General features: G+C 33.1%; 5 protein-coding genes across 5 annotated transcripts; 4 read left to right on the top strand and 1 right to left on the bottom strand.

The window, feature by feature from the left end:
* Window positions 1-3258: 3258 nt before the first annotated feature.
* Window positions 3259-4203, bottom strand: LOC127557982 (olfactory receptor 10G6). Its single transcript, XM_051991232.1, has one exon. The coding sequence runs from the start codon at window positions 4192-4194 to the stop codon at window positions 3259-3261; it is 936 nt and encodes a 311-aa protein (XP_051847192.1). The 5' UTR covers window positions 4195-4203.
* A 16094-nt stretch (window positions 4204-20297) lies between these two features.
* On the top strand, window positions 20298-21230 carry LOC127557258 (olfactory receptor 10G4-like). The gene has a single exon (XM_051990640.1). The coding sequence runs from the start codon at window positions 20298-20300 to the stop codon at window positions 21228-21230; it is 933 nt and encodes a 310-aa protein (XP_051846600.1).
* Window positions 21231-34289: 13059 nt separating this feature from the next.
* Window positions 34290-35222, top strand: LOC127557259 (olfactory receptor 10G9-like). The gene has a single exon (XM_051990641.1). It carries the CDS (start codon window positions 34290-34292, stop codon window positions 35220-35222), a length of 933 nt encoding a protein of 310 aa, XP_051846601.1.
* Window positions 35223-53824: 18602 nt separating this feature from the next.
* On the top strand, window positions 53825-54769 carry LOC127557260 (olfactory receptor 10G4-like). The gene has a single exon (XM_051990643.1). It carries the CDS (start codon window positions 53825-53827, stop codon window positions 54767-54769), a length of 945 nt encoding a protein of 314 aa, XP_051846603.1.
* A 5336-nt stretch (window positions 54770-60105) lies between these two features.
* Window positions 60106-61220, top strand: LOC127557983 (olfactory receptor 10G7-like). Its single transcript, XM_051991233.1, has one exon. It carries the CDS (start codon window positions 60279-60281, stop codon window positions 61218-61220), a length of 942 nt encoding a protein of 313 aa, XP_051847193.1. The 5' UTR covers window positions 60106-60278.
* The last annotated feature ends 10197 nt before the right edge of the window (window positions 61221-71417 follow it).

The following is a 71417-nucleotide window of genomic DNA, read 5'->3' on the forward strand; positions in this document are numbered from 1 at the left end:
TCCTTAATCTTTCCATAACAAAAAGCAATAATAACTTCTTGGGCTTTTGGCATCTCATTACAATATCTACCATCTGGGAATGACATGTTTATATAGCACTGAATATTCATTTGAGACCTGCTATAGAAACAGAAAAGAACATATCTGTCAAATGAAAACCTCTAAGATAAACTTAGCAGTTATGACCTTAGTTTTCTAGGACCTGAGAGCCTTTTGGCCACATATATATCCTGCAATACATTTTGTTAGGATATGTACATTTAGACATGGGTTGTATTTTCACTGTTCTGGTGGGTTGGCAGATTTACTTCACAACTAACACTACTAAGCCAATATGTACATGTGGCAGATCTAAAAAAAATAGTTTAAACCATCACTTGATGAATGTTATTCTTTTAGCTAACTCCTAGTTATAGTTCTACATAGATGACTGCATGTATGAATTAATATTTCTGGTAAATTCCATACCACAAGTTTTATGTACTGGGCAAGAAAGTTAATGTGATATTGGTTTTACCTATGGTTGAAAAATGGCACAATGAATTAAGAAGAAATTTGTATATGAAAGTAATAATCAGGGGTAGTACTGCAAAAGGCTTCAACAAATAGGAAATACGACTTTGTGAAAGGCTCTGTGTGTATGTATTTTTTCCTCATTTTTGCTATGAAGTAAGTTTGAGTACACAGGAGGAATGTGTTAGGGCTGTTCTTGTGCTACTCTAGATGAGCTACTTTCCTCATGAGTTCAAATCTGGCCTCAGATATTTAATAATTGCGATCCTAGGTAAGTCATTTAACTCTGTTTATCTCAGTTTCCTCATCTATAACATGAGCTGGAGAATGAAATGGCAAACCACTTCAGTATCTTTGGCAAGAAAACTTCATATGGAATCACAAAAAGTTGTATACAGGTGAGATGACTGAACAGCAACAAAATAATCTCACTTTAACCTCTTCCCCACATGTGATAGGAATAATTGTAGAAACTAACATTTATGTTTCAAAAACCAATTTCCCAAATACAGGATGGGGAAGCTAGATAGCAGTAGATATGAAAACAATCTTTGGGTTTTAGTGGACTTGCAGATCAATGTAGACCAACAGTGTAATGTGACAGACAAAAAGTACTAATTTAATCTTGGATTAATAGAAGAATCATACCTGGAATAAGAGAGATAGCTCTGGTCCTGTATTAAACTTTCATAAAAGTGCCTGGTGAAAAGGATAAGAATAATAAAGGGGCTCAAATTATGTCACAGGAATATCACTTGAAGAAATTGAGGATTATTCATGTCAAGAAAAGAAGACTTGAGAGTTTACATAATAATTATATTCAGTTACTAATTCTTATTTTAATCATCCAAATTCAGGCTAGATAATAAAATATAACATAATTGTACAAATTATGTATGTACATTTAAAATTCTGGGCTTGATTCTTCTGGCTGATTGCTTATAACTATTATTCCTATAAGTATATTCCTTGAGAATTACAAAGGGATCGACCAAATTGTCTTAATTCCTCATATTGTATGATTATATTAGGAAATATTGAGTGTTGAAAAAAAGTGCCTGTCATTTCTCTAAATAACCAATAGACTTGTTCATCTTTTTTCTTTTTTTTTTCTATGCTTCTATCAATTTTCCTTAGGCCAGACTTAAATAGTCCCTAAAAACTTTTTTCTTTTTTAATATTTATTTATTTAAAACTAAATACAAAATGAGAAAAAAAAAGATTGAAAAAGGAAGATGAAAAACAAACAAACAAGCAAAAAACAGTGTCATGTGCCCAGCAGAACATTAGGGAGAATTCAAAATATGTAACAATAAATTTCCATTCCAAGAAAGCATATATAATAATAGAAGACATTATATTCAGGACTGTCCATCTTTTCTTTGCTTCATTGAAAATTATTCTTTTGTTCGCTGCTATGTACTTTTTATTCTTTTCCCCCTTTTCATTCTCCCCCCGCTCCCCGCCTCTACCGAGGATTCGAAGACTTATTTAAATGCAATTCCCATCTCTTCTGTGAAAGTTTTATATATACATATATATTTAATGAACTGCTCTGATATTTACTGTATATTGGCACTTAAATATTTTTTGCTTTATAAACCTATTTGTTTTTCATATCTATAATTTGTCTCTTTCAAAAGACTATAAGTTCATTGAAGACAAGTGCTGTGACATCTTTGTGTGTTTGCACCATTCTGGACACATCTGAAGTACTTGGTAAATCATCCTAGACATTAACTGAATGTTCTTTCATCTTTTCCATTTTATTTCCCTTTATTCTTCCATCTCTGCTGTACTTTGCACAGAAAATGCATGCAGGCACCATACATTAATTCTCAGAAACATTCTATCCTGTTGTGAACAATGTCTCCCCACCTCCACCAAATTCTTGACATTTGGAACCTATAAAAGATTAGGAAATTAAGTTTGGAGATAGAACAACTTTAAAGAGGCCTGTGCTACTAAGTTTGTATGTGAAGCCTTCTGCAAGCGCCTCTTTCTTTTCCTGTCTCCTATGGTCTGGGAGTAGGCGTACTGAAATTAGTTAATAGGGGTTTCTTGTATGTAATGTGTGCCTCTTTCATACCTCCAGTATCTCCACATCAGGTTTCTTCATAGATTACTGAGCACTTGCCTGTTTTCATGTCCTTTAGAAGTGATTTTCCTTGTTCGCTCACTATAAATAACTATCCTAAGAAGTAGAAGGCAAACCTAATGACTCCTAGGAAAGAATGGAGTTGGTGCCTTTGGTTTATTTACCCATGACTTGATAGAATATAGCAGTTACTACTCTTCCAGTATTTATAAGTCTCATTCTTATTAGAAGTCTTAGCCCTTAGCTGGAGTTTACTTTTAATGGATCTGACACTTTGGGAGTCCTAGAGATCCTTGAGTTCTCCTAGTTAAGTGCAAAACTCCAAAAATCTCTGTTCTCTTCAAACTAAGATGGAATTTCAAGATAAAAAGGCTCTTTTAGAGAAGAAACTCTAATTAGATTAATTTTTACTCATCTCTAATTATTACCTTAGCAACCTGCCCTGCTTAGTTATCTGTTGTGTTTTCAGTGGAACTATAATAAAAATGAGAGATGGTATCTGTTTCTTCAGAGATCCCTCTCAAGACTTCCATATTTTTCTCTTTATATAACTCTCTTTCCTGCCTCTAGAAAATCCAGCTCATACTGGTGTTCTGCCTTTCTTAGTTCAAAGTTTTGCTTCAATCTGCCTTGATGGGGGGTGGGGATTAATGGGGCTGTACTTCCCTGTGCCCCCCCAGCCTCCACAATGCTGATTTCATCTCCTTGTTACGAAGTGTGTAGATGATGGGATTGAGCAGAGGTGTAATGACTGTGTAGAAAACAGCCACCACCCCATCCACTGGCTCTTGGGAGCCTGGCCGCAGGTAGATGAAGGTACAGGGCACATAGTAGACAACTACCACAGTGAGATGGGCAGCACAGGTTGAGAAAGCGTTGCGCCGTCCATCAGCAGAGCGGATGCGAAGGATGGCGGCTACGATGTAGCCATAGGAAGTAAGGATGAGCACAAAGCAGGTGAGGGCCAAGAAACCAATGTCCACAAAGGTGACCAGTTCATTGATGACAGTGTCAGCGCAGGCTAGCCGCAGCATGGCGGGAATGTCGCAGAAGAAGTAGTCGACCTGGTTGGGGCCACAGAAGGGGAGACGGAACATGAAGCAAGTCTGGAAGATTGAATGGAGAGAGCCACCCAGCCAAGTGCCCAAGGCGAGGCAATTACAGACATTTCGGGTCATGATGGTAGCATAATGCAGGGGCTTACAGATGGCAAGGAAGCGGTCATAAGCCATTAGAGTGTAGAGGAAGCATTCAGTGCACCCCAAGAAGTGGAAGGAGAAGAGCTGAATCACACAGCCTCCAAAGGAGATAACCTTGCTGTCCAACAGAAAGCCAGCCAGCATCTTGGGGACAATGGCGCAAGAGATGGTCATGTCCAGAAAAGAGAGGTGGCAGAGAAACCAGTACATGGGGCGATGGAGTCGGACATCCACTAGTATGGTGAGTATGATCAGCCCATTGCCAGAGATGGTGAGGAGGTAGATGGCAAGGAAGACCAGGAAGAGTGGGACCCCAAGCTTGGGGTGATGATGAAGGCCGACCAGGATGAAATGGGTCACAAAAGTTTGATTGCCACTTTGCATTGCCTTGATGTTAACTCCTGCTGCTAAAGAGACTGCAAGAAGGAGAATTCAGGACCTCTCCTATGGCATCAAGCCTTGCACATTAGAGTTTATATATTTAGCAAGAATGAAGAGAGGAGTACTGGAGTTGGAATAAGGAAGATCTGCATTCAAATCTTGCCTTATTTATTTACTAGCTATGTGATCTCAGGCAAGTCCTTCTCTTGGGTCTCAGTTTCCTTAAGTCTAAGATGAGGAGGCTGAATTCAAGAATCTCTAAATTCTCTTCCAGATTAATTAATTATATGATTCTACAATAATTCAGTGTTCTCTCACTTTCCTCCCTCACACACACTTCTCAGATCTATTAGCACCTTTTTCAGCCTAGTTTCACAACTCCAACTCTCTGTTGGACACCTCAAATTGGCTATCTTAAATTCAACAACCCCCAAAGTGAGCTCATAACCTTCCTCCCCTAACCCTTCTGCCAAATCCCTCCTCTTTAACTTTCCTATTATTATTGAAGACATCATCACTCTCCCAGTAACCCAGGTTAGCAAAGGGCCATCTTTGACTAATATTCTCCCACTCTCTCCATACGTAATCATTGCCAAGTCCTATTGGTACAATAAACCACATGTCTCATATACACTACTTTCTCTCCTCTGACACTGACACCACCCTGATGCAGGCCCTTATTAATTAATGCCCAGACTATTATAATAACCTTATGGCTTGTCTTACTGTCTCAAATGTCTCCCCACTCCAGTTTGTCCAACACTCAGTGATCAAACAGATCTTAAAGAAGAGCTCTTTTTCATCCCCCTCACATTCAATAAACTTCAGTGACTCCATATTACCTCCAGAATCAAATATAAAATCCTTTGTTTGGTTTTTTAAACTTTTCATAACCTTCCTTTCCCTCTCCCTTGCCCTCAATATTGACAACTTTTCAGTTTTGTTACTCCTTATACATATATAGAGATTTGGCAATACAGTGATACTGGCCTCTTTGCTGTTCCTCACACAAAATACTCCATCTCCTGATTCTATGCATTTTTGTTGACTGACCTCCCATGCCGTAATTTTCTCCCTCCTTATCTTTCTGTCCAATGTTTTAGCTCAAGTTTCACCTTCTGTAAAAAGTCTTTCCTAGTCCTCTTTGACAGTGTCTTCCCTTTGAAATTACTCATTCCACATACATGTTTTTTGCATGTGATTGTTCATTTTGTCTCCCCATTAGATTATGACCCCCTTGAGGGGAGGGATTATATTTGCCTTTCTTTATCTCCCTAATTCTAGCACAGTACCTGACACATAGTAGGTACTAATTTAAATTCTTGTTGATTAGATTAAAATTGACATTGTTTTCTGGATCTGAGGTTAATCTCAATCCCAGAGTCAAGTTGCTTCCTGTCAGTAACATGCACAGATAGTCCCAACACAGAGCCATATCCCTGTAGGATTAGTGACTATTCTGTTTGCATGAAAGGGAAAGTGTTTCATATGTCTTAACTTTCTAGAAACCTCTGAAAAGAAGGCATTATATAAGTTTCCTTCACCTTGATTTCTAAACTTAGTTCTAAAGAGTCTAAGTCATTATTATATTTATTTTTCAGAAATCTAAGGGTTGGTGGGATTACCAGAAGACATCGCCTTTTCTTGGTTCTAAGCATATCTATGCTGATTCTAGGTGGAAAGATCCAGGTACTGGGCAGGAGGCAGGGAATAAGACCATTAGTTTTTGTGAACATTTGGACTAAATTCATGATGAAATTAAGGTTTCCTGATCTCCATTCCTTACCAATTCTTCTGCATATTAACTCACTAAGCAAAAAAAGCCCAAGCTTCCTCTCCCCATGGGGAGATAAAAGAGACAATCTATCATCACCCTTTCTACAATGCTTCTTGTCCTCTCTTTGCAGGGATACTGCAGCATTAGTGGTACTTCTCTTTCCCCATGATACTAGAATATTCTCCTGAGTAGAGCCCCAAATCTGAAAAGTTAAAATAAAGAGGGGCAGAGGAAGGAGATAAGCCAGAAGCTGCTGACAAATCTGTTAGAGATTTTGTAGACACTATTCAGCTCTCAATGAGAGTTTTCAAATACTATCTTTGTTGTAGCAGGTTTAAAATTTCTCTGAGGGTAGCCTCAAAGTTGATTATTTATTAGTGGTTTCTAAGGGGGAGATTATAGAAAAGAAGCAGAGAGGCTAAGTCTTTCCTCTGAGTCTTATAAGAGTGAAAGTTATTGTTAATCATATTTATCCTAATACCTTTATCACATTAAGCTACAAAAAAGAAATGATTTAATAGATATTTTACTCTTTTGAGTGCACAAGCACTGCCCCCAAATAAAATTCATGGTTACTATCCTTTTTGGCTGCTTTCCTTTCTGTTTCCCATTTACTCTTTCCCCAGCAAGAGTTCGGGGCAATGCTTTTATTCACAATTCTAATTATAAGACTGTTATTATGTTACAAAGTCTGTGCTCTGAGTTACAAAGGAAAACATTAGACATATCTGCACTTTCATTCTAGTAGGGCAGAAGTTCTTTTTGTGCCTTGAATCATTTTGCCAATGGGATGAAGCTGATGGACCCCTTCTCAGAATAAAGTTTTTACATAGGATTGTAAAGGAATTCAATTATGTTGAAATAAACTGCAGTTTGAGCTATAAAAAATCAAACTCTCCCTTAAATATATCATAAACCCCAAGTCAAGAATCTGTACTGATTGTAAATAATTATAGCTAAATCTGGGATATTTTCTCTCTCTCTCTCTCTCTCTCTCTCTCTCTCTCTCTCTCTCTCTCTCTCTCTCTCTCTCCTTTTCTCTCTCTCTCTCCTCTCTGTTTTTTTCTGTCCTTGTCTTTTTTTCTCAAAAGATAGGTTTATTTAGGGAAGAGGTTATAGACAAAAAAAAAAAAGGGATATAATAGACTCCAGGAATGGTTAAGTATGAAACAGAATGGAAGAGCATGTGAAGGCATGTTCCTTAGTGGAACACAATTACCCAATAAAAAGGATTGGCATTTGGACATATTCTTAGCTGGCAGGCTGAATCCTGAAAAGAACTTAGAACCCTAGGAGGAGAAATAGGTTTGAGAAGCATAGTGGAATTAGGAGAGATGTCATGTAGCATGGGGAGAGTAAGGAAAAAGAGAAGGGCAGTAGAGAAGTCACAAGCTATCAATTGTTTTAAGGGAAAATTTAGCCTCAGGGACTTGACATAACTTGACATAATGATTTCTGACTGGATTATCTCCTCAAAGTGTGGAACCATGGCACTAAATTTATCTCTATCAGAGCTTTTTCCCCCTGCAGCCTCAGGGAACAATTTAATTTTTATCAGTACTTCAGTTTCTGGACCCATCACACCTATCATTTAGGACCTCATCAATTCTACACTTGTTGGAATCTTTACAAACTGCTAACTCATTAGAGTTGATAGATTATTGATCTGATCTTACAAGAAGATGTTTTGGGACAGAACCTGAAACAAGGTACTAAGTAGAACTAATTGTTGATACAACATAATTGGATTAGTGAATTATTAATCAGTAAATCAATAAATCAACAAGCATTTATTAAGTAGCTACTAAGTACGAAACAGTCTGATAGGTACTTGCTATGCAAAAGCAAAAACAAATCAGCTCCTGCCATGGATTTACAAGAAATCTGAAAGGCACAATGCACAATAATTTCAGTTATCGTTCAGTCAATTTTCAGTTGTGTCTGACTCTTTATGATTTCCTTTGGAGTTTTCTTGGCAAAAGTCCTAGAATGGTTTGCCATTTCCTTCTCTCCCTTATTTTACAGATGAGGAAACTGAGATCAACAGAGGTAAGTGCCTTGCCCAGGGTCACACAACTAGTAAAAATCTGAGGTCAGATTGGAACTCAAGAAGATGAGTCTTCTGATCCCAGGTCCAGCATTCTATATACTGTGTCAAATAAATAGGCATATAAAAAGTAGATATTAAATGATTTGGGCACAAATTTGCTAGCAGCTAAAGGATCATGAAAAACTTCATGTAAAAGGTAACAACTCATCCGAATCTTGTAGGAAACTAGGGATTCTACGAAGTCCATATGAAGATGGAATTCATTGCAGGTATGGGAAATAGACAATGCAAAAGCATGGAGACAGAAGCAATGTCATTTAAGAAGAACAGTTTAACCAGACAGTTTGGAGCAAGGCTACAGATACCTTTAAATCCCAAATGGAGAAAATTATACTTGATCCTAGAGTTAAAAAGCTACTACTATAATTTATTGAGTAGAAGAATAATATAGTCACATCTTTAGGAAATCCCTTTGGCAAATGTATGGAATATGGATTTGAAATAGGGATACCAATTAAAGTAGTGACGGCCTAAGAAGAAGAGAAAAAGATAAAATTGGATGGAATATGTGATATTTTAAAATACTTAAATTTTTGCCTTCAATACTTGATGATGTGAAAAAAAAACTGGAGCTATTAACTCTTAATCAATAAATGAAGAATACTTCCATCAATAAAAAATACTTCCCTGTCTGCCTCAGAAGATAATCAGTAGATGTGGGTAGAAATTGAAAAGAATCCAATGAAACAGTGACATATTGACATATCCTCTTTTAGAGTAGTTGTTGAAAAATGTAATGATTTATGTGACTCAAATGTCAGTAGAGTCTAGCTAAACTATTTCTTTCATCCCTACAGTTTCCAATATTCAGGACCTAAAGTAGGCCTACTTATTTTTAGATAGACAATAGTATACCTGACACTTTTGAGTAAGAAATTTGTCAAGACATTAACAAATGTTCGTGGATAGCTAAAGAAAGGCAAAAGAAACACAAGGAAATTTGTTTTAGAAGAAATAAGACTGGAATCCCAGAATGGGTGAATTTAGCTCAAAGTGAAAAGAAAAAATGATAAGGGTTCTTAAAATAGTAAGGATTCTTCATTTTCTAATGATAGTAAAATGCTTTCAAACAGGGAGATAATCAGCACAGATAATTTAGGGAGCTGGGCAGCAGAATCCTGAGGTTCAGTCAGGAATAGCTATAACCAGGCTATGGGAAATCAATAAGATATTTCCCCAGTTAGTCAGAGCTGGACTTTTATTTCTATGTTCTTCATAATTGTAAAACTGGACTGTGAAATACTAATGGCAACAACAACTAAACAATGTATAGAGATACAGGAAACTGGTAGGAAGAGAGCAGCAGAAGGAGCTAGGAATGTGAGACTAAAAGTCCAGGTTTTTCCCCCTAGAAATTATCCTGTATTGTTTTAACTAATTTTAAACTTTAAGAAGGATCTCAAGGTAATTATTGTCTACATTAATGTGATTCACCTATTTCCTTTTAATAAAAAAATATCCCATTAGGATTTCTTTCCCACACTTGAATATTATCCCTTTGTATAATCTATTCTCAGGTCATTCCCTGTGAATGTGTACAATGAGAAGTTACCACCTTTGCAAGCTGGAGCAGTTATCTTCAGTTTCCTTTTGCCCTTTTTTCTTCCCTTTGAGCCTCCTTTTCTGACCTTGGTAGATTGGCTGCCTCTTTTCAGGCTTCTACCCTTAATCTGTCACAAGTCTCTTTCAGCATAGTCAAGCCTAGACTCATTTGGCTTTTCCACTTTCCTGAACATTTTATCTAAGAGGTTTAATTCCCTGGAATCTCCTACTTATGGGACTTCCCCCTGGGGGCACAAGGTTAATGACATCTCACTAACATCACTATTAGCAATTATGTTCCTCTGAAATAAATTGTCAAGAGCTTTATTAACAAGAAAATAAAGGTTTTGGTTACATCAGATACAAAGAAGAGAAAATGCAAAAATTCTGTCACCTTTGACTTCTCTAAATATCGTCTTTTTTTTTTTTTTTTTTTGGTCTTTTTTTGGTCTCTGTCATATGCCTTCTCACTTCTCTTGTGACCACCACTCTAGTTCACATCCTCATCCCTTCCTACCTGGACTATTGCAATAATCTGATATTCCTTCTACTTTCCTTAATCCTTTCTTTGTTCCACTCTACCTTTTCCATAGCTGCCAAAGTGTGCTAGAAGAGAAAATACAAACATGGAAAAGTGGACAAAGAGGAGGCAACTCAAAAATCTTTTTTATTTTAATTGAGCAAAGGAATTTTAAATATACACACAAAAAAGTAGTTTTATATAGAAATACAATAAAGTTAACCTAGAAATAAGTGGCAACAGGAAAAAAAGGAGATAGAAGTTTGAAGAATGAGGAAAGAATCACTGGTAAAACAAATTTTAATTTTTGAAAGCAGATCATAAAGTCAGGATTAAAACGTGAGGAAAAAAAGTATAAAAATCAGTGATTAGGGAAGGTGCTAGGTAAAGAGAAGAGAGGCAGAGAAATCAGCTCAGATCACGTCATTCTTTTTCATTTCTGATTTATTTCTCTTTGTAAAGAGAGGTGAAGGAGTAAAAGGAAAAATTGCAGGAAGATAGAATAGAGGGGAAAACACAATTAACAATCATAATAGTGAAAGAACTTGGTTTTGCCAAAATATGTGCAGCAGCTCTTTTTGTAATGGCAAAGAATTGGAACTTGAAGGGATGCTCATCAATTGTGGTATAGAGTTGTAATGAAAGACTATTGTGATGTAAAAAATAACAAACAGGATAGTTTCAGAAAAAAACCTGGGAAGATTTAAATGAACTGATGTAAAGTGAGCAGAATCAGAAGAACATTTTATAGAGTAATAGCAATATCATAAGGATGATTAACTGTGAAAGCCTCAGCTATTCTGATCAAGACAGTGACTTAAGAAAATTTTAAAGAATCCACGTTAAAAAATGCTATCCATTTCCAGAGAGAAAACTGATAAAGTGTGAATGCAGATCAAAGCATACTTTTAAAATGTATTTTTTATTGCTGTATTTTATTTGCATTTTCTTTTGCAATGTGGCTTATATGGAAATATGTTTTTACACGAGTTCGCATGCAAAATCAAGATCAAATTTCTTGCCTTCTCAAGGGGGTAGGAAGGACTAAAGTAAAGGAGAGAATTTGGATTCAAAATTATAGAACTGATTATCAGAATTTTTTTGTATGTCATTGAGAAATATTTAATGAAATAAAAGAATTTTTAAAATCATCACAGTGAATATGCACGGGATGATGTCACTCATCGCTTTAATAATACAAAAATAATTGTATATAAAATTAGAGAAATAAAATACCCTATTGAATTCCTTCTCTGAGACAAATGCAAACTTGATACCTAAACTAGGAAGAGATAAATCAAAGAAAAAACCCTATAGACAGATAACTTTTCTTTTGAATTAAAAAAAAGTTACAAAGAAATTTTTTTTTGCATATTTCTATATGAATCATGTTGGGAGAGAAAAATCAAAACAAAAGGGGAAAAAAAAACACAAGAAAGAAAAAAAAACCAACCAAAAAAAGATGAAAATAGTATTTGCTTTGATCTGCATATAGGTTTTAAAGTTTTTATGCATTTGGATACATTTTCCATCCAAAGTTTATTGTAATTTCCTTGGATGAGTGAATTGCTGATAAAAGCTAAGTATCGTAGTGGATCAATACACACTCTTGCTGTTGCTGTGTACAATTTTTCCCCATTCTGCTCACTTCACTTAGCATCATGTAAGTCTTCCCAGGCTTTTCTGAAATGAGCCTGTTCTTCATTTCTTCTAAGTATTTCATTACTTACAAATGCCATAAATCATTCAGCTATTCCCCAATTGAAGGGCATTCCACTCATTTTCCATTTCTTTGCCACCATAAAAAACACTGCTACAAACATTTCTGCACATTTATGTGCATCTTTTATGATCTCTTGGGATATAGACTCAGTAAAGGCACTTTTGGATGAAAGGGTCTGATCAATTGTATAGCCTTTTAGGCATAGTTCCAAATAGTTCTCCAGAATGGTTGGATCAGTTCACAACTCTACCAGGAATGCATTAGTTAGATAATTTCTAATGAATGTTAATGCAAAAATATTGGGAAAACTATAACCAGAAGCTACAGCAGCATATTTTTAAAAATTTTATCCACTGTGAGTGGTTTTAATTAATTAATATTTGGGTAAATATTGATATAAATGGCCATTCTATAACCATACATTGGATAATTATGTAGACAGAGAAAGAATTGCTGTAAAATATATTTATTCCATTAATTTCAAATTAATTAATTCATATTTATTCATATTAATAACTTTGAAGACATCAGAACAAATGGATTTTCCACTAATTTTGTAATTAGTATCTATCTATAAAGAAATAACAAGATTTGTAATGAAAAAATTATAAGAGGGCTTTCTAATAAGAACAGATAAAGCAAGGATGTCCACTATTACCAGTATTATTTGATAAAGTTCTTGAAATACTATTATTTAATATTGTATAATAAATGTGAATTTTTTTGAAATAATTAGAATAAGAATTGAAGGAAAACAAAAGTCTACCATTCTTTGGAGATGATATGATACCTGTAGAATTCAAAAGTATCAATGTAAAAAGTACTTGAAAGCCAAATATCAAGAAATAAAAAAGAAAAATTCCATTTAAATAACCGTAGATAATATAAAATGTTTGGGAGTCTACCTGCCAAGACAAACACAGGAACTATAGGAACATAATTATAAAACATTTTTTTACACAAATAAAGAGAGATCTAAATGCCTGGAAAAATATCAATTGTCAGTGTAATTCAAATGACTTACCTAAATCAATATTCTTATTCAATGCCATATCAATCAAACTAGTGAAAAACCCCTACATATTAGAGACAGAAAAAAGCAACAAAATTTTTCTGGAAGAACTAAAGAGACCTTAAAAATATTAGGGTAATTTATAAAAAAGAAAATGCAAAGGAAGGTGGTCTAACTTTACCAGGTATAAAGCTATATTATAAAGTGGCAACTATCAAAGCTATTTGGTACTGGTTAAGAAATCAAGTGGTAAATCATTGGAATAAGTTACGTACAAGACATAGCAGTCCATGACTCTAGTAATCTACTATTTGATAAACCAAAGGAGTCTAGCTTTTAGAATAAGAACTTACTATTTGACAAAAACTGCTCAGAAACCTGGAAAAGAGTATGGCAGAAACTAGGCATCAAACAACATTTCACAATGTATACCAAGATAAGGTCAAAATAAGTACATGATTTAGACATGAAGGATGATACCATTAAAAAAAAAAAAAAATCAGGAGAGCAAGGAGTAGTTTCTCTCAGATCTCTGGAGAAAGGAATAATTTATGACCAAACAAGAGATTTTATTAAATGCAAAATGGATAATTTTGATTACAATAAACTGAAAAGTTTTCATACAGAAAAAATAATTGCAACCAAGATTAGAAGGAAAGCAGAAATCTGGGAAATAATCTTTACAACCAGTGTTTCTAATAAAGATTAATTTCTCAAATATGTAAAAAAATGGAATCAAATTTATAAGAAAACAAGTCATTTCCCAATGATTTATTTATGCCCATTATGAATAGGTAGTTGTCAGATGAAGAACTTAAATTTACCTATGCTCCAAAGAAAAAGTTCTCTAAGACACTATTAATTAGAGAGACAAAATTAAACCAACTTCATACCTATCAGAAGGAGTAATATGACAGAAAAGGAAAATAATAAATGTTAGAGAAGATGTGGAAAATTGAGACACTAATGCATTATTGGTGTAGTTATTACTTAATCTGACTATTCTTGAAAGCAATTTGCCCAAAGGGCAAATTCTTTTTTCACAACATGACTAACATGCAAAAATATTTTTAACATGATTGCACATGTATAACTTGTGCTGAATTGTTTACTTTCTTAGGGAGTGGTAAGGAAAAAGGAGAGAAATAAAATTTTGGAATTCAGAATTTTATAAAAATGAATGTTGAAAACAATCTTTGCATGCAATTGGAAAAAATACAAATTATTTTATCCCCCCCCCCAAAAAAAACCTCAACAACTTCTAGATAGTATAAAATACTCAGGAATACAACTGCCAAAATAAAACCAGGACCTATATAAACAAAATGATAAAAAAATTTATACAAATTAAACCAGACAAATAATTAGAGAAAATTAATTGTTCATGAGCTCACTGGGCTAATATAATAAAAATGACAATTTTACCTAAACTAATTTACATGTTTAATGCCATCCCAATTAAATCATCACCAAAATATTATTTTACTGAATTTGAAATAATAATGACAGAATTTATATTGAAAAACAAAAAAGTCAAGGATATCAAAGGTAGTAATGAAAAAGATGTAAAGGAAGGAGGCTTAGCAATATCAGATCTTAAATTATATAATAAAACAGTAATTGTCAAATGGTCAAAGGTTACAAACAGACAATTTTCCAATAAAGAAATCAAAACAATTTATAATTATATAAAATGCTCTAAATCATTCTTGAGTAGAGAAATACAAATTAAAAGAACCTTGAGATATTAATTTACACCTACCAGATTGACTAAAATGATTTAGGCAAAAGAAATCACATGGTGAAGGGGATGTGGAAAAATTGGGATATTAATTCATTGTTGGTGGAATTTTTGCCTAATCCAACCATTTTGCAGAACAATATATAATTATCCAGGGTAATAATATCCATAATCCATAATATGTAATTATCGAGGGTAATAATATCTATAATCCAGGGTAGATCAGATGTGTAAACACTTGAATGTAATTTGTTTTGCCTCTTGTTTTCTTGAGCACCAAGGGAGTTCAGGGCTATCCTCTCCCTCGTGAGATACTGTCAATATAAGCTCATACTCTTTTGGAGTGCAGATACTGCTTTCTTTATCATTTTTTTTTTTTTTTGGCATTTGTTCTTAGAAAGACTCTTCATTAGGAAAGTATCTCTTGATACAGAGTTTGCATTTGGCAGGTCAGTAGTAAAGGACTGGGAAAACTCAACTTTTCTTTATTAGAAAAAGATGTAGATATGATGATTACTTTCCTGCTTTTCCCTCTTATTCTTCAACAATTTCTGGGAAATGCATTGCATTATGTGCTCTGGAGAATGCAAAATGAATAAAACATGGTTCCTGACCTCAAAAAGTTTAAAATCATATTTATTTATTATTTATAATTTATAAGGAAATTAATAATATAATATAATTTATAAGGAAATTTAAAATTTATGAACCACTTTCTGGATAGTCAATCACTCTATGAAATAGACATTAAAAGTATTATTCCAGTTTTTACAAATGGAAAAAAAATCAGGTGCAATTTGGTGAAATGATTTGCCTAGGATAATGTGTTAGAGATAGGACTTGAAGACTGTTGCTTTTCCCACATTATCAAAAAAGTAAAGGAGATGAAAAACTTATGAACAAGATATTTAGCTGGGTAATTCTTTCTAAGGCTCTTCCTTCTTTGTGACCTTTAAATTCTTGGTTACAAATATGGGCTTTAGGCTATACATGGAATGTGAGCACTTGAGCAGTGAATGACATACATAATTAAAGATATGCATTAATACTTTTCAATCAACAATATGTAGAGTTTGGGCTACACAGTGATAGGTAAGTAAGAGGAGATGAAGGCAGCAAAACTAGTCATATAGGTTTGTTACTAAAAATGTAGAAGAGGAATAATGAATGAGGACCTGAACTAGGATGATTATATGAATTAAGAAAAATTGTGGAAGCAGAATTCATTAGCCTTACTTACTAATCTGAGGGAGTTGGATAAGAGACAGAAATTTAAAAGGATGCCAGACCGACTAAGAAATTGGTGGTGTCAATAATAGAGATGGAAATTTGGGAGAAGGTCAAATTGAGGGGAATTAAGTTTGACTTTGGACACAAATTTGTGGTTGTGAGATACTCAGAACTTCCCAATAAGGAGGTTGAAATGAAGGAAAGAGGCATTAGATGATGATACAGATTTGGAGTTCATACACATTGAATTGATGTCATATTAAGGCATGAGACTGTGAAAGAATAGAACACAAAGAAAAGACAGAACACAGTTTATTGAGGACACTAGAAAAAGGAAAAGAATGCAAAAGTAAAACTCTAGTTGTTGCCTATGTATAGTAAAGAAGAAAAACCAGTGAACAAAACAGAAACAAAATCAGAGAACTGGGAGAGAACCACTTAATTTGGAGAAAATTTATATACAATTAGGATTCCTTTTGTACTAAGCTTTTCATAACTACATTGGATGTATTATGTTTTAATTTAATATGATTTTAAAAATCTTTTTTATTTGTTTTCTGCTAAATCTTAAGGAACCAGCACTTAATTTAGAACATAAAACTGAGTACTGTAATTTCATTGAGGGTTGAAACTGATACTTCTTAGACTTTTGTTTTCATTCAGATTTCTTAAATCTTTCTTTTTGACTCACAGCTGCCTTCTTATCTTCTCATCTGTCAAATTCTTTATTCTAGACTTCTAGATTTATGTATTGGCATAATTCTCATTACTTTATGATACTTAAATATGTGGAATGGCATTTTAGACCCAAAAAATTCTGAATCTTTTATCTTCAACATGTTTTGGGGTTTGTTAGAAATTTAATTCATCATGGGATGTGGCTCTTGGCATTATTACAATATTGGCAGCATATATCTTGTTCTATTATTCTGGTCTGTCCTTATTTGCTATGCTCAGTTGAATTCTTGCAGACTGTAAGTACCTACTTTTCTTGAAAGATTTTCTCACAATGTTCTTATAATATTCAGCTTAAGGAAGACAGAGAATCTCAGGAGAGGGCAAAGAATGTTTTTTTCTGACATAGGAATATGAAAGATATTATTAAGAAATTAAAGTAAGAGAATTGTTATATAGATCTATGATCCTTTCCACTTAGGATTCTGTCCCTTTCAATGACATGCAAAAATGTGCTAAGGTATCCTCTCTGATATCAAATTAAAGTATTTAATTTCCTGCTGTATAGAGAAGGAGTCATGGTGTCATGGTAAGACCTTTACTTGGTCAAAATATCTGGATTCTCTAGTCCTCTGGATGTGGTATAGTCAAAAGAACAAAGAACTTGGAGTCACAATTCTCAGATTTGGTTTCAAGACTTGATTCTATTCCTTCTTCTTGTATAATCTTGGGTAAGTGATATTAACTTTCTGATTTAAAGTTTCTTCAACTGAAAAGTAAAGGCTTGAATAGGAATTTAGATGTATTGCAGAGAATTATGATTACAATGTTTTTTTATTTAGCACACACATTTATCAATTTGTTCTATTCTTTAATTTGGATAAACCATTTTCCTCACATCAATAGTTTATGTGATAAAAATTATCTTCATTTTTCATATGAGATACCAGAGGTTCAGAGAGGTGAAATATGAAGTCTCAAGGACATGATTAAACATTTTCTAGATCCTTTTATTAGGTCATAACTGACATCTCATAGACCTTTGTCCTAATCGAAGAGTTTGGATAATTTCCCCCTTAGTATTTTATTAATATTTGCAAACATTTAACTGCTCTCCTGAAATTTTAGCATTTTATCTCTTTGTTCTTAGGATTTTTGTAACCTAAATACTTCAGAGTTGTGTACCCAATTGATTATTTTACTCTGGATTTTGCAATTTTCAATTTTTATTAAAAAATGACACATGTAATTTCATTTCCAAATCTCCATGGTACAGGAAAACATAGCAGGAAGTTACAATTATTAATTGTGAAATGAATGGATGATTTTTTAAAAAAAGAATAAGGAAAGTAAAACAGATATTGGATTATAATTCAGTCAATTCAATTTATGTGAAATGCAAATTCCTATCAATTTACAATTCTCAATCTGAAATCTCTTCTGGGAAAGAAGTCCTCTATTCATACAGAGAGGTGACAGTAATGCTCAATCTCTGTCTGTTTGTCTGTCTGTCTCTGTCTCTCCTTTCCCTTATCTTCTTTTCTTCTCTCTTAATCCATCATTTTTATTCCTCCTGTCTCCTTTTTCTATTTCTCTGATGACACTATGTCTTTCTATCTGTATATTTTTCTTCTGCTTCTAAATCTACTCCTTCCAATGCTTTCTCAGATCTTCAGTAATACCACACATCTTAAGAATCTCTCCATGCAATGTCTCAAAAAAACTTACAGAAGTCTCTTTGTGTGCAATCTCTTCCATCCTAGATGAGGAGTAAACCTTCCAGAGCATTTCTTTGGCTTAAAATGCCACTGTTGGCTCTTCTATGGATCTTTTCTCACTATTGATTTCCACTATTTCTCAAACTCAGCCATAACTAACACTGTCTTTTTCATATTCCTCCTACATATGTTCACACAGAGCCATAGAAATCATCAGTTAATTGGGATCAGAAAAAGGAGAGCAGAAAAGTTCAAACATTGATTTTAAGTAATCCTAATGCTGCTTTCAATTTCCATTTGGAGACGTTTCTATTTATCATAACCTTTTCTATCCTATCTTTAAGGCAGTGCTTCTTTCCCAAGAGAATATTTTAACTTCTCCTTTGATAAAACATGAAAAGAATTATTGAAAATAAATTTTAAGTGATATTCTGAGAGAATAAAATCATGATCTTGTGTTTCTAGAATTGATGAAAAAGAAATGTCAGAGATGGTTAGAAATGACTATAACCAAGATCTTTTCTCAGAGCTCACATGTTACAAATAATTATGTATGTGTTTAATTATTTGTTGCATTGTTTTTTTTTTTGAATTTGAATACTTTATAGATTTGTTAGCAAAATGAATCTCTTGAAGCCTTAGTTTTTCTAATCTATAAAAATGAACATAATAGTAACATTTACCACATGGGATTGCTGTAATCATATGAAACAATATATATAAAGTGATTTGCAAACCTTAAAGTGATATTTAAGTGTCAATAATAATAAATAATTAGATAATAAGTAGATATAGCTAAATCATAAATAGATAATAATAGATATTATTTTTAAATTACCATTATCAACCAGCTCCAGAATTGGTCTTCAGTAAAACTGTGGAGCAAATAAAATTTTTTTCCCAGAAGTCATTCATCCCTCTACACCCATCTCCTTTTCTATACCTAGGGTCTTCATGTACTCTTCAAGCTACCCAGCTTCCATCCCAAACTACTCCCCACATTCTGCTGCATTTCTTACTACTTTTTGGTAGGGCTAAAACCAAACCAAAACAAAAAAAATTAATTTTATAAAAGTTATAATGACTAATAATGGGAAACTACTGTCTGAATGACATTTTAATTTTACTGTGCTGTCTCTACCACAAACCACACTAACCTGAAAGGCAGGATGATATAATGGTAAGAGTTCTAGCTTTAGGTAATTCAATAGGTGGAACAATGGGCCTGAAATCAGGAAGGCCTGAATTCAAATCAAGCCTCTAATACTTACTAAGGGGTAGCTTACTAAGATGACTTCCTAGGTATGTGAATCTGTGCAAATCACTTAGCCTCTGTTTATCTCAGTTTCCACAGCTGTAAAAAAATCAATAATAACAACCCACTTCTCAGGATTGTCTTATTGTAAGGATCGAATAAGATAATATTTTTGAAGAACTTAAAACAATGCTGGATGCATAACAGGCATTTAATAAATGCTTATTTTCTTCCTTCAAAGACAAGTTTTTATGATTAAAGAGCTATTAATATGTATATATCCTTTGGTCTATTTGTTGCATTGTTAATAAATTGTCCACAATAAAATGATGTGTATTTAAGACTAAAAGATATGGGAGGTTGGTAGTGAAATAAGCAAAAAATAATGGGAAAAGATTTCCCTAGTGTATTTAATAAATATTAATAAACAGGGTTGATGCCTTGGAACTTATCAATTAATAAGAGAGATGTTTCAATTTGAGAGAAAATATCAAAATTCTTATCTTTATTGCCTTAGAACATTTCAAGAAAATGAATGACTAGAAGGTAAAAGGAAACACAATTATATAGGTTACATATAGAGAACATTAGCTGTCATCCCCTGCTGCAACTTTAGATATGTATGTTATTTCCTGAAAAAATAGTATAAAATTTTTGAGTCCAGGAACTATTTTGTTTTTCTGTTAGTATTTCCAAATACCTAGTAAAATGGTCAGCACATAGCAAGTATTTTAAAAATGTTTGTCAATTAATGCAATGATTTTCCTTTTTTTTTTTTTTTAGGAAAAGAGTAGATTATATAAATGGAGAGACAGAATGAGAGTTTTGTGGCAACATTCATCCTCACAGGGATTCCCCATGCACCTGAACTGGGGACAACCCTATTTGGGATCTTCCTAGTGATTTATGCACTCACTTTGATGGGAAATCTTCTCATTTTGCTAGTGATCAAGGTGGACTCTCATCTCTGCACTCCCATGTACCATTTCCTAGCCAATCTCTCCTTCATTGACATGTGGTTCTCCACTACCACTGTGCCCAAGACACTCATGGGTCTCCTCTCTCCAGAAGGTGGGGCCATTTCTTTTTATGGCTGTGTAGCCCAGCTCTATTTCTTTTATGGCCTGGCAAGCACTGAGTGTTTTCTTTACACAGTCATGTCCTATGATCGTTACCTGGCTATCACTTATCCCCTACGCTATGCTACCATGATGAGTAAAAAAACATGCGCCCTTCTAACTGGAGGCACATGGCTCAGTGGTGCTATCCATTCAGCGGCTCAGACTACTCTGACTTTCCGCCTGCCCTACTGTGGCCTTAACCAGATTGAACATTACCTTTGTGATGCACCCCCCATTCTCAAATTAGCCTGTGCAGATACTTCAATCAATGAGATGGTGATCTTTGTTAACATTGGAGTGGTGGCCTCTGGATGTTGCTTCCTGATTTTCCTTTCCTATGTTTCTATTGCCCGTGCCATCCTGAAGATCCGTACAACAGATGGTAGACAAAAAGCCTTCCAGACTTGTGCTTCCCACTGCATTGTGGTCCTCTGTTTCTTTGTGCCCGCTCTCATTATTTATTTAAGACCAGGCTCAAAACATGTTATGGATAGGATTGTGGCCATTTTCCAAACAATGATCACACCCATGCTGAATCCCCTGGTATACACCCTAAGGAACAAAGAGGTAAAGATGGCTTTGCTTAGGTTTAAAGATCGAGGGAATTTTATGTAGTTAAATTATGTAGTCATTATGACTTACCTCGTCAGTAACCTAGAAAAATGTCCTCAGTTTATTTTAATTATATAAAGTTGACTTTCCATGACTATACCTTCTTTGTGTCATAAGACAGTAGAAATAGTGCTAATCTCAAAGGCTAAACCATAAAATTGCTGTTTGATTTTTGGATTTTATCTATATGAACTTCACTTTCTTCATCAGTAAAATATGTATGGAGATTCGAAACATTCTAACATTCTTGCTCCAACTTCAAGATTCTGTGATAAATTCAGGAATCTTAAAAGCCAAAGATTTATATAACCTGGGTAGTAAAAGCCAAGGCCTGTCCTAGGCAAACATTACAAAGTAGGTAAAGTTTATATATAATATCTTTTCCCCTTCTATTTTTGTCTCCTGGGTCCCCATGCTTTAATGTTCTTTCTACAATATGCAAGTTTATACTTCTCTGGCTGGCAGAAGCCAAGAATCTGAAAACCTGAATTACTGACATGCATCCAGACTAATGTTGAAGAGTTAGGGAGAACACAATTTGCTACCAATCAAGTGAAACTTTATTTTAAATTGGAAACAATTCCATTACTTGGAGATAAATAATCATTTCTAAATAGGAGAACTCAAAAAATCTAGTTGAAACCAACAGAAAAAAAAATCAGACCACTTGACAAACATATTTTTCTATTATGATAAAAATGGAAAATATTCTTTTTGCTTAGCTTTAAAGTACTATTTCCCACCCTGAGACTGCTCTTAGCCTATTTTCAATGCTGAAAAATTTCCCATGCATATATCCTGTAAATAAAAACTATTAAAAAAATGAAAAAATATTGCTCTTCAAAAAGAAGAATTTGATTAAGACAACTCTGAAATACCACTACACACCTGTCAGATTGGCTAGAATGACAGGGAAAGATAATGCAGAATGTTGGAGGGGATGTAAGAAAACAGGGATACTGATACGTTGTTGGTGGAATTGTGAATACATCCAGCCATTCTGGAGAGCAATTTGGAATTATGCTCAAAAAGTTATCAAACTGCATACCCTTTGATCCAGCAGTGTTACTGTTGGGCTTATACCCCAAAGAGATCTTAAAGAAGGGATAGGGACCTGTGTGTGCAAGAACGTTTGTGGCAGCCCCTTTTTATAGTGGCCAGAAACTGGAAACTGAGTGGATGCCCATCAATTGGAGAATGTTGGGTTAATTGTGGTATATGAATGTTATGGAATATTATTGTTCTGTAAGAAATGACCAACAGGATGATTTCAGAAAGGCCTGGAAATACTTACATGAATTGATGCTAAGTGAAATGAGCAGGACCAGGAGATCATTATATACTTTTACAACAATACTATATGATGATCAATTCTGATGGACCTGGCCATCCTCAGGAATGAGATGAACCAAATCAATTCCAATGGAGCAGTAATGAACTGAACCAGCTACACCCAGCAAAAAGAACTCTGGGAGATAACTAAGAACCATTACATAGAATTCCCAATCCGTATATTTTTGTCCACCTGCATTTTTTATTTCCTTCCCAGGCTAATCGTACACTGTTTCAGAGTCCGATTCTTTTTGTACAGCAAAATAACTGTTTGGACATGTATACTTATTTTGAATTTAATTTATACTTTAACATATTTAACATGTATTGGTCAACCTGCCATCTAGGGGAGAAGTTAGGGGGAGGAGGGGAAAAATTGGAACAAAAGGTTTGGCAATTGTCAATGCTGTAAAATTACCCATGCATATAACTTGTAAATAAAAAGCTATTTAAAATTTTTTTAAAAATTTTTAAAAATCATTTAAAAAAAGAAAAATTTGATACATTTTTGCTACAAAAGGATATTGTAAGGTTCAAATGAACAAATGTATATAAAATACTTTGCAAACCTAAGCCCTATTGAAAGGTCCATTACTATTATTATCAATGATAATAATTACTTTTATTATCAACTTATAGTCATTAGAATTCTAGTCTGGTGATAATTTCATTCTACTGCATTCCTGTTGAGTTCAAGTAATATTTACAGAGCTATACAGGGATGTACTGATAAACAAAGCTCTAGGGAGGTGGAGGAAATGTGTGCCTTTGCACTTCTAAGTTTAGTCTACCTTATTAACACTTTTTAAGTTCAGAAAATATATACAACAATAAATCAAGTCCTGATTTATAGCAATTGTCATTTCTAAGGTATAAATATTTTAAAATTTTACAATTGGCTCATGATCTACTTAACAGCTGGCAGACTTCTATGCACCAGCTGATACAAAACGTGAGCAGAAAATTTAACTTGCAGATATAACAAATAATAGAATTTCAGGGAAGTTAAATAAGTAAAATAATGAAGAAGAGATTCAATAATGAAATTCATTCTCTCATCTTTATAAGTGGATGTTTGAAAAAGGAGATTGAAATGAAAAATAAAAGAAAAAACAGAGAAAGATCATCAAGTGATTAAAAAAAATACCTGAGTGTCTAAATAATGGGGGAAATTGAAATAATTATAAAAAGGGAAAGAAGAAAAAATAAATTAATATGCCATGGATTACATTCTAAGACTCCATATAAATGAATCAATTAATTTTGTAGGAGGGATAAGTGATACTTTAGACAAAAATGTGGGTATTTAATAGAGAGGAGCTGGAAATTCACACCATCCAAATCCACAGGTGAATAGTGAACAATTGAACAGATATGGTGTAAGAAGGGTATTTTATACCATTTTTTCTTACTATAATATGTAAACATATATCACTTCTGGATGCTTAATTAACAATGAGAATTTAATAAATAGGAACTCATGAACAATAGTACTAGATATCATCTCTTATACTTCTATTACTTCATGAGGAACAGTAGATACTGCCCTCTGAGGATTCAATCTGGCAGAATCAGGAGAAGTTGGCAATTGGTTCCAGACCTTGTGTTACACTGGCCTTCAGAGTGAAGTGTGACCCTGATGAAAGTGGATAAGGGGTGAGATTGTATATCTTGTGGCACAGAGTGACTTCTACCTTGATGTCACTGTTTCTATTAAAAATTGCTTCTCCTTGAATTAATATTTTTATGCTTAAAGCACAATAGGTAATTGTGAAGATGGGCAAAGAACTACAAATGCACAAACATAGAAATAGAGGAGAGATGTATAGTTAAGAAGTTCTATCTTAGGGACAGAGAAAATAGAGGGTACAAATATGATATAAAACATAAAATTTATATTATAATTATATTATATATTATATAATTATATTATAATAAATAAAATTTATATTATAATTATATTATATGTTATATAATTATATTATAATAAATAAAATTTATAAGAAAGTAAAAGAGAAAAATGAAGGCAAAAGAGAGAAAAATCTTTTGGAAAAAGGTACAACAAAATATTATTTAAAATAAAAAGATTGGAAGGGAAGTTAGGGGAAAAACAAACATTTAACCACATGTTCATATGGGGAGAGAAAAATTAAGAGTTAAAAAGAGAGGCAATAGAAACAAAATCAAGAAAAAAAGAAATTAAAATTTAAATAAATTCAGGGAACTTGGATTAGAATAATCAGAAGAATTGGGATGGAGAGAGAGACACACACTATGGATATACTAGCAAATGAATAAGTGAAAGAAAATTCAAGTCTAATAATTCTAATTTTAAATATTAATATATTAAACTATTCAATAGTTACACTATCATGACTATTGATATTAACAAATAAATTTTCTCCTATAGATCATTCTTCATCTCCTGCTTTCTGATTTTTTATTCCTATTCCCTTCTAACATTCCTCAATTTTTTCTACTCTTTATTTCATATCATCCAGATGCTTTATGTCAGTTGTCTCCTCCTTTTCATCTCTTCACATGCTGAGGTGACATTTTTTCTTGACAAAATCCCTACCATGTTCAAGTGATCCCATCACATCTTGTCTTTTCCAGCAGATTGCCCACCCTCTCAATTATCTTCAATGTCTCTCTATCTACTTCCTTACTGGAAACAAATATGGTTCATGTCTCCCTATTGTGAAAAGACCCTCACTTGATCCATTCATTCCTATCAACTATTAGTACAAATATTTTCCCCTTTATGTCTAAACTTCTTGGGAAGGCCTCCTGCAATATGTGCTTTCACATCCTCTTCTCATTCTAAACTTACAGTCTGAATTCCAACTTCATTATTCATTCTCTCTAAAGTTATTAAAGATTTCTTCATTGCCAAATCCCACGACTGTTTCTCAAACCTCATCTTTCTTGATCCTTCTCCAGTCTTTCCTCATGTTAATCAATCTATTATACTTTTGAGAGATTTTGGGGACACTACTTGCTTTTGGTTATTCTATATGAGCTCTTCTCAGTTTTAACCTTTAGCTCAGTAAAGTTCCAGGTCATATCTGTCAGTGATGGATGTTTCTGCCTTGGACCCTCTTTTCTTTTCTCTCTGTACGAGGGTCAGCAAACCCATTACCTGAAAGCCAAATTCAGTATGTCATATGGTTTTTGTGTGAGCCCCAAGCTTTAAACATATTTTATGTAAAACTTTTTACCTCTTGAACTGTACAAAAAACAGGTCATGATCAGTATGTGGTGCTTAGCCCCAGAGTTTGATAATCCTTGAATGAATCTTTTCACCTGGTAGATCTCATCATCTCTCATAGATTCAATTATTATCTCTCTTAAAATTTTTAAATCCATTTATCCACATTTTACCAAACTCCAGACCTAGATTTCTAATTGTCTACTGGACATTTCCAATTGGATTCCTGGAGCAGTGTTAAATTTGATATTTCCAAAACTGAACTCTTCCCCCAAAACCTTTCCACTTCCTCACTTCCTAGTCACTCAAGGTTTACAAACTGGTTGTCATCTTTGATTCTTCATTCTCTACCCATTGATATCCAATCTGTTGCAACAGAGTGTCAATTTTTTCTTTCTACCACTTCTCACATAGACTTCCTTTTTCTGCCCTTGTATTAGCACCTGAACTCTGGTTCCTTATCTCCTCATCTAGACTAAGCTACTTGCAACTCTAGGAATCCAAGTGAAGAATGGTTTGTTTGCAACAAGTATCTCCTCTTTCCAGCTACCAAAGTGATTTTTTTCTGATGCGCAATTCCAACTATGTCCTGAAAACCACAATCCCCACACTCAATTCAATAAAATCTAGTAGCTCTAAATTATCTCCAGGATCAAACTAAAAACTCTTTAGTATTCAAAGCCCTTCATAACTTAGGTTTCCTCATTTTTATGGCCTTTTTTATATCTTATATACTTATTTTTTTTCTTGATCTATTGATACTTGTCTCCTTTTTGTTTCTCAAATAAGAAACCCCATCTATCAAATAAAGAAATTTATACTTATTGTTCTCTATGTATGGAATATTTTTTCTTCTAATCTTTGCCTTATGGATTTCCTGCCCCAAGTAAAATCCTACTTGCTACAAGAATCCTTTCCTAATCTCTCTTAATTCTAGTGCTTCTTTTCTGTTGATTATTTCCTATTATTTACAATAGTTTGTACAACCTTGTTCATTTGTTCATATCTTCTCTCCTCCAATAGATTGCAAGCTTCTTACAAGCAGGGATGGTCTTTTGATTTTCCTTGTGTCTTTAGCACATGGAGTCATTACTATAAATCAGATGGATTTACAAATGAATTTAAAAATTAATGAACATTTTCCTCATCAAATTCTGCTAAAGAATCAAGAAAGAAAATAATCTGTTCAGCTCCTTTTTGAAATGAATATAACCTTAAGAACTAAATTAAGAAAGAGTAAAAGAAACAAAACCATATTTCAATATAAATAATCAATAAGCATTTATTAAGTTCTTAGGTACTTTCTAAGCCACTAAGTATTTAAAGAAAGTATAAGAAACCATTTCCTCTCTGAAAGAGCTAACAGTTTATCATGGAAGCAAATATATATAAATGATACAACATTTTCAAGTATTCTAGCAAAAAGATTGGAGCAATCTAGTCAAATCAATATCCATCACAACTAAGTTAGATTTGCTCATATAAGGATGGTTTAACATTAGGAAAACATTAAGGACACAAGGAAAGGAAAACAACCAACATTATCAATCATATTAAAAAGGAAAAAAAACTTCAAACAGTCTGATTAAATCTATAGATATTGAAAAAAAATCCTTTAACCCAAACAGCTCACTGATATAAAAAGCTCACAAAAGTATGGAAAACCCTAAAACCTTTAAAATAAATCTAAAAATGGCACATTTTAGCATTCTATGTGCACATATTGTATATACACTATATAACATCATCTATATAATTATATGTATATATACATGTGTAAATATAGATGTAAATATCAATACAGAATAAAGAGCATATAACAGAGTGTTTCCATTTGTGTGTATGTAATAAAACACATCTCCTTTTTGTCTCTCTCTCTCTCTTTTTTTTTTTTTATGAAGACATACTTCAAACTTTCTAACACATGCAGGAAAACACTTAGGTGGTACAGTGGATAGAGCACCTAACTTGGAGTCAGGAAGACTTAAATTCATATCCAGTCCCAGACATTGTGACTCTGGGCAAATTAACTTCACCTCTGTTTACCTCAGTTTCCGCATCTGTAAAATGGGGATAATATTAGCACACCTACCTTGTCAGATTATTGTGAAGATCAAATGAGATAATTTCACAGCACTTAGCACAATGCCTAGCACATAGAAAAAACTGCTTATATGTTTACTATTAGTTATCATTATTATTACTATTATTTTCTTTCCTCATTACATTGTAGGCTTCAAGAAGACAGGAATTATTTTTCTTTTATATTTGTATTCCTAGTCCTTAATCCAGTGCTTGACGCATGATAAACACTTAAAAGATGTTGATTGATTAATTGAAATATTATGGATTTATCTAAGCAATTTATTCATGTAGAAGTTCTATCCAATATCACCTGATTAATAAATAACAGACAAACATCTTCAATTCAAGTTTTCTCTTACTTCAAGCTCAGTACTTAATACCAGCTGCTTTTCTGATCCTACTCTTCTTTACTCTTTGGTAAATGACTTAACCTCACCAATCCTATAAATAGAGATGCAAATAAAATAATTGAGAGGAAATTAATTTAGAAGTAAAAGTGACATGTAAATGAAAAGGATGACCATTTGTTAGTTATTTGTTTTATGATAATTAGCTCTTGGGGGAGCCAAGATGGCAAAAAAGGCAAGTATTCACTTGAATTACACCATTATATCACATTAAGTATCACACTAAGTATGTACTTAGCTAGAGAATCATTATCTCATCAATCATACTTGTACCAGGCCTGAAATTTGAAAGAGTGTACTTGCATCTAAGACTTGTATTCAGGCTGATCCCAGGCCTATCAGAGAGCTAGCCCAGATATTATACATACTGAGTCTTAAGTATACTTTCTCAGAGTTCTGGCCCTCTACATGATTCATTCCTTTTTTGGAACTTCATTATCAGATTTTCATTAGACAAGGATTGGGAGTAATTCTGCTATATCTTGATGATCTTGAAAAAAAATGTAAAAGAGGGGAAGAGGAATTCAGTAAGAGGGAAGAAAAAGGGACAAAAAGATTAGGGAAATTTGTCTAATCCAAGTGCACGAGTAGCTGAAAATATATATTTGTGTAGGTACACAAGCCAGGTGGAGAAGGAAAGAATGTGGAAAATGGCTGACACTTGAATCTCACTCTCCTCTAAACTTGACTATACACTGACACAGTTAGAAATAAAATGAATTTCACTCAACAGGTAAATAGGAATAAAACTCCCTATTTGATGAAAACTGCTGGAAAAACTGGAAAAACAATATAGCATCAACTAGACAAAAACTGATATCTCACACCATATACCAACATAAGATCAAAATGGGTACATGCTTTAAACATAAAGGATGATACCCTAAGGAAATTAGTAGAGCAAGGGATAGTCTACCTATCAGGATGTATGGGAAAGGGAAGAATTTCTGATCATAAAAGAGAGAGAGCATTACAAAGTGCAAAATAGATAAATTGATTATATGATATTGAAAAGTTTTTGTACAAACAAAACCAATGCAACCCAGATTAGAAGAAAGCCAGAAAGTGGGAAAACAATCTTTATATAGCAAGTGTCTTTATTATTTATAAGAATTCAAGCTGTTCTCCAATTAATAAATATTTAAAGGATATGAATAGGAAGTTTGCAGATGAAGAAATTAAAACTATTTATAGGTATATGAGAAAGTACTCTAAATCACTTTTCATAAGAGTAATACAAATCAAAGGAACTCTGAGATTCCAGCTAACACCTATCAGACCAGTTATAACTAAAAAGGAAAATGTTAAATGTTGAAGAGGATGTGGTAAAACTGGGAAACAAATGAACTGTTGGTGGAGTTATAAACTGATCCAATCATTGTAGAAAGCAATTTGGAACTATGCTCAAAGGGCAGCCTAACTGTGCTTACCCTTGGATCCAGCAGTACCACTCCTAAGTCTGCATTCCAAAGATATCATAAAAAAGGGAAAAGGACCTAAATGTACAAATATATTTATAGCAACCCTTTTTGTGGTGGCAAATTATTAGAAACTGAAGGGATGACTATCAATTGAGGAATGGTAGAACAAACAATAGAATATGAATGTTATGGAATACTATTCTGTAATAAATAATTCACAGATATATTTCAGAAAAACTTGGAAAGACTTACAAACTGATGCAATGTGAAATGAGAAAAACATTGTACAGAGTATCAGCAACATTATGTATGTGTGCATATACATATGTGTGTGTATACATATATATATAGATATGATCAAAACATACTATTGTTTTCTTTACTAACTTTATTCTTTTTGTGTTTTTTCTTTTGATCAGTTTCTTCTTTCATAATTGTGACTACTATGACAATATGTTTTATATGATAATATGATAACACACACACACACACACACACACACACACACACACACTCATTGCCTGCCATTTTAGGAAGAAAGAATGAAAGAAAAATTTGGAATTCAAAATCTTGTAAAAATGAATAATAAAAATTGTCTTGACATGTAATTGGGAAAACATCCTATTAAAAACATAGTCAATGGGGGTAGAGGAGAAAAATCTCTCTTCTTCAGTTGCATTTTCCAAAATGTTCAAGGGAAAACTGGGAGGTGGGAATGATCTTTAAGAATAAGAAGCTTGATATTTTACAAAGATGAATACAAATTGTTGAGCACAGTCCCAAAAGAAAGAACTTATAGAAATACATGGAAATTATATAGCACTAAATTTAGATTTGTAAGGAGAAAAAAGAAACTTATTAATAATTAGACAGCTAAAAATAGTGGAATGGATTGCCTTGAGAAGAAATTCTTCCACCCTGGAGAACTTAGAGAAAAGATTGAATGTAGAGATTTTGCATCTTGTTCAAATTTTGACTAGTTTAGATAATATCTATTGTTCTTTTTCACTCTTTGATTTTGTGCCTGAGTTCAATGATTAGTAGCAACAATGTGTCTATCATATTGGTAACTGTGTTAATAGTGGTATTTCTGGTAGATGGAAGAATTCAGTTTCTGTATGGGTCATGATCATGGTCACCCCTACTCCAAGGAAGCTGCATATACTGAAACTTTTCTATGCTCAAGAGATGAGACTAGAAAGGTTTCATTTCTAGAAAGAAACTAGAAAGGTTCACAAACATGAAATAACAGTAAGAATAAAGAACTTTGCTTCCTGTTGTCTGGAGCTGGCACCTCTTCTGGCTGTAACTAAAAATTGTTTCTACTGAAAAAAAAAAAGAGGAATCATTAAAAAGACTAAGAATCCAATACTTTATGTTTATCCTTTTATGGAAAATATTGCAAATATATTTATCAAGAAAAGACTTCCTATATCATTTAAGCATAACTGCAGAAAGAATTATTTATAAAAGCTTATTTTTCTTAATGGATCATTCATGATATAAATAAAATATATGTGTGTGGGTCATCAATAATCCAATATAGTTTAAACGTGTAAACACTTAAATCTTAGTTGTTTTGCCTCTTGTTTTCCTAGCACCAGGAGAATTCAAAGCAATCCCATCCCATGTGGGATGAAAGCAATTTAGATTCATATATTTTAGGTGTGTGTGGGGTGAGACTGCTTTCATTATTATTCATTTGGAGTTTGGTCTTAGAAGGACTCTTCATTAGAAAGAAGCACCTTCTCTCTTTCAATATTTTTCTAGGTTTTGAAATGAACTTCCTGATCCAGAGTTTACAACTAGCAGGTCAGTAGCAAAAAACTGGGAAAACTCTCATTTAACCTAACCCTAACCCTAAATTTTTATTTATTTTGTTAAATTTCCTCTTACTACTTTTTATTTGTTAGTATTAAAATATTTTAAAATTCAATTTTAGTTTCATATTGTTTCCCTTTCACATTCCACTCTCTCATCCATGAAGAAGGCAAGAAAAATAGATTCTACTACAAACATGTATAGTCATACAAAAAAAACCTTCTGCATTCATGATGTTAAAAACAGATATTTCTAGCTATTGTCACCAATTTACATTGGATAGCACTTAACCTCTTTCAATTTCAGTTCTTAAATTTGCTTAATCAGATGAAGCTAGATGGGCTAAAAGGCTCAAAATTCTATTTCAACTCTCATTGTCTAGGAACTGATCTAGATATCTTTTGAACCACTGATATTTCCAATTAATATAATTTCTTAAGAAAACGACTTTCAGAAAATTAAGCATACCCATTGTATAAAGTTTGATTTATTTTATTATTTTGATTTGATTTGATTCTAATTTGAGGAGGTTATATCCAGCATATCACAGAGTATATGTAAAGATTTAACTTCAAAGACTTAACCTATTTTTTCCATAAATTTATGGATGTTGTTCTATCTCTTCTTAGCTATCACACCTCCCTGGATAATTTTTTAGTCTCTCCTTGGAAACCAGATTCAACAATACTTAATGAACTCTAGTTTTATACATGCCTTTTAGCTCCAATATATTAATCTTTACTTACAGCAAATCAGACTCAGAGCACAGAATCCCAAGGAGAGGTATCATGTAGCTTTCCACAAAGACAAGATATTGGTTTCTGTTTGTTTACTTTCTGAATCATATCAACTAATATATTCAGGCACTCAAGATTATAATAATTTTTTATTTAATACACATTTATAACATTTGTTCAATTCTTTAATGTGTATAAGCTATTTTTTCTCATACAAATAGTGTCCATATTATAATTGTTATTATCTTTATTTTTTATGAGACCCTGAATAAGAAATGCTGAAGTCAGAAAACTCAGGTACATGGTACAAAATTTTCTAGATCCCTTTTCTATGTCACAACTGATGTCTCAGAAGCCTTTGTCTTACTTATAAAAAGAGTTTAGAATGTTTCCTCTTTAATATTCTATCTATATTTGCAGACATTCATCTCTCTCATGAATTTTTTCAGCATTTCAGTGTCACATATAAAATTAAATATTGTGCCTCATACTTTGCAATTTCAGATATTTTATCAATTATACATATACATATGTACATCAATTACATATATATAGATATTTTATCAATTATATTTGTGCATATATACATATACATATATATATAATTTTTTTTGATCCAAGACTCCATGAGATGAGAAAACATAACAGAAGTTTGCAATTGCTAATTGTGCATAGAATTCACAATATTATAGAAGAATTTGATGAAAAGATCAGGAGAATAAAAGAAACTAATGAATTGGTGACTCAGTTAAATCTTTGTAAAATGCAAATTCCTAGTAATTTACAACCCATAATATGAAGCTTTTTTTTTGGGGGGGGGGGAAGTCCTCTCTTCATATAGAAGGGTGACAATAGTGCTCTTTCTTCTTCTTCCTCCCTTCTCTTTCCAACTAGTTCTCTGGTACATCATTGTCAATGTATTTCCCTTCTTCTTCCAAATTCCTCCCAATGCTTTTGCATGTCTTCAGTAATACCACACAGTGGTATCTTAAGAATCTTAAGAATCTCCCCACACAGTGTCTGAAAAATCTGTAGAAATCTTTTTGTGCCCCATCTTTCCCAGTGAGGGGCATACATTCCAAATCTTTTCTTTGGCTCTAGTCAGAAAAGTTTGTATTTATTTCTACATTTTGTATTCTATCTTTATGGCACAGCTTCTTTCTCAAGAGAAGTATTTTGACTTATCTTTTGAAGAAAAATGAAAAGAATTCTTGACAAGAAAGTTTGATTAGTATTCTGGAAGGAGTGAAGTATTCCAGAACTGATGAAAAATCAAATGTATCAGAGATGGTAGAAATGACTGTGGCTATAATCCTTCTCAGATGTTATACATTGTAAATAATTATTAATTTATTTGTTTTATTATTTGTTGCCTTGTTAATAAATTGCATAAAATAAATTGATGCTGGGGGCAGCTAGGTGGTGCAGTGGATAGAGCACTAACCCTGAAATCAGGAGGATCTGAGCTCAAATTTGACCTCAGACACTTACTTCCTGGCTATGTGACTCTGGGCAAGTCACTTAACACTAATTGCCTCAGCCAAAAAAAAAAAAAAAAACCCAAAAAAACCCCCAAAAATTGATGCTTATTTTAGTTTAGAAAATTAGGAAACAATACTGAGATGAGCAAAAAGTAATGGAAAAATATTTCTCTTGTATATTTAATAAATAACATTATTCAACTGGGGTAGTGGTCTAGAATTAATTAAGTACTGACAGTTGTTCCAATGTTAGTTGAGACAATATTTAAAAAAAAACAAACCTTCATTGACTTAGAACCTAACAGGAGAGTAAATAAGGAAAATGTATGTGTAGAAGGTGAAAGAAGTGGTGATCATATAGAACAATAACTCTTATCCCCTGCTACAATTTCAGATGTAGGTTTTTTTTTCTTCAAGATAGTGTAAAATTCTTAAGTCCAGTAAGAATTTTCTAAAAATTTTCTCTTTTTATTTCCAATGCTTAATACAATGATTAATATCAATTTAAAATGCTTTTCAATTAATTGAATGATTTTTCCTTCTTTAGGAAAAGATTCTGTTATCTAAATGGAAATGCAGAATGAGAGCTTTGTGGCAACATTCATCCTCACAGGGATTCCCCATACACCAGACCTGGGGACCACTCTCTTTGCAATCTTCTTAGTGATTTATGCTTTCACTTTGATGGGGAACCTCCTCATTTTACTGCTCATCAAGGTGGACTCCCACCTCTGCACTCCTATGTACTATTTCCTGGCCAACCTCTCTTTCATCGACATGTGGTTCTCTACTGTCACTGTGCCCAAGATACTTATGGGTCTCCTCTCCCCAGATGGTGGAGTCATCTCATTTCATAGCTGTGTAGCCCAGCTCTATTTCTTTCATGGTCTGGGAAGTACTGAGTGTTTTCTCTACACAGTCATGTCCTATGACCGCTACTTGGCCATCACTTATCCCCTGCGCTATGCTACCATGATGAATGGGAAAACCTGTGCCCTTCTAGCTGGAAGCACATGGCTCAGTGGTGCTATCCATTCAGCAGCCCAGACTGCCTTGACCTTCCGTCTTCCCTACTGTGGTCCCAATCAGATAGAGCATTATGTTTGTGATGCACCACCCATTCTCAAATTAGCCTGTGCAGACACTTCAGTCAATGAGATGGTGATCTTTGTTAACATTGGTGTAGTAGCTTCTGGATGTTGCTTCATGATTTTTCTTTCCTATGTTTTCATTGTTCGTGCTATCCTGAGGATCCACACAGCAGATGGCAGACACAAAGCCTTTCAAACTTGTGTTTCCCATTGCATTGTGGTCCTTTGTTTCTTTGTTCCTGGACTCATCATCTATCTAAGACCAGGCTCAAAACATGTTATGGATAATATTATAACCATTTTCCAAACAATGATCACACCCATGCTGAATCCCTTGGTATACACATTAAGGAACAAGGAAGTAAAGATGGCTTTGATGAGGTTGAAAGATAGAAGAAATTTTTTATAGTCTATAACTGCTGGGGACAGGTTCCCATAGTTTCCCTCCCCTCCCCATACAAATTGACATGTCATAATTGTACCTTCTTTGGGTCACAGGGAAGTAGAAATAGCATTAATCTCAAAGTCTAAGCCACTAAATCATTGCTTGATCTTGGATTTTTACCTCTATGTACCTCACTTTATTTTTTAGCAAAATATGTGTGGAAGATGTGAATGGGAGAGTTGCTAAGGTTCTTCTAGCACCAACTTCAAGATTCTATGATAAAATATTGAAATTTACATATTCTGGATAGCAAAAGCCAATGCCTGACCTAAGCAAATATTAAAAAGTAGGTAGAGTTTGTAGGTAATATCCTTTTGCCTTCCATTTTTGTACCCTCCACCCCCTTTTTCCCTATGTCTTAATGTTCTTTCTACCCTATCCAAATTTATATTTCTGTCTGGAAAAAGACAAGTATTTGAAAAACTGAAGTCTTGATATGCATCTAGACTGGGAAGAGTCAGGGAGAACTCAATGTGCCATCTATCAAGAGGAATTTTATTTTGAATTGGGAACAATTTCTTAATCCAGGGATGGGAAATCATTTCTCTACAATAAAAATCTAATTGAGGCCAATGGAGATTAAAAAAAAAAAATCAGACCAGTTTACAAACATTTTTCTATTATGATAACAAAAATATAAAATAATTCTTTTTGTTCATTGTTAAAGCACAATTTGCCACCCTAATGTTGCTCTTATCCTGTCTTCAGCTTTCTCATAATGGAAATACAATAGCACTCCTAAAAGGAGGATGCTATTCTCTAAGAGCATAATGCGATTAGATGAGATTTTAAGTATAACATGCCAGTGTAGAGCTTATAACTTTTTTATATAAAATAAATCCCTTTGACAGTTTGGGGAAGTCACAGGTCCCTTAAAATAATGCTTTTAAATGCCAAAAATATATATATATATAGAATTGCAAAGGAAACCATTTTATTGAAATGCAGGGAAGAAAAAATGTTCAACAATATATTTCAGGAAATAATATTAGTAAACTGTTGAGAATTTTGAATAAAGGCAATGAAGAATGATGATTTATTTGAAACACAGATCATACTACTCACACTGAATATTTAGCAATGGGCTCATGGGCCAACTGTAGTTGGCTGATTCCAATACCAGCAGACTCCAACACATTTTAAGAGAATATTTACCTTGCAAGTTTATTAAATAATTGAAATTTAGGGAAGTTAAATAAGTAAAATTATCAATAAATGATTAAATAATGAAATACATTCTCTTGTATTTATAGGTGAATTTTTTTAAAAAGAGTTTGAAATGAGAGGTAAAAGAAAGAACAAAGAAAGATCATCAAGCGATTAAAAAATAACCTACATGACAAAAGAATTGAAGAATTTAAAGCAGAAAGGAAAGAATAAAGGCTGAAATAATACTTTATGGACTAAATTTTTTGGTTCCATATACATGAAGCAATAACTTTTGCGGGAGGGATAGAAAAGATAATTTAGACATATAGGAAAGCACTAGGGGAAAAGAAGAAAGATGCTGGAAATTTGCCCCATCCAAGTCCACAAGAGAATAGTGAATAAGTGAACAGGTCTGGTATAAGAAGGGTATCTTATATTCCATCTTCAATTAATGTAAGTAACAAAATGGTCTCTGTCTTGATACTTTTATTAGATAATAATTTCTTTTAAATTGAATTATAGGTCAATCAAATATGTAAACTAAGTATGAACAATTCCTAAACATCTCTATTGAATCAATCACTCAATCAAACATATGAATTAGATCAAAGGAGTGTCAAGCTTCAAATCACTATATATAATTAGATGACGCATCTATTGGAATAAATTGAAAGAAAATCTTACACACACACACACACACACACACACATAGACACACACACTCACACATTCACACTTACACAATAGGTGATTAGAGAAAAATATTGAGAAAGAAATCAGCTAAGCTTTGAGAGCATATTGAGAAATCAAATTCTTGTGTCTATAGTGAGGGATAGCCAATTAGTATAGTCATAAGGATTCAAATATTTCTTTCCCTTTCCTCTTGTTATCTAAACACACTGAAAAAAAGGTCGTTTCAGGGAGAATTACTTCTTTGGGGAAGGCCAAATCACAGTTTCAAGATTAAATGGAAGTTCCAAACTTCAGAATCCAGGAAAGTGCTGTAGATACTTCAGGGGAACCTCACGAAGACTCCAAGAAGGAAAATGAAAAAGAATTTCCATCTAAAAATAAAATGATCTGCATTTGCCTTTTATTCACATGTACTCTCTAGCTTACTCTCTCCAGAGACATTATGTGTAATAATGGGAGAGTATGCAGAAGTCTTTTAGAGGAATGTTTTGTTCCAATTTTTCTTGCTGTATTACATTAGTAAATATCCCTTTCTAAAAGCTAACACTGGCTGGCTAATAATATTGGCAATACAGGGAAATAGGAGCTTTATGAGCATTGTGTTAGAAATCATGTCTAATCACTCATATTACCCCCAGGACCTTGTGAGGAGCAATAAATATTGCCCTCTGGGGACTCCATCTGGCAATAGGATGACAAACTGGAAAATCTGGAGTGTCAGTTACCCTGGCCTTCAGAGTGAAGGATGATCAAAAGTTAAATAGATAGCTAGTGGAGTCAAGATGGCAGAGAAAAAACAGGGACTTACCAGAGTTTTCCCAAACTTTAAAATAATTTTTCAAAATGAAATCTGGAATGGTAGAACTTTACCAAAAAAATGTGGTGAAAAAATTTTCAGCCTATGATAACTTAGAAAGTTAGCAGGAAATGTCTATTGAGAATGGGACACAGTACGTAACAGGCAATTTCCCTGGGAAGGCACTAGCCCACTCTGGGGGCAATTGAATCAGCAGCAATGTTGCTCTCAGCCCACAGAAAGTAAGGATTCAGACAATTAGCCAGAAGGAGATAGCAGGCACCTTTTTGCTGGCAATGGGTTTGTCCACCCATATTTAGATCTAATTCATAGTCCTAGGATGAGGAGGAATACTAGCATTCTAAAAATCAAATAAACAGGGTAGAAGAAAAAAATGGGAAAAGATGTGAGAGTGATGCAAACAAAAATCATGAAAAAAGAGTCAGTTGATTGGTAAAGGAGGCTCAAAGACATTGAAGAAAATAACAATTTAAAAACAAACTACAGCAAATTGTAAATGAGGCTCAAAATCCAATAGAGAGAACTTAAAAAATAGAATTAGCCAAACAGTCTTGGATGTACAAAAATTTACTGAAGAGAAGAATATCTTTAAAAGAAGAATTGGCCAAATACAGAAGAAACAAAAGTACTAAGGAAAATAATTCCTTAAAAATTAGAATAAGCAAATTAAGAGAGCATAGAATAATTAATGTTTCAGACATTCATTAGGGACAAACATAGGACTGAAGATATAAGAAGCATCAGAACATATAAAATAAATAATTTTTATTATATAAAATAAAAATAAATTTTTTATATAAAATAAAAAAAGATTTTGCACAAACAATACCAATGCAACAAAAATTATAAGGAAAACACAAAACTAAAGAAAATTTTGTAACAAGCATCTCTAATAAAAAGCCTTGAGTCTTAAATATATAGAGAACAGAGTCAAATTTATAAAAAGCACAAGTCATTCCCTAATTGGTACATGATCAAATGACATGAAGAAATAAAAAATATCTATATAGCTTATGAAAGATGCTCTAAATTACAACTGATTTGAGAAATGCAAATTAAAAAATTCTGAGATTGTATCCCATACATATCAGAATGGTTAATACAACAAAAAAGAAAAACATTAGATGTTGGAGGAGATGTGAGAAAACTAGAATATTAATGAATGTTGGTGGAATTGTGAACTCATTCAACCATTCTGTAGAACAATTTGGAACTATGCCTAAAGGACTATATTATTGTGCATACCTTTTAATCCAACAATATAACTGCTAGGTCTATATCATAAAGACATCCCCCAAAATGAGAAAAGGAACTATTTGTACAAAAATATTTATAGCATCTCTTTTTGTGGTTGCTAAGAATTAGAAATCAAAAGGAATTATCAATTGGGCAATTACTAAACAAGCTGTGATATATGAGTGCAATAGAATATTGTGGTATAAGAAATGATAAGCAAAATGATAGAAAAATCTGGAAAAACTTACAAAAATTGATACATCATAGTGAAGTGAACAGAACTAGAACAGCAATATTGTCCTATAAAGAACTGTGAATGACAACTATTTTCAGCAATACAATGATTCAAGACAATCCCAAAGAACTAATGATGAAGTATATAATCTGCCTTCAGAGAAAGAACCCATATTGATTAAATATAAATTGAGACATGCTCACTGGTATAGTTCGGGGGAAGGGCAAAAAGGAAAGGGGGAATAAAATTTGAACTTTAAATAAAAATGATAAAAAAATTAAAAAGAAATTAGAATTGGGCAAGTGGAAGATATTAATGATTACAAGGGACATCAAGAAAAAATGAATCAAAATAAAAAGAATGGAAACAGAAATTAAAAGAATCCCCTGCCCATTTTTTGAAAGAGATCCCAAAATGAAAACTATCAGGAATATTATAGCCAAATTCTGGAACTTCCAGGTCATAAAGCAGAACAGGAGAACGTTGTACACAACAATAATATTTCAACATGAGCAAGTATATATAACTCAGCTGTTTTCACTCTGTTTATCGAATATTTCAAAGTAGATCTCTGCAGAAATCTTAAACTCACCATATGCAAAACTGAACTAGTTCCCCTAAAACCTTTTCCCCTTCCTAATTTCCCAGTCATTCAGGCTTGCACCCTAGTTGTCATTCTTGATTCTTTATTCTCCTCCCCACTGAAATCCAATCTGTTGCCAAGATATATCAATTTTTCCTTGCAACATCTCTTAATTGTACTTCTTTCTCTTACTTTGGCATCATTACCACTCTGATTCAGACCCTCATCTCCTCATCTAGACTAATGCAATAGACTGCTAAGAGATCTGTCTGCCACAGTTGTCTATTCTCTCTAGTGAGCCTCCATTCATGCTTTTTTTCTGATGTGCAATTCCAACCATGTCATCCCTGCTCCCCTCTCCTAATAAATTCAATTCAATAAAATCCAATAGCTCTATATCATCTCTGAGATTAAATATGCAATTCTTTGGCATTCAAAACTCTTCATAATTTGGGAACTTCACCGTTTCAGTGTTTTCACACCTTATATTTCGATCCAGTTATATATCTCCTTGTTATTACTCAAATAAGACATTTTACCAATTAAATCAAAGAAATTTTACTTATTGTCCCCTATGATATGAAATGCTTTCCCTCCTCATTTCTGCCTCCTGGATTTCCTGGCTTCCTTTAGTCCCAACTTGCATTTTAATGATTTTTATTGTTTCTTGATAAGTTAATTCCTTTATGAATTTTGTAAATATTTTGCATGGAATTCTCTTTCTACTATTATCTTTCAGGTTTTTTTTTTTTTTTTAGTAATGTAAGGAAATAATGATGATGGTGGGAATTACTTTGCATCCTATTATTTGTCTAAAGGGTTTTCAAAGTAAACTATTATGTCATCTGCATCTGCAAATAAGGACGATTTTTTCACCACTTATATTTATATCGAAATATAAACAGATATAAGGTGTGAAAACACTGAAAAGGTGAAGTTCCCAAAACAGAACAAAAAGGAAAAACCAAGAGAAAGAAAAAAACAACCAAAAAGTAAAATAATATGCTGTGATCTGCATTCAGTTTGCATACCTTTTTCTCTGGATGTAGATGACAGTTTCCATCACAAGTATATATTGGAATTGTCTTGGATCACTGTACTGCTGAGAAGAGTTAAGTCTATCAAAGCTGATCATCATGCAGTGTTGTGTTAAATGAACTACAAGTGAAAACAGTAGTACTATAATAGTAGGGAACTTTAATCTTTACATCTCAGAATTAGATGAACTTAAGCAAAATTAATAAGAAATAAATCCAACAAGTGAATAGAACTTTAGATAGACTTGATATGATAGCTGTCTGGAGAGAACTGAGTGGAATAGAAAGAAATATACCTTTTCTCAGTAGTTCATGATACCTTTACAGGGGTTGAGAACATATTAGTACATAAAAATATCACAGTTAAAAGAAGAGAAGCAGAAATATTGAAAGTATTCTATTCATATTTTAAGACAATAAAAATTTAATAAGAAACCATGAAAAGGTAGGTTAAAAACTAATTGGAGAATAAACAAATTCATCTCAAAGATTGAGTGGATTAAAAAATCATATAAATAATCAATAATTTCATTAAAGAGAATGGCAACAAGACAACATATCAAAACCTATGAAATACAATAAAAGCAATGGTTAAAGAAATATTTATGGTTTTAAATGTTTATAGCAATAAAGCAGAGAAAGAGCATACTAATGAATTCGGTATGCAATTAAAAAAACTAAGAAAAAACAAATTAAAAATCCCAAATTAAACACTAAATTGGAAATCCTAAAAATTAAAAATGAGATTAATAAAATTGAGTTAAAAACATTGAATTAATAAAACTAAGAGTTTTGAAAAAACAAATAGGATATACAATTGGATAATTTCACTTAAAATAAAAGAAGCCAAATAATTAATATCAAAAATTAAAATGGTGAACATAGCACTAACAAAAATGAAATCAAAACAACTGTAAGTAATTATTTTCCCCAATTATATGCCAATAAATTTAACAATATAATTAAAATGGAACAACATATACAAAATAAAGATTGCCTAGATTTGCAGAAGAAAAGATAAAATATCTAAATAGATCTATTTTAGAAAAAGATATTGAACAGGCCATACTTGAGCCTCCAATGAGAAAAGTGCCATGACAAATGAATTCTATCAAACATTTAAATATGAGCTAAATCTAAGATTAAAGAAATTTTTTAGGATAATGTCTAGAGGAGGCATCCTATCAAATTCCTTTTATGAAGTAAATATGATTCTGATACATAAACTAGAAAAATTAAAAATAGAAAAAACAGACCAATTTCATTATTAATATGAACATAAAAGTTTTAAATAAAAATGCAAGCTAAACGATTACAGCAATATATTACAAGGATTCTACATTATGATCAAGTAAAATTTATACTGAGGACGTAGGGATAGTTTAACATAAGGAAAACTATTAACATAAGATTATATTAATAACAAAAATACAACAAAACCATATGATTATATCAATAGATGTGGAAAAGTTTTTGATAAAGTTTAACACACATTTTTACTAAAAATCCTTGAAAGGATTGGTATAAATTTATTTTCCCACAAGTTGCTAAAAATAATTTTTCTAAAGCCATCAGGAAGCATTATTTGTAATGTGGATAAACTAGAAATAGTCTTAATAAAATAAAGTATGAAACACAGCTGCCCACTGTCACCAATATTGTTCTATATGGTATTGGAAAACCTATTAATAAGAGAAGAAAATTAAATAGAAGGAATCAATATAGGGAATGAGATAATAAAATGATCTTTTTTTGAAGGCAATAAATGAAATACTTGGAAAGTCCCAAAGGCTCAACTAAAAAGTTAGTTGATACAATTAATAATTTTAGCAAAGTATCAGTATATAAATCAAATCCACATAAATGATCAACATTATTACATGTCACAAACAAAACTGCAAGCAGAGTTAATTAAAAAAAAATTAAAAGTAATTCTAAACAGTACTTGGGAGTACACCTGCAAAAACAAACCCAGGAACAATATAAACTAATTTATATTTCTAAATATATATATATTATAAAAACAAAATTTGATTTAAATAATTGGAGAAATATTAATTGTTCATGAGTACTCATGGCCAGAATGCTTAAAAAAAACTATTTTAGTCCAACTAACATATAATCAATCATCCCAATTAAATTACCATTTTATTTTTTACTGAATTGGAAGAAAATAACAAAATTTATTTGGAAAAATAAAAAGTCAAAAGTGTCAAAGGAAATAATGGAAAAAAATTTTTTTAAAGAAAAGAGGTTTAGTTGTACCAGATCTTATGTTATAAGGCAGTAATTATCAAAACTATCTGGAAATAGAAAGTGGGATCAATGGAAGAGATCAATATAATTCTAAAATTACAGTGACAAATAAACACAACCACCTTGCATTTGACAAGTGTAAAGACTTAAGGATTTGGTATGAGAATTCATTATTTGATTTTTAAAAATGTTGGTAAAACTAGAAAGCAGCATGCATGACAGAAACTGGATGTAGACCAATCTCTTGCACCATTTATCAAGGTAAGATTAAAATGGTTACATGACATAGATATAGAGATTTTACAAGAAAATAAAAACAAGAAACATATGACTTAGACTTATGGATAAATAAATAATATAAATAAGAGATAGAGAGTAAGAGAGTAAAGTTAGTTGCAAAATGAATAATTTTGATCACACTAAATTGAAAATGGTTCTGTACAAATAAAACAGAAGTATCCAAGATCAAAAGAAAAGCAGAAAATTGGGGAAAATTTTATAAATAGTTTATTAGATATCGATCTTGTATCTGAAATACATAAAGTACTTTTCCAAAGCTATAAAAGTGGGGGTCATTCCCCAATTGATAAATGGTCAAAAGATATGAACCGGCATTTTCCGAAGAAATCAAAACAATTTATAATCACATAAAAATGCTGCAAATCATTATTCATTAGAGAAATACAAATTAAAACAACCTTTTTTTTTTTTTAAATCATTTTATATCTATCCCATTGACTAAATGATAGAAGGGAGAAGTAACAAATGTTGGAGGGGTTGTGAAAAAAATGGGACAGTAATTCATTATTGGTAGAATTATAAACTTCATCTAACCATTTTGAAGAGCAATTTGGAATTATGCCCAAAGAATTATTAAATGTCCTATGACCTTTGACTCTAGTAGAAAACCACAACTAGATTGATTTCCAAAGATGATTAGAGAAAAAAAGGGAAGAATCTATATGTTCTAAACCAGTGGTTCTCAAAGTATGGTCTAGAGAATCCTGAGGATCTCTGAAACCCTTTTAGAGGGTCTACAAATTCAAAAATAGTTTTTATTTCCAATATGGTAAATGTCTATAAATATAATCCAGATAAACAAAAATGCTTTGGAGAGATCCTCAATAATTTTTAATAGGATAAAGATACTGAAAACAAAAGTTAGAGAACCACTGTTCTAAACTGTTTATAGCAGATTTCTTTATGGTAGCAAAGAACTGTTAACTGCATGTATATTCACTAGTTAAGGAAAGGAATAAAGTTATGGTATGTGATTGTGATGGAATACTACTATGGAATAATAAGTGATGTGTTGAATTAATTTGGGAAAACATGAAATGATTTGCATGAAATAATAAAGACTAAATAATAAGCAGAACCAAGAAAACATTGTGTACAATAACAGTGATATTGTTTTAAGAATTACTTTGGGCAAAAAAAGTTGATTTGATTATTATAAATACTCAAATTAATCATAAAAGACATATGAATAGAGATGCTATCTTCATCTAGAGAATGAACTGATAAATAGATGTAGAAAATAATTTTACATATTATTTAGATATCTACACATATATGCATACATATATACATACATATATGCATGCATGTATGAGTGATATGCACATCTATTTATGACTAATGGTAGCCTTCTCTAGGGTTGGGGGAGCAAAACAAAAACAATTACATGATAATTTTGTATATTTGAAAGGAATATCAAGTTACGATTTCATATGCAATCATTTTTTATTGTTCTATGCTATGGAAATATAGTTTTATTCCATAAATTAAAAATAAAATTAAAAAAGGAAATGTAGAACACAATTGGAGATAATACTTTAAAAAATGATAATAATTTGGGGGGGGGGTTAATTTTAGCAGAAAATGCTGTAAAAACTCTTATCCAGAAAAGATTTTCCACATCTGTCTCAAGCATAACATCCATAAATATTAATTCATAAAATCCTGATTTGTTTTCATAAAATTTTCATGGTATTAGGAACACACACATCTGACAACAGTTATCAATTATACAGGAAAAGTGTAAACACTTAATTCTCAATTGCTTTGTTTCTTATTCTGAGCAGCAAGGGAGTTGAGGTGTTTGGGGAGGTAATCCCATCCCAATGGAATGAAGCTAATTTAAGCTCATACTCTTTCATGGGAGTCTATTTCAGGCACTTATTCTTTTGGAGCCTACTCTTAGGGAGACTCATCATAGCAAAGAAGTGAACCTCTTTCCATCTTTTTCTAATATATTTTTGAAATGTACCTCCTGACATAGTGCTTCCAACTTGCAGGTCAGTAGTAAAAATTTGGAAAAACTCCAAACATTTTGTACATTTTAGAAAAGATTCATCCATCTATCCCTCTATCCATTGATCCATCCATCCACCCACCTATCCATTCACTCACTCATTGAAGAAATAGCAATATTATGCTAAATATGGAAGGGAATGCAAAAGTAAATGATTTATAGTCCCTGTTCTCAGATATTTTACTAATAATAGTGTCATTTTGATGCATTAAAGATTTATAAAATACCTTCTTCACAATAATTCCCTGAGACAGTGAGTAAAGTTATTATTTCAATACTTACATAAAGGAAAATTTAGCCAATATAAGCTCATATTCTTTTAGCTAAGCCTTTGAGCTTTTTGAATTTAGTCAGAGTAACTAAGTTTGCTGTATTTCCTCCAGAAACAGAAATAAGAGTAATGAGTAGATGTGACAAAGAAGCCAATTTAGATTTAATGTCCGAAACAACTTCCTAATAATTATAGCTGCCTTAAAGGAGAATAGGCTGTCTTGAGAAGTCAGGGTGCTCCTTTCTTAAAAGCATATAAGAAACGATGAGACAGTGGGTATGGCATATTGAACATTCATTTCAGGTGTATGTTTGACTAGATGGTTTCTGAGGGTCCTTTTGATTTTCATATTCTGTGATTCTATGAAAAATGGGACTCAGATCAATGAAATGTTTTGATTAGGGGTGTACAACCAGTGAGTATTAGACATAGCATTTGAACTCAGAATTTCTGATTCTAAGACTATTCCTTTATCTACTATAACACCTATAAAAGGATAAATAAAGCACACCAGCAAGGTAAATGTGGTCAATTAGAACTTCTTTCTAAGACTCTTCCTCTCTTGTAATTGATAAATGTCAGGATACAAAGTTTGAATTTATTTAAAAAGCAATTAGGAATCAGGGAAAGAATATGAGTAGTAGGGTGACATGATCAAAGTTATGTATTGGGAAGAATGTCCTAATCAAGATATGTAATATGGACATAATAGGGGTAAGGGAGGCAGGACTATGTAAAGGTACTAGGTGTTTCAGTAATTCTGAGGAGAATAATGAAAGAGGCCTTGAACTAAGATGGAAGTGGTAGGAATTGAAATGGACAATTTGATCCAAGGCAATCCCAGTAAACTTTGGGTAGAAAGTGTCATCTGCATCCAGAAAAAGAACTATGGAGATTGAATGTAAATCAATATAAACTATATTGATTTACATTCAATCTCCATATATTCACTTCTTTTTTTCTGTTCTTTTTTCTCATCCATGGTTTTCCCCTTTTGTTCTGATTTTTCTTCCCCAACATGATTCATAAAGAAATGTGTATTTAAAAAGTTTAAGTTTATATATATATATATATATATATATATATATATATATATATATATATATATATATATATATGTATAAAACCAGAAAAAAATTTAAGAAAGAAAAAAAAAGGCAATTTGATATGCAAGCACTATACGGGGAGACTCTTATATAGTACCTACTACAAGTCAGGCTCTATGCTAAGTATTTTACAAATATTATCTCATTTGATCCTGCAGGGTAGGTACTATCATTATCCCCATTTGACAGATAGAGACACTAAAGCAAAAATTTACCCTCTATCACAAACTAATGACTGAGGTTGGATTTGAATTTATATCTACTTGTTATTAGCTCCCAGCTCTCTATATACTTTGCCACCTAGCTGCCTTGGTGATTGGTTTAAGGAAGCTGAATGAGAGGCAGGAAATAGAAATTACTCTAATTAAAATAATTTCAAACTTAATGACTTAGAAAATGATGATAGCATAAATAGAACTGAAAAATTTCATAGTTAAGTTTGGGAGTAATTCCAGCTGGTTTTGGATATAAATTTGAAGTTCTGATGAGACACGCAACTAGAGATTTCCATCAAGGAAATGGAAATGAAAGAGAGAAGTCTCCAAATGATATACATTTGGAATTGATAAATCATATATGAGTTGATACTTGAAACCTAGGATTAGATGAGACTTCAAAGCATGAAGACATGCATAAAGATTCCAAGTGTAAAACCTTGGTACCGTTGATGTTGAACAAGAGGAAAATGATTCAGCAAATTAAGCATAAAATTAGTAATCAGAGCAGAGAATCCATTTCTTTGATGAAAACTTCGATCTCAGTAGAATGCATTGTGTCAATTTACCATGTTAAAATTGCTGCTGTTCTAACTTCATTCACCTGATTTTTTTTCCTGACCTTTGGGGCTATCCCAATAAACAACACCTAGTACATAGTATTAGGAAATGGAATTTTGTTGTTGGATTACAAAACCCAGAATCTTGGTAAATGTTGAAGTTTTACTTTTCTTATAGTTTTTTTAAATGCCATATTATCTTTGGCTAAATCTTTTTCTTTTTTTCCTGATTTTTTTAGTATCATGTTTTTGTCATAGTCAAAATGAAGTTTTAGGAAAGTAATGAAGTAAAATTTTTCTTTTCTTTGGACCTTGCTGATCTACTCAGTGTAGCTTACGGTATTACCTCTCCCCATGAGGGGCCTTGGAAGATGGCAGTATAGCAATATGGATAGAATTTGTCCATGTCATAGTAAGATTTATGCTACTCATTTTTGAAAGTATGCTTATGCTACTTTGCTGGAATGCATGGAAATTCTTAATTCTGCAGAATTTTTTCTTATGAATCAGTTTAAGGAAGGTGAAATATATACATATATATTTTTTTCTAGAAGAGAACTGAAAGGGAGATTAGATCATATGATATGATAAACTACTATCTTGGATTATACATGTTTCATCCAAACCAGGATCCTGTCCCTGACAGTAATATGTAGGAATGTGTTACAGAAAGAGAGCTTTGGTGTTCTCTTTGACCATCAATTTAAAACATTCCAATTTCATTTCAACAAGCAAATTAAGGCATTTTATGTACTGTTAGAAGATCTGGGTTCAAATCCTCTGAGTACAGTATTTAGAAAGCTGGACTTGGTCAAAATACAAAAGAACTGAATTTGAAACTTCTATTCTTTTAATCCCTGCTATGTCTTGGGTGAGTAATTTAGTCATTCTTATCTACCATTTCTTCGTCTTTATAATTAGGCATTGTTCTAATTATTTTTGGAATATCTTCTGGATTTATATTCTATTTCTCTGATGAACATGTAATCTTAGACCTGTTACTTAAACTTCTTAAATCTACCATTTTTTCTTCTGTCAAATGATTTGTATAGTTTTAAATGGACTCTTAAGTTCTACTTTAAGGCTAAAACCACCTATGATCAAGGAATTTATATAAATCTTTTAGAAGCTATTCCTATTTTCATTATATATGATTTATTGGTTATAATGACTTTTTTGAGTAAATAGGAAATCCAGACTACCATTAACAATGGAAGTTTAATTCCTGTTGCAATTTCTTTAGCTTTTCTCATTGGCCCACAATTGCCTTTTTTTTCTCCTCTATATAAAACAATCAATCAGTCAAAGATTTCCCCCCACTTTATTAGATCTTTTTTTTTTTTTTAATTTCCTCCCCACAATGAACATGTAACTCTTGGTAAGTAAGGATTTGAAAACAATAACTAATGCCTATTTTGTGAACTACTACTTACATAAATTAGTCCTATGAGTGAATGTATTGCAAATATAAACATTTATTTAATCTTATCCATTTTACTTTGTGAATTTATATGATCCTCTTTTTTAGTCTCTCCTGATATATTCTAATTTCAGGTTTTGAATTTGAATATCTGTTTTGAATTACAGGAAAGAGAATTCAAGGAATTTCATTTTAAAATGAAGTTAAAAAAAAAAACTTTAAAAAAGCAGTGATCTTATACAAGTGCAGGACACTGGGGTTTTTAAAAAAATAAACCTAATCAGATAAGGTTTATTTAACACTACCAAATTTATATAATGCTTCAAAATGTGCAAATTTCTTTTCTCACAGAAATCTTGTGAAGCAAGTAGTTTTATTATCTCTATTTTTTTCACATAAAAATCCAATGCTTTAGAGAAACAGAGCTCACAAAAAATTGGGAACTCTATAAAAGTTCCAAAATCCTTTTCTTTAAGTCATAACTTTTGTCTCATAGATTTTGATCATATAAATGTAGTTTTAGCTATTTTTCACTTAACATTTTATTCTTATTTGCCTTTTTAAAAAACCAATCTTCCATTCATATGGTAGTTTAGGAAATTTTCCAGCATCTTTTCTTTTTGATGTATTTATATTAAAAAAAAAATCAGTGTTTCCTATCATATTGCTTCTTTTATTTTAACCTCTACAATTCCAGATCTTTTGATTTAAAATACATTAGTGCAATTGTGTGTGTTTGTGTGAGTATGTGTATGATACCCATATCATGAATATCTGTGATTTCCTATGAAGGGAATATTATTTCTTCTCTTATCTTATAGTTCTTGACCCCTGAAACTCAGGAGATATGTAATATTCCTCTATTTTCTATTATGACATCAATTTTTTATTTACTAGTATAAGAAGATATTATGTGGTTTACCACATTCACTTATGTCATCTCCTAGATGCAGCATCATATTTAATTTTGCCATTTCCAAGCTCTACAGTGATCCAGAGGTATGGATTGATGGTTTCTTATTAAATAACAAAATTGCAAACTCTTTCTCAATCAGTTGTCTTTATTTACCCACTCCAGCTCATTAAATATTATTTACCAAATAAACTTAGGAAATATCCTTTTTCAATAGAAGGTACTCATATTCAATTTTTAAACCACTGAAATCAATACTAAAACTAAGATATAGGCAACTATCTACAGCAAATTGATTATCAAAATTTAAGTCAGAATACATACACGTACACACACACACACACACACACACACACACACACACACACACATAATAGCAGGTTAATCCACATCAAGAAAAAGTTACCATCAAGTTTATTCTGCAGAATGTTTAAAGTCTCTTAAGAATCTTCATAGTTTTCTCTAAAATAAGTTTTAAATTAAGTATCTTGGGAAATAAGATATATTCATACATTTCCTTTTTTCTCTTTTCATGTATTATAGAGAATTTTGTTTCTAGAATACAATGTACATGCAAAGTCTTCAAAGATTTTTAACAGAATTATCTTTCTCTCCTAGCCTTTTGCCCCCTGCCCCCCTCTATAAATGAATAGATATATTATGTACTAAAACTACATATAATTATGTAACATAAAATAACACAATTCTACAAATGTAAATATACAAATTGTTAATATTTATATTTAATAATTTATTACCTATTTTATTATTTAATTATATAATTATATATATAAGTTTGAATGTATATGTTTGATATAATTATTGTATTATATTATATAGTATATGTAATTACTAACAACTAAATATATAAATGACAAAATTATAGTATGAAATACATATAATATATATGCCATTCATATAAATATAAATATGTTATATACTTTAATATTATATAACATATTATATATAATATTTCATAAATCACAGAATTACAATATAATTATAGCATATAATTAAATAGCATGAAATAAAATTATATGTGTATGTATGCATGTATGCATATATATGTATAGTAGGCATTGAAATGTAAAAGAAAACACCTTCAAATGCAAAAAAAAAATAATATTTCCCTATCACTAGATAGAATTTGCATTTGAAGATACCAGAAAAAAATGAATTCACCTCTAGGGCAAGGATGCTTTCATACCTTTGTGGCTAGCTACTCATCTGCAACTAAAGGTGAATGAAAAGTAAAACTGATTGATTTGGGACCTATCATCCTAAAGCAAAATGGAGTATCTTCTTGAAGAAAGGGACTTTTAATCCAGAAAGGGACTGAACTACTCTTACATCCTAACTGGAAACAGCAAATAATCTTAGAGCTGAGTCTCTGAGAAAGTATAAAGGAAGACTGGCTTCTGCTTAAGAATTACTTTAGTTCAAAGAGCACACCAGAGGTGACTTGTAAGCTAGTAGTAGTTAACTATACTCAGGGCTCTCCATAGGACCCTGAAAATAGCAAATTCCAGCCCTCTAAGAATTCAGTTTGTCATTATGAAGAGTACTTGGGCCAGTAACCCAATTGAAGCATTCTAGATGAAGAGAGCATATTCCCACATAGCCTAGCCAATAAATAGTAAGCTGAGAAAAAGTTGAACTATTCATTGAAAAGCAAGGGAGTCCACTGGATCAATTCATATAGCAGAAACACCACACCTTGAATCAACGGGCTGAATTACTCAGCTTGACAGCTGGAATCAAGTAATAGAATGACCTGCCTGATACTGCTCAGCAAAACTTGCCCCATTTCAAAACTCTTCAATAGCAGTCAAACCCAGTAGGAGTCTAATGCAGTAGCATGAGTATGCAACATGATTTGAGTCCATTAGGAAATTGACTCATACAGAGAAAGAAATTATAACTTTAGAGGATTCAGTGGCGTACTGATCATTAGAATGACATCCATCATCAATATTAAGTACATTTCACAAGAAAGAAAGAACTTTGAGTCCCTGCATTTTCAAAATTGTGAATTGTCTTGGCTACATGTGGTTCCTTCTTTTTGACTCCAGTACATTATATTTTAAATATGTGTCTGCTTTCCTTCCCTTAGCCTTCCTTTGTATTTTTGGAACATTGAATGTTGGATTTTTAGGAAAATATTTTTAAACAATTGTTTTTGCTATGCTGACTCTTCTAGAGAACAAATTCTCCTTACTTATTGTTAATGGGAAGCATAAGAGTGGAGGCTTGTGAGTTAGTGTTAGTGGACTAGCAATCCTCAAGTTTCTCCGTAATATCCCCATCTGAGGATCTAATCTATTACTATGAGGAGGAGTTGGCTCAGTAAACCCAGAAAGAAAAACTTATCATTGATCTTCTGAAGGACATGATTATTGATCATGGAAATGATTAGCAATCTATTATTCAGAATTGTTTTCCTTTATCTGACCTTAAAGAACTACTGCTGGGTCCAAAGGGCATAGCACTGAAATCAGGCTTTTGGTCTAGATAAGAGTCTGAGCTTTAATGTGAGAACTTAAATTGCTTTTTCTCATATGTTTTAATTCATTAAATCCATGCCATAAGTTTTCCGGGAAAAAATTACTTAAATATTAGATTCTTGAATCATGTCTAGAGCTTCCCCCAATGAGAAGAGAGCACAGTACATATAAATTAATTAGGAGATGGATATTATATGCTAAATAAATTTATTTTTCCAAATGAAATTACAAGAAACACAAAAGATTCATTGTTTATATTTTAAAAAACCTCACATACCTTAAAAAGAAGTCAGTAACTTAAAAATATTATGATATTCTCTTGAGATATTTGTACTTAAACCTTTTTAGAACAAAAAACAATTTGCAGTACTGCAGATTAGGTACTATTCCTTTTATCTTGACTCTCTAATATTCAAACAACTCTTGCTCTCTGGATAACTACTTTCCATCTAAAAAGAAAGGGAAAAAAGATGCAGCACAAAATCAGATTCATGTTGACTAGACAGGACTTACACTTTAAACATCATGTTCTTATTATACCATGGAAGTCAGGATGGAGGATGCTACAAATACTTCACACCCAATTCTTATGATGATTGCCAGAATGGATGAAATCACTGAATTTGAACTTACTCTCTTTTAAAATTCACCAAATCATCAACATTTCCAGCTCATCAGTCAACAAAATCACTGTCAAACTATATGACATTTAGCCTTGTCACATTTAGAAGCACCCAAAGTTCCCATGGGATAGACTGGACACAGTTGACACATAGTCCTACAGATAGCCTCTATTGGGTGCATATTTTAATTCAACCCCATTATCAAATTTCCATTATATTTATATAAATTATTCTGCTTATTCTTCTTATTTCTGATATGAAGATTATTAGTTCATCACAATCTTCCCACGTTTCTCTGAGGTTACCTTCTGTGTAATATTATTTTCCGCATGTTAAAGCTTTTGTCGCTTTAGTATACTTGAATATATGAATGGGTAAACAACAAATAAATATATGAATAGGTAAACAGCAAATATATTAACCTATGGGTAATTCTGGAATTGGGTAATTCCTATATATTTATAGGTGTTCTCCAATATAATGTAATTCCTTGAGGTCAAAAATGTGTGTATGTGTGTGTGTGCCTAGCGTATGCCTAATATGTGCATAGCCCAGTGCCTTGAGTATTTACAAATGCTTGTTAATTAATTGATTAACTTATTATCTTTTAGGGAAGGAGTCTACTGTCTGAATGGAAAGGCATAATCAGAGCTTTGTGAGCACATTCATCCTTATGGGGATTCCCCATGCACCAGAACTAAACACTCTCTTATTTGGTATTTTCTTAGTGATTTATGCACTGACTCTGGTGGGGAACCTCTTCATCCTTCTGGTGATTAAAGTAGACGCTCACCTCCATACTCCTATGTACTACTTCCTGGCCAATCTTTCCTTCATTGATATGTGGTTCTCCACTGTCACTGTGCCCAAGATACTCATGGGTATTCTTTCCCCAGATGGTGGGGCCATCTCTTTTCATAGCTGTGCTGCCCAGCTCTATTTTTTCCACATTCTGGGAAGCACTGAGTGTTTTCTCTACACAGTCATGTCCTATGACCGCTACCTGGCCATCACTTATCCCCTGCGCTATGCTACCATGATGGGCAGGAAAACTTGTGCCCTTCTAGCTGGAGGCACATGGCTCAGTGGTGCTATCCACTCAGCAGCCCAGACTGCCCTGACCTTCCGCCTGCCCTACTGCGGCCCTAACCAGATCCAGCATTATTTCTGTGATGCACCCCCCATTCTCAAACTGGCCTGTGCAGAAACCTCAGTCAATGAGATGGTGATCTTTGTCAACATTGGCATAGTGGCTTCTGGATGCTGTTTCCTGATTTTTCTGTCTTATGTGTCCATTGTCCGTGCCATTCTGAAGATCCGCACAGCAGAGGGCAGATACAAAGCCTTCCAGACCTGTGCTTCTCATTGCATTGTGGTCCTCTGTTTCTTTGTGCCTGGTCTCATTGTTTATCTAAGACCTGGTTCCATGTATGCTGTAGACAGGATTGTGGTCATTTTCCAAACAGTGATCACACCCCTGCTGAATCCCATGGTGTACACCCTAAGGAACAAAGAGGTAAAAACAGCTTTGCTTAGGCTAAAAGATCAAAGAAATTTTATACAAATTAAGATCTAGAAATAGACCACTTTTTGCAATAAAATAAAATTTTGACTTTTTAATGAACGGTTTATTTGTGGAGTGGTAGAAATACTTTTTATGTAAGTTTTTGCTATCAATCTATTCTGTGGGCCTCTAGAGACTTCATTTTTATCAGGTGTAAAATTTGTGTGGAAAATGTCAAATAATTTAAGTTTCCTTTCCACTCCTGTTTTCCATGCTTCTCTAATAAATTAAATTAGAAACTCTGGTGTTCTATTTTATACATAAAAATGTATGCATGTATACAAACATATGTGGATATGTATATATAGCGACTTAACCATATATTTATATATACTTACAAATACATATCTTTATGTTTGTGCATATGTGTATGTGTATGTATATATTGTATGTGTATGTGTAGAGAGAGAGAGAGAGAGCGAGAGCAAGAGAGAGAGAGAGAGCAAGGGAAGGAGGAAAAGAGGGAGGAAGGGAAGGAGATGGGGGGACAGAGAGAGAGAGAGAAAGAGAGACAAAGACAGAATAAACCTGAGGCCAGAAGCTATCTGACTAAGGAGTGGTCAGAATCAGATAGATTGGGTGTGGAGGTTTCCTGACACAGATTCCAAAGCTAGAAGATGTAGGACTACTGATTTATTGTTAGAACAGAAGCCTTCCAAGGTCAGGGAACCCCAAAACCACTGCTATATTTCCCTAGAAGCTATACTATATCAAAGGTGCAAAGTTTTATTGTAATTGTAATGTCAAAATTGGTCAAAGTTTCATGTTATTTACTTGATAATTTTATGGCTTTCAGGTAGGTTTTAAGGGTGGTCTTATTCACTATTGTCTCAAGAACTTGGTTATTGCTGACCAACAGATTATCTATCTGACAGTCAGTCATGTTTGTAGGACTTTTCTAATTGATAGACAGATTGTTAGAACAAGAGTACTCTTAAGTTAGAGGACTTCAAGATCACTAATATATCTTACCTAAAATCTAAGGGAAGAAATATTATTATATTCCCAGGCCAGAAGACTTTTACAATCATTGACAGATTGTCAGAACAATACACTCTTAGGTCAGAGAGCCTTAGGATTACTAATACATCTTCACTAAAATCCAAGGGAAGAAATATAATTATATCTCTCTACAATTATTGATAGACAGGATTGTTAGAACAAGAGAGCTTCAAAACCATTGCCATCTCCCTTAGAATTACATCATAGTTTTTAATGTATATTATTTTAAATTGATAGAAAAAAAAACATAAAGCTGATTCTGCTTTTTTTTGTCCCTTTTGAATTGCCTTTACTCTCTTATGAATTTTTAAATGTTTCATTACTATTCTTTTCTTTATTACCTGCTGGTTTGTTTACATCATTATCACTATGTATAAATTGTATCTCAATATCTTCATCAATAACCTCCAATAGAAGCCCTCTCTTATACCAATGAGTATAATCAAGGAAAAACAATTTCACACATTTATTTTTTCTGTACATCCATCTCACTTTTCTGTTACAATGTTGGAAACATAATTTATTAGATGATTATTTATTTGTTTTATTTTCAGACCATTTAAGAACATCATCCTGTGAATCCATACTCTCTAGGGAATAGTGTTCCCTGTGTCATCAAATTTTAAATCATTTTTCTTTGTATTATAATGTTTATTTAGAAATGACTGAACTCTCCTTATCTAATTGGGAGACAATATTCCCTTCTATCATTAATAGTTCCCTAGTCATTTATTAGATTATGTGTATGTATATATTGTATGTGTGTGTGAGAGAGAGAGAGAGAGAAAGACAGAGAGAGAGAGAGAGAGAGAGAGAAAGAGAGAGAGAGAGAGAGAGAGAGAAAGAGAGAGAGAGAGAATCAAAGACAAAGACAGAATAAGCCTGAGGCCAGAAGCTATCTGACTAAGGAGTGGTCAGAATCAGATAGATTGGGTGTGGAGGTTTCCTGACACAGATTCCAAAGCTAGTCTTAATTTTTTTCCTCTTAAAAATCTGTTGTAATTTTAGTTCCTCTCCTCCCTTATTTTTTCCCTATTGATCATTTTCTGACTCACTCCCTTTGGATGATGGTTTCTCTAAAGGATTAAATCACATTATAGTGTCTCATCTTCTTCTCAAAACTGTCAATTCATGGTACACCTGCCTTGACCCAAGTTAATTGGGGAATGAGTTAGTTTTGGTACCAGTTAGATCTTCAACTATTTTCTGCAGGCTTAGTGAAAACCACACAGTCACAGACATGTCCTGGGTAATTTTTCTTTATTTCTCAATTCTCTGGTTAAACTGGGTTTGGCAAGAGATTCCTATAATATTATCACATCTTGAAAATTTTTTGCCATTAATGTCTCCTTAGTATTAGGAGAACGATGAAGGTTGAAGTGAAGAGCTTAATTCTTCATAATGCTACCGGGAGCGCAATAGGTTATGGTGGTGAATGTTGTACTGAGTGAACATTTTAGGAGTTAGGGATGGTTTTCTGTTTTACGTTAATTGAATTTTTATTGTGTTTGGGGTCATTATGACAGACTATGGAGATAGCTGAACTTGATTTTACCTCTTGCACATAATTCTATTTTGGAGACATGAGAGGTCATGAGGATTGAAGAAAATATCTAATCCTCCATTTTGTTGGTGACAGGTGATCACTGGACGTCTTCAAAATGATTTTTTAAATGTTACACTAACTATATTACTCGCAATCCCACTCTCTAGTGATTATTACCTTTAAGTTAAAATATAGAAATTTCTGATAGCATAGTAGACAAAGTACTCTACTGAGTTCTCTCAGGATATTCTTCTGAGCAACTTCAAAATTGGATTCTAGAGTAGTAGGAGTCAAACCTAAGCCTTTTAACCCAAAGCTTAGTGAAGTTTTGATTTCTCTGTACTTTATGTGAGAGAAAAGCATATTAGATTTAAAGACAGGGGAAGAAACTTTGAACCCCACCTTTTCTTTTTGCTGTATGACATTGAACAGTCATTTAACCTTTCTATTGAATGATGAGGTTTGACTTAACACTTTAAACATTAACTCCTTAGTCATTTTGAATACTCTATACATTTTCAACTCATCCTTTCTTAGCTCTTAAAGAACAGAGAACTAGACTTCTCCCAAAGTCTTCCTTTAAAGAAGGCTTAACACTTTCCTGGTAACTACTCTTCCTTAGTTGCTCACTTCTATTCCATTCTGAGCACTAACCCCCCTTTTCACCTTCCTTTTGAATACTGTCTTCCACCAATACTTTGCAACCTTTGAGAGGGAAAGTATTGTCTCCTTTTCTTACTTGTAACCTTAGCATTTATCACAGGGCTTTGCATGTAATACAAACTGAATAAATGTTGTGAATTGTTTGGAAGCTGTGTAGTTACATCATTCTCAGGATCAAAATGGAAAGTTATAGGGCACATTCCAGATAGGAATCAAAGCAGCAATATCCTGCCTATTTCAGATTACCTCTCTTTTAAAGACTAATAGATATGGAACTGGGAGTCAGAAACACTGGATTTGACTGTTTTAGACATTAACCATGTGACCCTAGGCACATTAAACAAACTCTCTGAGCCTCAACTTCCCAATTTGTTAAATAAGGAAGTTGGACGAGATAATCTCAAAGATGCCTTTCTGCTCTAAGTTTGTGATTATATACTGTTAAAAAAAATGAATTCTCTTTTGTATTTGTTGTTCTATCTGTGAAAATTGATTGAGAAAACTAATAACACTAAAAAGAATTCAGATAACACTTTTAAAAGAAGTTCCATTAGTTTTGTTATGCCTGTTTCCTTGCCTTATTTTCCCTGAATTGTAATATCTCCATTTCCCTGAATTGTTTGATATCACTTTCCCTGAATTATTCTGCCTCAGTTTCCCTTGTGGCAATCCTCTCCCCACCCCCTTCCTGGCCATTAATACTGAGATGATTAGGGCTGTGGAGCTCTGGCCATTCTGGCATTTCAAAGAGTCACAAAACTCCAGATGGCTTATCTCAAATATTTAAATGGTACTCTATCTTTCTGGCTCAGACTTCCTATATCCTGCTTTCAACTCCCAACCTGTCAGAATTAAAAAGTTATGGTCCTTCCTGAAATTGTCACTCACCCAATGCTCCTTCCCCCTTCCCCCCTGCCTTTGTTTCCCTGATCACTGGAGCCCTATAAAAGCCTCTGGAGTTACTTGCTGGCTGCTGAATGCTCTGAGACAAAAGTCCCATTCAAGGTGGCTGGCTAGTATGGCTTTGCCAGTCCAACTTCTCCACTATTAAAATATTAAAAACCTCTAATTTCTGCCTTGCCTCAGTTTCTCCAGCATTACAATTTATAACACGATTCATTCAATTTAAAAATAGTAATATACATGTTGTATATAACATTTATTCTGTTTACACAAAAAGTGTTTACTTATTTGTAAACTCACAGCTAGTAATAATTCTATAGCCTACTTCCTACCCTCAGTTAACAATCATTGAGTTAAATTATAATCACAGGTAAACGAGTTGCAAATAACCTTTAGAAAATTAAGTGGGAATCAGAAGAATACTTAGAAGTATAAGAGGGAATAAAGAATGCCCTTAGGGATAAGGATGATATTTGCTACCTTTCAATTCATCCAAGAAATATTTAAAGTCAGTTTCAGAAAATTTTCCTTAAATGCTTTTAGACCTTCAGATTTCAGAGATTAAGAGATAACACTGACTCTTTCTTGTGAGGTTCTGACATAAAATAACATAAACATATGGAAATATAAGAGGTTATATGTTTTCATATTTGAAAACAAATGATCAGTTGCTTTGCTTTTTGTTTTCCTTTTTTGAGGGAGCGCTGAGATCCAGAGAGAAATACATTCCCCCAGGGCCTGTACACCAATTTAAGTCCTTATTCTTTCTCTCAAGGCCCATTCCTTCTTCTTCCTCTTTTTGTTCAATCTTGCTAAAATAATGAGTGATTCTTTTTCCTTCACTAGAATTGTGTTTGTCTTTTTTCTTTGAATAATGACACATGGTCTAGTATTTCTTTCAAGTAGATAAAAGGTGAAGACTCTAGAAAACTCTAGACAATTCACAACCGAAAGAGGTGAGTTCTTAGCTCTTACTGGGTGGTTTAGTTTCCAACATTCCTTCCCTTTTTTTTTCAGTACAATCTGCAGAATTTATTTTTTATTATTAATTATCTAGATGTCTTTGGGTTAATAACCCATTGTTCATAAAGGACCAAGTCACACTTCAAAGACAAGGGCAGGGAGACAGAGGTCTTACATGAGATTTCCTTTGCTATTCTTATGCCAAGGAGGGTTCTGACAGAAAAGGAGACTAGAGTCTTTTTACAAAAGCAAAAGGAATTTGGGATTAATGGGTCATTTTAAGGTTAGGCTTTTAAAAAAAAACCTAGCTCTCAAACCCAGTCTTGGGGGAGGGAAAGTATTGGGGCTATAGTCTATAATCCAGGTTTATCATTATGTTGTATGAATTCTTGGTGAACATAGTTTCTTTTTTTTTTTCCTTTAAGAAAGGGGTTCACGGTCTGAATGGAAAAGGAGAATCAGAGCATTGTGACTACATTCGTTCTCATGGGGATTCCTCATGCACCAGAACTAGATATTGTCTTATTTGGAATTTTCTTAGTGATTTATGTACTCACTCTTGTGGGGAACCTCCTCATCTTGCTGGTGATCAAGGTGGACTCCCACCTTCGCACTCCCATGTACTATTTCCTGGCCAACCTCTCTTTCATCGACATGTGGTTCTCTACTGTCACTGTGCCCAAGATACTCATGGGTCTCCTCTCCCCAGATGGTGGGGCCATTTCTTTTCGCAGTTGTGTGTCCCAGTTTTATTTCTTCCATTTTCTGGGGAGCACTGAGTGTTTTCTCTACACAGTCATGTCTTATGACCGCTACCTTGCTATCACTCATCCCTTGCACTATGCGACTATGATGAGTGGGAAAACTTGTGCCCTTTTCACTGGAAGTACATGGCTCAGTGGTTCAATACACTCTGCTGTCCAGACTATCTTGACCTTCCACCTGCCTTACTGTGGCCCCAACCAGATCCAGCATTATTTCTGTGACGCACCCCCCATTCTCAAACTGGCCTGTGCAGATACCTCAGTCAATGAGATGGTAATCTTTGTCAACATTGGCATAGTGGCTTCTGGATGTTTTTTCCTGATTTTCCTTTCCTACATGTCCATTGTCCATGCCATCCTGAAGATCCGCACAGCAAAGGGCAGAAAAAAAGCCTTTCAGACTTGTGCTTCCCACTGCATTGTGGTCCTCTGTTTCTTTGGGCCATGTGTCTTTATTTATCTGAGACCAGGCTCCAAAGATGCTGTGGATGGAATTGTGGCTGTTTTCTACACTGTGCTCACACCTGTGCTGAATCCCCTGGTATACACATTGAGGAACAAAGAGGTGAAGACAGCTTTGCTCAAGCTACAGAACAGAGGAATATTTGCTCAGGGAAAATAGACAATGGAGGGGGGGTGTTGGGGGGAAGCATGCCTATATAGTTTTTTTTTTATTCATGACTAAATACATCCATTAATTTGAGTGTTGTATTTTTAAGTATTGTATGAATAACAAAAGTAATTGTCAAAGATCTTTGTTTTGTAAACTGAAAACAAAGCTATATGTCTAGAAATCCAGTACCTCTTGTGGACATTTTTAAAAAATGATTTTTTCCCTTTTTACTTCATTTTTTTAAAGAAGCAGAATATACACTGATAGTAGATAGCCTGCCAATATCTTAAAAGTACTTGCTTAATAGCTAGCTGACATATCTGTGTATTCCAAATGTGTTGGTTCATAATCTCCTATTCTACTTCTCCCACTACTTCATTCCTCCCACCACCTTCATCACTCCTGTAGCCTATCAACTTTTAAATTACCTCTATTTTTCCTATCACCTCCTTCTGTGCTTTATAGTCTTGAACCATTATTTAACACATTTAAATATGTTTCTATTTTTAATACTAGAATCCCATCCCTGCCTTCTTGTGATTCTATTTTTCATATTTGCTGTATTGTTGGGCCACAATTATCACCTGTCTACTCCAGTACCACCAGAAGCCTGATGAAGGAAGTCACAAAACCTTGCATATTGGATCTACTATAAATTCATCTCAACTGGTACCTCATTGCTATATGGCTATCTTTTCATTCATCACTTAGGTACTTCCTGTAACAATCCTTATGGAAGATGTTTCAAACCTTTCTCTTCAAGACCACAATATAAACCACGAACCACCCATCTTTCTAATTTTTGACTCTCCCACCTATTTTTTAACTAAAATTATTATCACCATCCTTAATCAACTTTGTCATCTCACTCAATCTTCTTTCTTTTCATTAACAAGAAACCCTCTATGTCTTAACCATCCATTCTTTCTTTAATCTTAGGGGATAGGATGATCCCCTTTTTTTAATCAATGACAAGCACTTCACTTTCCTCCTTTATCTCATCTCTCCTACCTTCAGGAGTTTGTCCTTTTAATTATTCCCTTTCTCTTTTTTTATCTGCCATTTCTATTTATACATTGACTCCCTTCTCTCTGATTGCAAACATTTTTACCTTTGTACATCCTTATAAACCTTTCCTTAATCCTATACTCCACTTATGTTAGTCATCCAATATATCTATCTCTTTTACTGATAACCCCCTCTAAAGAATCATTTTAATTCATTCCCTTCACTACATCACTCATTCCCTTCTTTTTTCCTTGAAATTTAGTTTTCAGCACTGCCATTCTATTGAAACTACTCTATGCAAGTCCACCAATGTTTTAATAATGGCTAAGTTCAAAATTTTTGTCTCAGTCCACATCTGTTTTGGTCCTTCTTAATCATGTAGTACTGTTGACGTAAGTCTTTCTCTCAATTCCTCTCTTTTCCCTTGAATTCAATAATATGCTTTCCCTTAGAACCTCTACTAACTGACTTTACTTTCATGGTATCCCCCACTGTTTTCTCATCCTTTCCCACCCCCTAAGTTTGGACATCTCCCAGTGTATTATCCTAATGTTTCTTTTCTCCTCTCCTCACTTTATAATTTTTTTCTTGTGATTTCTTCTACCTTTGTGAGTCATTTTCCTTTTTATGCAATTGGCTTACAAATATGTAAATCCATTTCTAATATTTTCATTGTATTTTGGTCCAGTGTTTCTATTTGCCAGATGAATTTTTTTTCACTTGGATATCTCTTCCTCACCCCAAATTCAGTTTGCCCCAAACCCATTTCATCTTCCCTTCCAAAACAGTTTCTGCTTTCAACTCTGCTGTGTTATTTGTTGTTATCGCTCAATTTTTGGTTATCCTAATTAAACACCTTGTCATCCTTATTGACTTCCATGTCTTCCTTCTCTTGTCATATAAGTTGACAAGTTCTGTTGATTATACTTTAAGAACATTTCTTATATCTTCTTTTCTACTCCCTTGGCCATCGTTGCATTTTAAGATTCTATTACCTTCTCGGTCCTATTATAATATCCTCTTAGTTGGCCTTTCCGTTTCCCACTCCAAATCATCTTTCATCCTGATACAAATATAATATTTTTAAGCAGTAAGACTGAACTTATCTTAAAAGTATTCAACCTGTCAAAGTTACTTTTGGATAAAAGGCCAACTCTTGACCCTGATATTTGATACCCTTTACAATTAGGCTCCCAACTATTTTTCCAATCTAATTTCAGAATATTTTCCTTGATGAACAATATAGCTATCAGAGAGCATATTGATTCCTGGGCTTAATGTGCCATTTCATGTGCATTTGCACAGACTCATCTCTCATTCTTGAATGACTGAGATATAACATGGTATATACAGAAAAACTGGGTTGAACTCTTGGCTTAGGCACTTATTAAAATTGTGATTTTGCTTAAATTATTTAAGCTTTTTGATGTTCAGTTATATCATTTGTAAAATGACGTTAATATTATCAGTATTGCATATTTCATAGGTAAGTGAGATGACACATTTAAAGTGCTACTTCACATCAGCATTATTATTGACTTAGCTTCAGATGAATATTTAGAATCAGTGAAAGGATTGGGGAACATGAAGGTGATGGCATGATTTCTTTAAAGACCCTAGAATTTTCCTTCCTTGGTTGGGTTGCTTTGGATAAATACAATAAGAAAACATTTAACAATGGTTAAACTTTTTTATTATGCAAAATGAAGAGCATAATGTAGGACATTGCATTTATAAGCAAAAGGGATGCTATTTGAATTGGCTACTCTAAGATAAGACAGGACTAGAAATAATTAATAGATAACAGAAGCAAAAGAGGAAAAAAAAGTTTATATAATGTCTATATACCATCTTGCTACACTACAGAGTGTTTATTTATTTGTAAAAGATGATACCTGTATTTTGTAATTGTAGCAAGAGAAACTCAGTCAAGAGTCAGTAGTTTATCAGATGGATAATTGTAAGAGCATTCTGAATGAAGTACTATAAAATTTGCAAAGAAACTTCTGGAAAAAAAACAAATTAGGCAGAAGTAGAACAATATTTCAGGTCACTGATCAAATTCTAAGCAAGAAAAAGCAAGAGTATGTATATGTGTTTATGTTGTGTATGTGTATTACTTCTTGGAGGAGAATACAAATTTAAATAATTGTTGAGACTAGTTGGCTTTAAAGTGTACTTGGAATCATTTTCTTTAAAATCTGTGTATGTGACATATCATTAGGTTTATAGACTAGCAAAGTTACCCTAATATTCATTTTAACAACATTACAATATAGAGTTCTTTGACTGAATGTGAAGTCAGGAAGTCCAAAGTTCAAATTTAATATCTGACATTTCTTAACTATATGATCTTAGGAATGTCACTTGACCTTTATTTTCCTAGTTTTCTCACCCTAAAAATAGGGATAATAACAATGGCACCTACTTCCCCAAGTTATTATGAAAAAATGAGATAAGTATAAAGCGCCTTACAAATGTTAGATGTTTAAAAATGTTAAAAATTAATAGTAGCATTAATATTGTTTTAAGTTGTGCCAAGTATCATTTCACTCATAACAATAGCTGCTAACATCTTCAATATTTCTCCTATTAATTGAGACTTTTTATTTAGCAATTCCATAAGCAACCTTGTAAGTTATAAAGCAAACATTTTAAATGTCATAGTTATAGTCTTTTAAAAAAAGTTTCTTTTACTTATTAAAAGTATTTCATTTTCTCCAGAAAATCTCTTTGAGAGCTGTACCAAGGTGGAGTAAAAACAGGAGTTCACTTGAGTTCTCCCAAATTTCCCTCCATACAACTCTAAAATAATACCTCAAATTGGGTGGAACCAAAAAAAAAAAGATGAGATGAAGCAATTTTCCAATCCAAGACAATTTAAGAAATTATCAGGAAAGGTCTGAAATAAAAACCAGTCTTGGAGCACAGAGGTAGTCTGGCAAGTCAGTAATATCCCTTAGGGATAGTTGCATCAGTAGCTAAGACATGGAATCACTTTGAGGATCACACAGATTTAAGAGTTATTCACATTAAAGGAGAAAAGGATTTGGAATATGACATTCTGGAAGGCAAAGAAGTTAGAATTACAAGCCCAAAAACGTATCCAGCACAATTGAATATAATCTTTTATACAAAAAAAAAAATAGATATTTAATTAGGTAGAAGACTTTCAAGAATTCCTGATGAAAAGATCAGAACTGAATAGAAAATTTGACTTTAAATATGAGACTCAAAAGAAGGTAAACAAGAAAGAGAGATCACAAATGATTCAATAAGGTTAAACAGTTTACATTCCTACATGAGAAAATGATACTTATAACTCCTAAAATTTTCTCATTACTAGGGAAATTAGGAATATAAGTAGATACAAGTCATAGATGTGAGATCACTATGATGGAATGATTTCAGAAAATAAAATTAAAGAATGAAAAAAGGGATGCATTGGGAGAAGGAGAAAAAGAAAGATAGAATAGGAGGCAAATGATCAAATAAAAGAGGAGCAAAAGGAACAACTTTTACAGTTAAGAAGGAAATTTGGGAATGGTGGGCAATAACTAAAACTTTTCAATAGGGAAGTAATATAGATACTCAGTTGAGTTTGGAAATTTATCTTGCCTTATAAAGAAGTAGGAGGGGAGGAGGACAAAAGAAGGATATGGGATTGATGGAGAGGTGATAGATTAAAGGATACAATGGTGAGAAGCAAAACAGACTTTTGAGAAGGGACAAGGTAAAAAGGAAGAGTGAGAGAGAGAAAAGAATAAATGAGTGATGGGATAGTATGGAGGAAAATATAAAATTAGTAATAATAATTGTAAATATGAATGAGATGAACTCATGGATAAAATGATAGGAGATAGCAGAGTGAATTAAAAAAAACAGAATATAGCAATATATTGTTTTTAAGAAATACACTAGAAGCAGGGAGAATCACACGTAGTACAAGTAAGGAGCTGGAGCAAAATGTATTCTACTTCAGCTAAAGTAAAAACCAAACCAAACCAAGGGGTAGCAATTATGATCTCAAAAGCAAAACAAAGCAAAAGTAAAAGGTGATCTAATTTAAAGACAGAAATTGGGAAATTACATTTCATTAAAGATAACATGGACAAAGAAGTAAAATTAATACTAAATATATATGCACCAAATAGTAGAGCATCCAAATTCTTAAAGAAAAAGTCAAATGCATTATAGGAAGAAATAAACAATAAAATTCTGCTAATGGAAAAACTTCAATTTCCCCATTCAGGATTAGTTAAATCTAACCAAAAACTACATAAGAAATAAAGTAAGGATAGGAATAGAATTTTAGAAAAATTAGATATTATATATCTTTGGAAAAAATTTAATGGGAATAGAGAAAAAATAAACCTTTTTCTCAGCCATACTTGGCCATGCATTAGGATACAAAAACCTCACAACTAAATGTAGAGAATCAGATATATCAAATGCACAATTTTCAGATCAGAATATAATAAGAATCATATTCAATAAATGACCATGGAAAGATAGATTAAAAATAAATTGGAAACTACATAATCTAATTCAAAAAAATAAGTCAGCCAAAGAAGAAATCATAGAAACAATGAATACTTTCATTAGAGACTGGCAACAATGAAAAAAAAAATTATGAGATAACAGCTAAAGAAATACTTAGGGGAAAATTTTATATCTCTAAGTACTATATCAATAAAATGGGGGGGGGGGGGAGAAGCAGATTAATTGGGCATGCCACTAAAGCCAAAGTGTGGTCCTGGGCATTGGTCCTTGATCCACTAGATACAGACACAGCAAACCTCTCTGGTTTTCTTTTCTTCTTCTTCTTCTTCTTCTTTTTTTGGAGGCACCTTTTTTCCTTTCCTTTTTTATTATTAAAGCATTTTATTTTCAAAACACATGTATAGATAATTTTCAACATTCACCTCTGCAAAACTCTGTGTTCTAAGTTTTTTCTCTTCCTTTTCCCACCCTCTCCCCCACATGACAAGCAATCCAATATATGTTAAACATGTGCAATTCTTTTACACACACTTCCACAATTATTGTGCTGCACAAGAAAAATCAGATCAAAAAGTAAAAAAAAAAAAAGAAAGAAAAATGCAAGCAAACAATAATAAAAAAATGGAAATAATATGCTGTGATTCACACTCAGTCCCCACAGTCTTTTCTGGGTTCAGATGGCTCTCTCCATCACAAGACCACCAGAACTAGTCTGAATCACCTTAAAGTTGAAAAGAGGTATGTCTGTCAGAATTGATCATTGTATAATGTTTCTGGTGCCATGTACAATGTTCTTTTGGTTCTACTCACTTCACTTAGTATTAGTTCATATAAGTTTCTCTAGCTCTCTCTGAAATCATCCTGCTGATTGTTTCTTATAGAACAATAATATTCTATATATCTGATATCTTTTCCAAGAAAATCTCCTGAACAGTATGGTCTATCAAGTCACAAAAAGTCAGATATGATTGAACAACTGAACAATGATAGTGAATCAATAAAAAATCGACTGAACCATATAGTTATCCCTTATTCAAAAATTTATTTTTTAATTGTTACTTTCCTCTTCTCTTTCTAAGAGTTCTGTTCCTACCTCTTCAAAGTCCATTTTATTATCACCCTATGAAAAACTCACTATTACTCTTGAACTTTTCTAGAAATAGTCTATGTCCCCACTTTAACTAAAACTTAGCTTTTCCTCTGAGGACACAAGAGTCTTTAAAACCCTTCAGTTGAAGATGATCTTTTCTACAACACTTCTCAATTCACAAAGTCTAGTTGTAAGATTGATAGTTTCCTACTTAGTGCCCCTTCCAGGAAATGCCTAATAACACTGTGTCTATTTGTCGTACTGGCGTCTCAAAAATCAGTGTTCTCAAAATCTCAAAAATAAAGTTTAACTTTCCCAAAACCATGTTTCAGATTCTCATTTACATGTTTCTATTTTGGCAGACCCAATCTCCTATGCTAATATTTTTGGTTTTATCTATTGTCTTTCTATTTATCTTACTCTCACATCAAATTAGCTATGTTTCTTCCTTTCTGTCCCATCTATTACTACTCTAATAGATATCTTCTGTTTGGATATTGTCATCTAATAAGTTTTTCCCATTTCTTCTTTAAATTTTAAAAATTCTTTGTATTGATGCATGATTAATCTTTCTTAAGCAGAGATAAAAGTATAGTACTTTTGTTTAAAACCTTTCTATGAGTTCCTATTGCTTACTAACCAAAATTTAAACTTCTTATCTTGGTATTCAAATATTGCCCTAATATAATGCCATCTTCTCTTCAGTTATCTCATATTACTTCCTACTATTTATTCACCATTCCTTGAACCACATATAGCATTTATTTGCATTCTTATAAATTTTTCATATGCTTTTTCATTCCATCATTATTTCCTTAGGTTCTGTATCTCTAACCTTTCATAAAAGAAAGCAACCATTTTATTTATCTTCTTATAGAAGGTCAGGGGATATTTATTCCTTTCTAACACTGAAGTGTGTAAATTGTGATAATGAGTGGGGCTGACACTCTGGGGAATGAATGTCTGGGGATGGTATGAAGCTACCTCAATTCAACTTAAAAAGTGCTTATTAAGTATCTACTGTGTGCAAAACACCTTAGGATGGACTGATAAATATCTGAGATTGTCAGTCTTTGTTTTTTTTGAATAATCTCATATAGGGATTTAAAAACTAACCTAGGGAGTGAATGATAGACATTTCGTTCAGATCTCTGACCTGTTTTTCTGCCTCCTCAAGTAAGATGATACATGCAATAGTTTCTTGCCTTTGGATTAAGATGAGAAAATGCTATTTTATCTAGCCAAGTCTCTTGTCTGGTCTCCTGACTTCCACAGGAAGAGGATAAATGCAAATCCATATAGTATCAGACTTTACTTTCAAGGGAAGAAGAGAAAACCATTCCTTAAACTCCCAACTAAATTGTCTAAGGCCATAATAGGGCTCTACGCTGAGGCCAGACCTCTATGGATTAAAACAAAAAATTATGGGAATTCATTCCTCACTGATTAATAGATTCTGGTCTAGTCATATCTTCCCTATTCCATTCTCATCCCCTCTTACTCAAACCTCATTCTCCATCCTTCACTGACTGATCTTTTTTTCCTATTTATATTAGCTAAGCTCCCACAAATACTCATTGCTTCTACCATGCTCTCTAAAGGTAACAAACTTGCTTTCATGCTAAATCTTTTCCTTTCCTATGTCTTCCATCTTTGATACTACATGACATTTTGCGGAACTGTGTAATAACCATGACATTGTATGACATTGAGTGATATATGCATGGTGTGACATGGTGTGACATGGTGTGGTATGACATAGTCATGACTCTGAAGAAGTAAACAACCCCCTCAAATCATTAGCCTTAACACTTTTTTAATTTGTCCTTTTCTCAAGATTTACTTCTTTTTTTCCTAAAAATATTCAATATTATTTATCTTTAAAATTTTTTAACAATAGCTTTTTACTTTCAAAATACATGCAAAGACAGCCTTCCACATCTATCCTTGAAAAATTTTGTGTTCTAAATCTTTCACCTTGCCTACCTCCCACCCTCCTACCCCAGAGAGCAAGCAATCCAATATATGTTAGACATATACAATTTTTCTGCATGTGTTTCCACATTTATCATGATGCATAAGAGAATTCAGATCAAAAAGAAAAAAATGAGAAAAAATAAAAGCAAGAAAATAACAAAAAAGTGAAAATACTATGTTGTGATCCACATTCTGTAATGCTGGAGAAACTGAGGTAAGATAGAGATTAGAGAGTTTTTAATATTTTATTTGGGTTTCTGAGAGGGAGAGATAGTCTGGAGGCAGAGCAGAATCCATTTTGCCTCCAGGGATGAATTGGACTTTTGTCTCAAAGAATCTAGCATCTAGTGTGAGATTCCATTGAATTATATATGGCTCCAAGGGATGGGGGGAGACAAAGGCAAGCGGTGGAGTCCAAACACTGGTAAATGGTGGGCATTTCCAGGAATGGACCATCTATTCGGTTCTGACAGATTGGGGATAGGACCATAAATTCTGGTAAATTGGGAGTGAAGGGGGTAGTCATTAGAGACAGAAAATCTGGAACAAGAGATATGTAAGCATATATCTAAGTAACTTATCTGCAATTTATGACTCTATGGAATACCAATAGTCAGGGCTCCCAGCCCTAATTATCTCAGCCTTAATGGTCAGGAAGGGGGTTTGCAACCAGGAAGATTGAGGCAAAACAATTCAAGGAACTAAAGCAGAATGATTTGGGGAAACTGAGGCAGAACAATAAAAGGAAACTATGGGTACAACAATCCAATCCCCATATGCCTTTTTCTGGATTCAGATGGCTCTTTCTATCACAAGACTATTGGAATTTTCCTGAATCACCTCATTGTGGAAAAGAACTATCAATAAAATTGATCATCATATAATCTTGTTGTTGTTACATCCAATGTTCTCTTGCTTTTACTAATTTCACTTAGCATCAATTCATGTAGGTCCAGATCTTTCTTAAATCATTCTCCTGATCGTTTCTTATAGAACAATAATATTTCATAACATACATATATCATAACTTATTCAGCCATTCTCCAATTGATGGGCAGCAACTCAGTTTCCAGTTCCTTGTCACTATAAAAAGAGCTGCAAGTATTTATTCTGAAGATCCCAGGAAGATGGTAAAATAGGTCAGAAAACTTTAAGCTCTACAAATTTCTTCCACAAAAAAAAATAAATAAATAAAAAACAAGGCAGACTGTCACCTCAAAACAAATGCAGAGCAAAGAAATAAACAAAAGTTGGTGCAAAGCAGTTGTCCACCTAAGACAGTTCAAAAAGACTCCAGGAAAGACTTGACCACCAGAGGTGGAGATTTGGTCTGAGTGAAGTGCAAACACCTCAAGGCCAGCTCTGTGAAATCAACAATCAACAAGACATGGGACAGCTCTGTTGGGAAGTAGCTTCAGCCTCAGTAACTTTTTACCAATGACAGACAATGGGAGTATCCAACAGTTGAATAGGAGAAAACTAAAGAACTTTCCATGGTCAAGTATTGACAAGCACAACTCTGCTGACCAGATGAGTCCTGGGCTATGAACAGCAGGGGAACTGGAACTAATACATGCCTGGTGTGTGTGTGTGGTTGCACAAGAACAGGGATCCTGCTAGCTATGAGC

Source organism: Antechinus flavipes, chromosome 3, assembly GCF_016432865.1.
Source record: "Antechinus flavipes isolate AdamAnt ecotype Samford, QLD, Australia chromosome 3, AdamAnt_v2, whole genome shotgun sequence".
NCBI lineage: Eukaryota > Metazoa > Chordata > Mammalia > Dasyuromorphia > Dasyuridae > Antechinus > Antechinus flavipes.

Bases quoted from the DNA above. Each gene is read 5' to 3' on its own strand.
- LOC127557982 (XM_051991232.1), bottom strand. From the start codon at position 4,194: ATGCAAAGTGGCAATCAAACTTTTGTGACCCATTTCATCCTGGTCGGC.
- LOC127557259 (XM_051990641.1), top strand. From the start codon at position 34,290: ATGGAAATGCAGAATGAGAGCTTTGTGGCAACATTCATCCTCACAGGG.
- LOC127557258 (XM_051990640.1), top strand. From the start codon at position 20,298: ATGGAGAGACAGAATGAGAGTTTTGTGGCAACATTCATCCTCACAGGG.
- LOC127557260 (XM_051990643.1), top strand. From the start codon at position 53,825: ATGGAAAGGCATAATCAGAGCTTTGTGAGCACATTCATCCTTATGGGG.
- LOC127557983 (XM_051991233.1), top strand. From the start codon at position 60,279: ATGGAAAAGGAGAATCAGAGCATTGTGACTACATTCGTTCTCATGGGG.